Raw genomic sequence first — 72,089 nt, 5'->3', positions numbered from 1 at the left:
GGAGCGCTAAGAGCGTAGTAGTGGAAAAAGGAATATATTCAAATATAAACTACACAGAAGCATTCTGTGAAACTTCTTTCTGATCTGAGCATACAGCTAACAGAGTTAAACCATACTTTTGATTGAGCAGTTTTGAAACACTCTGTCTGTAGAAAATGCAACTGGACATTCGTAGCGCTAAGTGGGTAATAGTGGAAAAAAGAATATGTTCAAATATAAACTACACAGAAGCATTGTATGAAACTTCTTTCTGTTCTGTGCATTCAACTAACAGAGTTGAACCTTACATTTGATTGAGCCGTTCTGAAACACTCTTTCTGAAGAAACTGCAATTGGACATTCTGAGCGCTAAGAGGCCTATGTTGGGAAAAAGAATGTCTACAAATAAAAACTACACAGAAGAATTGTGTGAAACTTCTTTCTGTTCTGTTTGTTCAACTAAAAGAGTTGAACCTTAGTTTTGATTGAGCCGTTCTGAAACACTCTTTCTGTAGAAAATGCAAGTGGAGATTCGGAGCGCTAAGAGGTTAATAGAGGAAAAAGGAATGTCTCCAAATATGAACTACACAGAATCATTCGGTGAAACTTCTTTCTGATCTGTGCATTCAGCTAACAGAGTTAAACCATACTTTTGATTGAGCAGATCTGAACACTCTTTCTGTAGAAAATGCAACTGGACATTTGGAGCGCTAAGAGAGTAGTAGTGGAAAAAGGAATATATTCAAATATAAACTACACAGAAGCATTCTGTGAAACTTCTTTCTGATCTGAGCATTCAGCTAACAGAGTTAAACCATACTTATGATTGAGCAGTTTTGAAACACTCTGTCTGTAGAAAATGCAACTGGACATTCGTAGCGCTAAGTGGGTAATAGTGGAAAAAAGAATATTTTCAAATATAAACTACACAGAAGCATTGTATGAAACTTCTTTCTGTTCTGTGCATTCAGCTAACAGAGTTGAACCTTACTTTTGATTGAGCCTTTCTGAAATACTCTTTCTGTAGAAACTGCAATTGGACATTCTGAGCGCTAAGAGGCCTATATTGGGAAAAATAATATCTTCAAATAAAAACTACACAGAAGCATTGTGTGAAACTTATTTCTGATATGTTCATTAAGCTAACAGAGTTAAACCATACTTTTGATTGCGCAGTTCTGAACACTCTTTCTGTAGAAAATGCAAGTGGACATTCGGAGCGCTAAGAGGGTAATAGTGGAAAAAGGAATATATTCAAATATAAACTACACAGTAGCATTCTGTGAAAATTCTTTCTGTTCTGTGCATTCAACTAACAGAGTTGAACCTTACTTTTGATTGAGCCGTTCTGAAACACTCTTTCTGTAGAAACTGCAATTGGACATGCTAAGCGCTAAGAGGCCTACATTGGGAAAATGAATATCTTCAAATAAAAACTACACAGATGCATTCTGTGAAACTTATTTCTGATCTGTAAATTCAGTGAACAGAGATAAAACATATTTTTGATTGAGCAGTTATGAAACACTCTTTTTGTAGAAAATGCAAGTGGAGATTCGGAGCGCTAAGAGGGTAATAGTGGAAAAAGGAATGTCTTCAAATATAAACTACACAGAATCATTCGGTGAAACCTCTTTCTGATCTGTGCATTCAGCTAACAGAGTTAAACCATACTTTTGATTGAGCAGATCTGAACACTCTTTCTGTTGAAAATGCAACTGGACATTTGGAGCGCTAAGAGCGCAGTAGTGGAAAAAGGAATATATTCAAATATAAACTACACAGAAGCATTCTGTGAAACTTCTTTCTGATCTGAGCATTCAGCTAACAGATTTAAACCATACTATTGATTGAGCAGATTTGAAACACTCTGTCTGTAGAAAATGCAACTGGACATTCGTAGCGCTAAGTGGGTAATAGTGGAAAAAAGAATATGTTCAAATATAAACTACACAGAAGCATTGTATGAAACTTCCTTCTGTTCTGTGCATTCAACTAACAGAGTTGAACCTTACTTTTGATTGAGCCGTTCTGAAACACTCTTTCTGTAGAAACTGCAGTTGGACATTCTGAGCGCTAAGAGGCCTATATTGGGAAAAATAATATCTTCAAATAAAAACTACACAGAAGCATTGTGTGAAACTTATTTCTGATATATTCATTAAGCTAACAGAGTTAAACCATACTTTTGATTGCGCAGTTCTGAACACTCTTTCTGTAGAAAATGCAAGTGGACATTCGGAGCGCTAAGAGGGTAATAGTGGAAAAAGGAATATATTCAAATATAAACTACACAGTAGCATTCTGTGAAAATTCTTTCTGTTCTGTGCATTCAACTAACAGAGTTGAACCTTACTTTTGATTGAGCCATTCTCAAACACTGTTTCTGTAGAAACTGCAATTGGACATGCTAAGCGCTAAGAGGCCTACATTGGGAAAAAGAATATCTTCAAATAAAAACTACACAGATGCATTCTGTGAAACTTATTTCTGATCTGTAAATTCAGTTAACAGAGATAAAACATATTTTTGATTGAGCAGTTATGAAACACTCTTTTTGTAGAAAATGCAAGTGGAGATTCGGAGCGCTAAGAGGGTAATAGTGGAAAAAGGAATGTCTTCAAATATAAACTACACAGAATCATTCGGTGAAACTTCTTTCTGATCTGTGCATTCAGCTAACAGAGTTAAACCATACTTTTGATTGAGCAGATATGAACACTCTTTCTGTTGAAAATGCAACTGGACATTTGGAGCGCTAAGAGCGTAGTAGTGGAAAAAGGAATATATTCAAATATAAACTACACAGAAGCATTCTGTGAAACTTCTTTCTGATCTGAGCATACAGCTAACAGAGTTAAACCATACTTTTGATTGAGCAGTTTTGAAACACTCTGTCTGTAGAAAATGCAACTGGACATTCGTAGCGCTAAGTGGGTAATAGTGGAAAAAAGAATATGTTCAAATATAAACTACACAGAAGCATTGTATGAAACTTCTTTCTGTTCTGTGCATTCAACTAACAGAGTTGAACCTTACTTTTGATTGAGCCGTTCTGAAACACTCTTTCTGAAGAAACTGCAATTGGACATTCTGAGCGCTAAGAGGCCTATGTTGGGAAAAAGAATGTCTACAAATAAAAACTACACAGAAGAATTGTGTGAAACTTCTTTCTGTTCTGTTTGTTCAACTAAAAGAGTTGAACCTTAGTTTTGATTGAGCCGTTCTGAAACACTCTTTCTGTAGAAAATGCAAGTGGAGATTCGGAGCGCTAAGAGGTTAATAGAGGAAAAAGGAATGTCTCCAAATATGAACTACACAGAATCATTCGGTGAAACTTCTTTCTGATCTGTGCATTCAGCTAACAGAGTTAAACCATACTTTTGATTGAGCAGATCTGAACACTCTTTCTGTAGAAAATGCAACTGGACATTTGGAGCGCTAAGAGAGTAGTAGTGGAAAAAGGAATATATTCAAATATAAACTACACAGAAGCATTCTGTGAAACTTCTTTCTGATCTGAGCATTCAGCTAACAGAGTTAAACCATACTTATGATTGAGCAGTTTTGAAACACTCTGTCTGTAGAAAATGCAACTGGACATTCGTAGCGCTAAGTGGGTAATAGTGGAAAAAAGAATATTTTCAAATATAAACTACACAGAAGCATTGTATGAAACTTCTTTCTGTTCTGTGCATTCAGCTAACAGAGTTGAACCTTACTTTTGATTGAGCCTTTCTGAAACACTCTTTCTGTAGAAACTGCAATTGGACATTCTGAGCGCTAAGAGGCCTATATTGGGAAAAATAATATCTTCAAATAAAAACTACACAGAAGCATTGTTTGAAACTTATTTCTGATATGTTCATTAAGCTAACAGAGTTAAACCATACTTTTGATTGCGCAGTTCTGAACACTCTTTCTGTAGAAAATGCAAGTGGACATTCGGAGCGCTAAGAGGGTAATAGTGGAAAAAGGAATATATTCAAATATAAACTACACAGTAGCATTCTGTGAAAATTCTTTCTGTTCTGTGCATTCAACTAATAGAGTTGAACCTTACTTTTGATTGAGCCGTTCTGAAACACTCTTTCTGTAGAAACTGCAATTGGACATGCTAAGCGCTAAGAGGCCTACATTGGGAAAATGAATATCTTCAAATAAAAACTACACAGATGCATTCTGTGAAACTTATTTCTGATCTGTAAATTCAGTGAACAGAGATAAAACATATTTTTGATTGAGCAGTTATGAAACACTCTTTTTGTAGAAAATGCAAGTGGAGATTCGGAGCGCTAAGAGGGTAATAGTGGAAAAAGGAATGTCTTCAAATATAAACTACACAGAATCATTCGGTGAAACCTCTTTCTGATCTGTGCATTCAGCTAACAGAGTTAAACCATACTTTTGATTGAGCAGATCTGAACACTCTTTCTGTTGAAAATGCAACTGGACATTTGGAGCGCTAAGAGCGCAGTAGTGGAAAAAGGAATATATTCAAATATAAACTACACAGAAGCATTCTGTGAAACTTCTTTCTGATCTGAGCATTCAGCTAACAGATTTAAACCATACTATTGATTGAGCAGATTTGAAACACTCTGTCTGTAGAAAATGCAACTGGACATTCGTAGCGCTAAGTGGGTAATAGTGGAAAAAAGAATATGTTCAAATATAAACTACACAGAAGCATTGTATGAAACTTCCTTCTGTTCTGTGCATTCAACTAACAGAGTTGAACCTTACTTTTGATTGAGCCGTTCTGAAACACTCTTTCTGTAGAAAGTGCAGTTGGACATTCTGAGCGCTAAGAGGCCTATATTGGGAAAAATAATATCTTCAAATAAAAACTACACAGAAGCATTGTGTGAAACTTATTTCTGATATATTCATTAAGCTAACAGAGTTAAACCATACTTTTGATTGCGCAGTTCTGAACACTCTTTCTGTAGAAAATGCAAGTGGACATTCGGAGCGCTAAGAGGGTAATAGTGGAAAAAGGAATATATTCAAATATAAACTACACAGTAGCATTCTGTGAAAATTCTTTCTGTTCTGTGCATTCAACTAACAGAGTTGAACCTTACTTTTGATTGAGCCATTCTCAAACACTGTTTCTGTAGAAACTGCAATTGGACATGCTAAGCGCTAAGAGGCCTACATTGGGAAAAAGAATATCTTCAAATAAAAACTACACAGATGCATTCTGTGAAACTTATTTCTGATCTGTAAATTCAGTTAACAGAGATAAAACATATTTTTGATTGAGCAGTTATGAAACACTCTTTTTGTAGAAAATGCAAGTGGAGATTCGGAGCGCTAAGAGGGTAATAGTGGAAAAAGGAATGTCTTCAAATATAAACTACACAGAATCATTCGGTGAAACTTCTTTCTGATCTGTGCATTCAGCTAACAGAGTTAAACCATACTTTTGATTGAGCAGATATGAACACTCTTTCTGTTGAAAATGCAACTGTACATTTGGAGCGCTAAGAGCGTAGTAGTGGAAAAAGGAATATATTCAAATATAAACTACACAGAAGCATTCTGTGAAACTTCTTTCTGATCTGAGCATACAGCTAACAGAGTTAAACCATACTTTTGATTGAGCAGTTTTGAAACACTCTGTCTGTAGAAAATGCAACTGGACATTCCTAGCGCTAAGTGGGTAATAGTGGAAAAAAGAATATGTTCAAATATAAACTACACAGAAGCATTGTATGAAACTTCTTTCTGTTCTGTGCATTCAACTAACAGAGTTGAACCTTACTTTTGATTGAGCCGTTCTGAAACACTCTTTCTGAAGAAACTGCAATTGGACATTCTGAGCGCTAAGAGGCCTATGTTGGGAAAAAGAATGTCTACAAATAAAAACTACACAGAAGAATTGTGTGAAACTTCTTTCTGTTCTGTTTGTTCAACTAAAAGAGTTGAACCTTAGTTTTGATTGAGCCGTTCTGAAACACTCTTTCTGTAGAAAATGCAAGTGGAGATTCGGAGCGCTAAGAGGTTAATAGAGGAAAAAGGAATGTCTCCAAATATGAACTACACAGAATCATTCGGTGAAACTTCTTTCTGATCTGTGCATTCAGCTAACAGAGTTAAACCATACTTTTGATTGAGCAGATCTGAACACTCTTTCTGTAGAAAATGCAACTGGACATTTGGAGCGCTAAGAGAGTAGTAGTGGAAAAAGGAATATATTCAAATATAAACTACACAGAAGCATTCTGTGAAACTTCTTTCTGATCTGAGCATTCAGCTAACAGAGTTAAACCATACTTATGATTGAGCAGTTTTGAAACACTCTGTCTGTAGAAAATGCAACTGGACATTCGTAGCGCTAAGTGGGTAATAGTGGAAAAAAGAATATTTTCAAATATAAACTACACAGAAGCATTGTATGAAACTTCTTTCTGTTCTGTGCATTCAGCTAACAGAGTTGAACCTTACTTTTGATTGAGCCTTTCTGAAACACTCTTTCTGTAGAAACTGCAATTGGACATTCTGAGCGCTAAGAGGCCTATATTGGGAAAAATAATATCTTCAAATAAAAACTACACAGAAGCATTTTTTGAAACTTATTTCTGATATGTTCATTAAGCTAACAGAGTTAAACCATACTTTTGATTGCGCAGTTCTGAACACTCTTTCTGTAGAAAATGCAAGTGGACATTCGGAGCGCTAAGAGGGTAATAGTGGAAAAAGGAATATATTCAAATATAAACTACACAGTAGCATTCTGTGAAAATTCTTTCTGTTCTGTGCATTCAACTAACAGAGTTGAACCTTACTTTTGATTGAGCCGTTCTGAAACACTCTTTCTGTAGAAACTGCAATTGGACATGCTAAGCGCTAAGAGGCCTACATTGGGAAAATGAATATCTTCAAATAAAAACTACACAGATGCATTCTGTGAAACTTATTTCTGATCTGTAAATTCAGTGAACAGAGATAAAACATATTTTTGATTGAGCAGTTATGAAACACTCTTTTTGTAGAAAATGCAAGTGGAGATTCGGAGCGCTAAGAGGGTAATAGTGGAAAAAGGAATGTCTTCAAATATAAACTACACAGAATCATTCGGTGAAACCTCTTTCTGATCTGTGCATTCAGCTAACAGAGTTAAACCATACTTTTGATTGAGCAGATCTGAACACTCTTTCTGTTGAAAATGCAACTGGACATTTGGAGCGCTAAGAGCGCAGTAGTGGAAAAAGTAATATATTCAAATATAAACTACACAGAAGCATTCTGTGAAACTTCTTTCTGATCTGAGCATTCAGCTAACAGATTTAAACCATACTATTGATTGAGCAGATTTGAAACACTCTGTCTGTAGAAAATGCAACTGGACATTCGTAGCGCTAAGTGGGTAATAGTGGAAAAAAGAATATGTTCAAATATAAACTACACAGAAGCATTGTATGAAACTTCCTTCTGTTCTGTGCATTCAACTAACAGAGTTGAACCTTACTTTTGATTGAGCCGTTCTGAAACACTCTTTCTGTAGAAACTGCAGTTGGACATTCTGAGCGCTAAGAGGCCTATATTGGGAAAAATAATATCTTCAAATAAAAACTACACAGAAGCATTGTGTGAAACTTATTTCTGATATATTCATTAAGCTAACAGAGTTAAACCATATTTTGATTGCGCAGTTCTGAACACTCTTTCTGTAGAAAATGCAAGTGGACATTCGGAGCGCTAAGAGGGTAATAGTGGAAAAAGGAATATATTCAAATATAAACTACACAGTAGCATTCTGTGAAAATTCTTTCTGTTCTGTGCATTCAACTAACAGAGTTGAACCTTACTTTTGATTGAGCCATTCTCAAACACTGTTTCTGTAGAAACTGCAATTGGACATGCTAAGCGCTAAGAGGCCTACATTGGGAAAAAGAATATCTTCAAATAAAAACTACACAGATGCATTCTGTGAAACTTATTTCTGATCTGTAAATTCAGTTAACAGAGATAAAACATATTTTTGATTGAGCAGTTATGAAACACTCTTTTTGTAGAAAATGCAAGTGGAGATTCGGAGCGCTAAGAGGGTAATAGTGGAAAAAGGAATGTCTTCAAATATAAACTACACAGAATCATTCGGTGAAACTTCTTTCTGATCTGTGCATTCAGCTAACAGAGTTAAACCATACTTTTGATTGAGCAGATATGAACACTCTTTCTGTTGAAAATGCAACTGGACATTTGGAGCGCTAAGAGCGTAGTAGTGGAAAAAGGAATATATTCAAATATAAACTACACAGAAGCATTCTGTGAAACTTCTTTCTGATCTGAGCATACAGCTAACAGAGTTAAACCATACTTTTGATTGAGCAGTTTTGAAACACTCTGTCTGTAGAAAATGCAACTGGACATTCGTAGCGCTAAGTGGGTAATAGTGGAAAAAAGAATATGTTCAAATATAAACTACACAGAAGCATTGTATGAAACTTCTTTCTGTTCTGTGCATTCAACTAACAGAGTTGAACCTTACATTTGATTGAGCCGTTCTGAAACACTCTTTCTGAAGAAACTGCAATTGGACATTCTGAGCGCTAAGAGGCCTATGTTGGGAAAAAGAATGTCTACAAATAAAAACTACACAGAAGAATTGTGTGAAACTTCTTTCTGTTCTGTTTGTTCAACTAAAAGAGTTGAACCTTAGTTTTGATTGAGCTGTTCTGAAACACTCTTTCTGTAGAAAATGCAAGTGGAGATTCGGAGCGCTAAGAGGTTAATAGAGGAAAAAGGAATGTCTCCAAATATGAACTACACAGAATCATTCGGTGAAACTTCTTTCTGATCTGTGCATTCAGCTAACAGAGTTAAACCATACTTTTGATTGAGCAGATCTGAACACTCTTTCTGTAGAAAATGCAACTGGACATTTGGAGCGCTAAGAGAGTAGTAGTGGAAAAAGGAATATATTCAAATATAAACTACACAGAAGCATTCTGTGAAACTTCTTTCTGATCTGAGCATTCAGCTAACAGAGTTAAACCATACTTATGATTGAGCAGTTTTGAAACACTCTGTCTGTATAAAATGCAACTGGACATTCGTAGCGCTAAGTGGGTAATAGTGGAAAAAAGAATATTTTCAAATATAAACTACACAGAAGCATTGTATGAAACTTCTTTCTGTTCTGTGCATTCAGCTAACAGAGTTGAACCTTACTTTTGATTGAGCCTTTCTGAAACACTCTTTCTGTAGAAACTGCAATTGGACATTCTGAGCGCTAAGAGGCCTATATTGGGAAAAATAATATCTTCAAATAAAAACTACACAGAAGCATTGTTTGAAACTTATTTCTGATATGTTCATTAAGCTAACAGAGTTAAACCATACTTTTGATTGCGCAGTTCTGAACACTCTTTCTGTAGAAAATGCAAGTGGACATTCTGAGCGCTAAGAGGGTAATAGTGAAAAAAGGAATATATTCAAATATAAACTACACAGTAGCATTCTGTGAAAATTCTTTCTGTTCTGTGCATTCAACTAACAGAGTTGAACCTTACTTTTGATTGAGCCGTTCTGAAACACTCTTTCTGTAGAAACTGCAATTGGACATGCTAAGCGCTAAGAGGCCTACATTGGGAAAATGAATATCTTCAAATAAAAACTACACAGATGCATTCTGTGAAACTTATTTCTGATCTGTAAATTCAGTGAACAGAGATAAAACATATTTTTGATTGAGCAGTTATGAAACACTCTTTTTGTAGAAAATGCAAGTGGAGATTCGGAGCGCTAAGAGGGTAATAGTGGAAAAAGGAATGTCTTCAAATATAAACTACACAGAATCATTCGGTGAAACCTCTTTCTGATCTGTGCATTCAGCTAACAGAGTTAAACCATACTTTTGATTGAGCAGATCTGAACACTCTTTCTGTTGAAAATGCAACTGGACATTTGGAGCGCTAAGAGCGCAGTAGTGGAAAAAGGAATATATTCAAATATAAACTACACAGAAGCATTCTGTGAAACTTCTTTCTGATCTGAGCATTCAGCTAACAGATTTAAACCATACTATTGATTGAGCAGATTTGAAACACTCTGTCTGTAGAAAATGCAACTGGACATTCGTAGCGCTAAGTGGGTAATAGTGGAAAAAAGAATATGTTCAAATATAAACTACACAGAAGCATTGTATGAAACTTCCTTCTGTTCTGTGCATTCAACTAACAGAGTTGAACCTTACTTTTGATTGAGCCGTTCTGAAACACTCTTTCTGTAGAAACTGCAGTTGGACATTCTGAGCGCTAAGAGGCCTATATTGGAAAAAATAATATCTTCAAATAAAAACTACACAGAAGCATTGTGTGAAACTTATTTCTGATATATTCATTAAGCTAACAGAGTTAAACCATACTTTTGATTGCGCAGTTCTGAACACTCTTTCTGTAGAAAATGCAAGTGGACATTCGGAGCGCTAAGAGGGTAATAGTGGAAAAAGGAATATATTCAAATATAAACTACACAGTAGCATTCTGTGAAAATTCTTTCTGTTCTGTGCATTCAACTAACAGAGTTGAACCTTACTTTTGATTGAGCCATTCTCAAACACTGTTTCTGTAGAAACTGCAATTGGACATGCTAAGCGCTAAGAGGCCTACATTGGGAAAAAGAATATCTTCAAATAAAAACTACACAGATGCATTCTGTGAAACTTATTTCTGATCTGTTAATTCAGTTAACAGAGATAAAACATATTTTTGATTGAGCAGTTATGAAACACTCTTTTTGTAGAAAATGCAAGTGGAGATTCGGAGCGCTAAGAGGGTAATAGTGGAAAAAGGAATGTCTTCAAATATAAACTACACAGAATCATTCGGTGAAACTTCTTTCTGATCTGTGCATTCAGCTAACAGAGTTAAACCATACTTTTGATTGAGCAGATATGAACACTCTTTCTGTTGAAAATGCAACTGGACATTTGGAGCGCTAAGAGCGTAGTAGTGGAAAAAGGAATATATTCAAATATAAACTACACAGAAGCATTCTGTGAAACTTCTTTCTGATCTGAGCATACAGCTAACAGAGTTAAACCATACTTTTGATTGAGCAGTTTTGAAACACTCTGTCTGTAGAAAATGCAACTGGACATTCGTAGCGCTAAGTGGGTAATAGTGGAAAAAAGAATATGTTCAAATATAAACTACACAGAAGCATTGTATGAAACTTCTTTCTGTTCTGTGCATTCAACTAACAGAGTTGAACCTTACTTTTGATTGAGCCGTTCTGAAACACTCTTTCTGAAGAAACTGCAATTGGACATTCTGAGCGCTAAGAGGCCTATGTTGGGAAAAAGAATGTCTACAAATAAAAACTACACAGAAGAATTGTGTGAAACTTCTTTCTGTTCTGTTTGTTCAACTAAAAGAGTTGAACCTTAGTTTTGATTGAGCCGTTCTGAAACACTCTTTCTGTAGAAAATGCAAGTGGAGATTCGGAGCGCTAAGAGGTTAATAGAGGAAAAAGGAATGTCTCCAAATATGAACTACACAGAATCATTCGGTGAAACTTCTTTCTGATCTGTGCATTCAGCTAACAGAGTTAAACCATACTTTTGATTGAGCAGATCTGAACACTCTTTCTGTAGAAAATGCAACTGGACATTTGGAGCGCTAAGAGAGTAGTAGTGGAAAAAGGAATATATTCAAATATAAACTACACAGAAGCATTCTGTGAAACTTCTTTCTGATCTGAGCATTCAGCTAACAGAGTTAAACCATACTTATGATTGAGCAGTTTTGAAACACTCTGTCTGTAGAAAATGCAACTGGACATTCGTCGCGCTAAGTGGGTAATAGTGGAAAAAAGAATATTTTCAAATATAAACTACACAGAAGCATTGTATGAAACTTCTTTCTGTTCTGTGCATTCAACTAACAGAGTTGAACCTTACTTTTGATTGAGCCTTTCTGAAACACTCTTTCTGTAGAAACTGCAATTGGACATTCTGAGCGCTAAGAGGCCTATATTGGGAAAAATAATATCTTCAAATAAAAACTACACAGAAGCATTGTTTGAAACTTATTTCTGATATGTTCATTAAGCTAACAGAGTTAAACCATACTTTTGATTGCGCAGTTCTGAACACTCTTTCTGTAGAAAATGCAAGTGGACATTCGGAGCGCTAAGAGGGTAATAGTGGAAAAAGGAATATATTCAAATATAAACTACACAGTAGCATTCTGTGAAAATTCTTTCTGTTCTGTGCATTCAACTAACAGAGTTGAACCTTACTTTTGATTGAGCCGTTCTGAAACACTCTTTCTGTAGAAACTGCAATTGGACATGCTAAGCGCTAAGAGGCCTACATTGGGAAAATGAATATCTTCAAATAAAAACTACACAGATGCATTCTGTGAAACTTATTTCTGATCTGTAAATTCAGTGAACAGAGATAAAACATATTTTTGATTGAGCAGTTATGAAACACTCTTTTTGTAGAAAATGCAAGTGGAGATTCGGAGCGCTAAGAGGGTAATAGTGGAAAAAGGAATGTCTTCAAATATAAACTACACAGAATCATTCGGTGAAACCTCTTTCTGATCTGTGCATTCAGCTAACAGAGTTAAACCATACTTTTGATTGAGCAGATCTGAACAGTCTTTCTGTAGAAAATGCAACTGGACATTTGGAGCGCTAAGAGCGTAGTAGTGGAAAAAGGAATATATTCATATATAAACTACACAGAAGCCTTCTGTGAAACTTCTTTCTGATCTGAGCATTCAGCTAACAGAGTTAAACCATACTTTTGATTGAGCAGTTTTGAAACACTCTGTCTGTAGAAAATGCAACTGGACATTCGTAGCGCTAAGTGGGTAATAGTGGAAAAAAGAATATGTTCAAATATAAACTACACAGAAGCATTGTATGAAACTTCTTTCTGTTCTGTGCATTCAACTAACAGAGTTGAACCTTACTTTTGATTGAGCCGTTCTGAAACACTCTTTCTGTAGAAACTGCATTTGGACATTCTGAGCACTAAGAGGCCTATATTGGGAAAAAGAATGTCTACAAATAAAAACTACACAGATGAATTGTGTGAAACTTCTTTCTGTTCTGTTTGTTCAACTAAAAGAGTTGAACCTTAGTTTTGATTGAGCCGTTCTGAAACACTCTTTCTGTACAAAATGCAAGTGGAGATTCGGAGCGCTAAGAGGGTAATAGTGGAAAAAGGAATGTCTCCAAATATAAACTACACAGAATCATCTGTGAAAATTCTTTCTGATCTGTGCATTCAGCTAACAGAGTTAAACCATACTTTTGATTGAGCAGATCTGAACACTCTTTCTGTAGAAAATGCAACTGGACATTTGGAGCGCTAAGAGAGTAGTAGTGGAAAAAGGAATATATTCAAATATAAACTACACAGAAGCATTCTGTGAAACTTCTTTCTGATCTGAGCATTCAGCTAACAGAGTTAAACCATACTTTTGATTGAGCAGTTTTGAAACACTCTGTCTGTAGAAAATGCAACTGGACATTCGTAGCGCTAAGTGGGTAATAGTGGAAAAAAGAATATGTTCAAATATAAACTACACAGAAGCATTGTATGAAACTTCTTTCTGTTCTGTGCATTCAACTAACAGAGTTGAACCTTACTTTTGATTGAGCCTTTCTGAAACACTCTTTCTGGAGAAACTGCAATTGGACATTCTGAGCGCTAAGAGGCCTCTATTGGGAAAAATAATATCTTCAAATAAAAACTACACAGAAGCATTGTGTGAAACTTATTTCTGATATGTTCATTAAGCTAACAGAGTTAAACCATAGTTTTGATTGCGCAGTTCTGAACACTCTTTCTGTAGAAAATGCAAGTGGACATTCGGAGCGCTAAGAGGGTAATAGTGGAAAAAGGAATATATTCAAATATAAACTACACAGTAGCATTCTGTGAAAATTCTTTCTGTTCTGTGCATTCAACTAACAGAGTTGAACCTTACTTTTGATTGAGCCGTTCTGAAACACTCTTTCTGTAGAAACTGCAATTGGACATGCTAAGCGCTAAGAGGCCTACATTGGGAAAAAGAATATCTTCAAATAAAAACTACACAGATGCATTCTGTGAAAATTATTTCTGATCTGTAAATTCAGTTAACAGAGATAAAACATATTTTTGATTGAGCAGTTATGAAACACACTTTCTGTAGAAAATGCAAGTGGAGATTCGGAGCGCTAATAGGGTAATAGTGGAAAAAGGAATGTCTCCAAATATAAACTACACAGAATCATTCTGTGAAACTTCTTTCTGATCTGTGCATTCAGCTAACAGAGTTAAACCATACTTTTGATTGAGCAGATCTGAACACTCTTTCTGTAGAAAATGCAACTGGACATTTGGAGCGCTAAGAGAGTAGTAGTGGAAAAAGGAATATATTCAAATATAAACTACACAGAAGCATTCTGTGAAACTTCTTTCTGATCTGAGCATTCAGCTAACAGTGTTAAACCATACTTTTGATTGAGCAGTTTTGAAACACTCTGTCTGTAGAAAATGCAACTGGACATTCGTAGCGCTAAGTGGGTAATAGTGGAAAAAAGAGTATGTTCAGATATAAACTACACAGAAGCATTGTATGAAACTACTTTCTGTTCTGTGCATTCAACTAACAGAGTTGAACCTTACTTTTGATTGAGCCTTTCTGAAACACTCTTTCTGTAGAAACTGCAATTGGACATTCTGAGCGCTAAGAGGCCTCTATTGGGAAAAATAATATCTTCAAATAAAAACTACACAGAAGCATTGTGTGAAACTTATTTCTGATATGTTCATTAAGCTAACAGAGTTAAACCATAGTTTTGATTGCGCAGTTCTGAACACTCTTTCTGTAGAAAATGCAAGTGGACATTCGGAGCGCTAAGAGGGTAATAGTGGAAAAAGGAATATATTCAAATATAAACTACACAGTAGCATTCTGTGAAAATTCTTTCTGTTCTGTGCATTCAACTAACAGAGTTGAACCTTACTTTTGATTGAGCCGTTCTGAAACACTCTTTCTGTAGAAACTGCAATTGGACATGCTAAGCGCTAAGAGGCCTACATTGGGAAAAAGAATATCTTCAAATAAAAACTACACAGATGCATTCTGTGAAAATTATTTCTGATCTGTAAATTCAGTTAACAGAGATAAAACATATTTTTGATTGAGCAGTTATGAAACACACTTTCTGTAGAAAATGCAAGTGGAGATTCGGAGCGCTAATAGGGTAATAGTGGAAAAAGGAATGTCTCCAAATATAAACTACACAGAATCATTCTGTGAAACTTCTTTCTGATCTGTGCATTCAGCTAACAGAGTTAAACCATACTTTTGATTGAGCAGATCTGAACACTCTTTCTGTAGAAAATGCAACTGGACATTTGGAGCGCTAAGAGAGTAGTAGTGGAAAAAGGAATATATTCAAATATAAACTACACAGAAGCATTCTGTGAAACTTCTTTCTGATCTGAGCATTCAGCTAACAGTGTTAAACCATACTTTTGATTGAGCAGTTTTGAAACACTCTGTCTGTAGAAAATGCAACTGGACATTCGTAGCGCTAAGTGGGTAATAGTGGAAAAAAGAGTATGTTCAGATATAAACTACACAGAAGCATTGTATGAAACTACTTTCTGTTCTGTGCATTCAACTAACAGAGTTGAACCTTACTTTTGATTGAGCCTTTCTGAAACACTCTTTCTGTAGAAACTGCAATTGGACATTCTGAGCGCTAAGAGGCCTCTATTGGGAAAAATAATATCTTCAAATAAAAACTACACAGAAGCATTGTGTGAAACTTATTTCTGATATGTTCATTAAGCTAACAGAGTTAAAGCATACTTTTGATTGCGCAGTTCTGAACACTCTTTCTGTAGAAAATGCAAGTGGACATTCGGAGCGCTAAGAGGGTAATAGTGGAAAAAGGAATATATTCAAATATAAACTACACAGTAGCATTCTGTGAAAATTCTTTCTGTTCTGTGCATTCAACTAACAGAGTTGAACCTTACTTTTGATTGAGCCGTTCTGAAACACTCTTTCTGTAGAAACTGCAATTGGACATGCTAAGCGCTAAGAGGCCTACATTGGGAAAAAGAATATCTTCAAATAAAAACTACACAGATGCATTCTGTGAAACTTATTTCTGATCTGTAAATTCAGTTAACAGAGATAAAACATATTTTTGATTGAGCAGTTATGAAACACTCTTTTTGTAGAAAATGCAAGTGGAGATTCGGAGCGCTAAGTGGGTAATAGTGGAAAAAGGAATGTCTTCAAATATAAACTACACAGAATCATTCGGTGAAACTTCTTTCTGATCTGTGCATTCAGCTAACAGAGTTAAACCATACTTTTGATTGAGCAGATCTGAACACTCTTTCTCTAGAAAATGCAACTGGACATTTGGAGCGCTAAGAGCGTAGTAGTGGAAAAAGGAATATATTCAAATATAAACTACACAGAAGCCTTCTGTGAAACTTCTTTCTGATCTGAGCATTCAGCTAACAGAGTTAAACCATACTTTTGATTGAGCAGTTTTGAAACACTCTGTCTGTAGAAAATGCAACTGGACATTCGTAGCGCTAAGTAGGTAATAGTGCAAAAAAGAATATGTTCAAATATAAACTACACAGAAGCATTGTATGAAACTTCTTTCTGTTCTGTGCATTCAACTAACAGAGTTGAACCTTACTTTTGATTGAGCCGTTCTGAAACACTCTTTCTGTAGAAATTGCAATTGGACATTCTGAGCGCTAAGAGGCCTATATTGGGAAAAAGAATGTCTACAAATAAAAACTACACAGATGAATTGTGTGAAACTTCTTTCTGTTCTGTTTGTTCAAGTAAAACAGTTGAACCTTAGTTTTGATTGAGCCGTTCTGAAACACTCTTTCTGTAGAAAATGCAAGTGGAGATTCGGAGCGCTAATAGGGTAATAGTGGAAAAAGGAATGTCTCCAAATATAAACTACACAGAATCATTCTGTGAAACTTCTTTCTGATCTGTGCATTCAGCTAAAAGAGTTAAACCATACTTTTGATTGAGCAGATCTGAACACTCTTTCTGTAGAAAATGCAACTGGACATTTGGAGCGCTAAGAGAGTAGTAGTGGAAAAAGGAATATATTCAAATATAAACTACACAGAAGCATTCTGTGAAACTTCTTTCTGATCTGAGCATTCAGCTAACAGTGTTAAACCATACTTTTGATTGAGCAGTTTTGAAACACTCTGTCTGTAGAAAATGCAACTGGACATTCGTAGCGCTAAGTGGGTAATAGTGGAAAAAAGAGTATGTTCAGATATAAACTACACAGAAGCATTGTATGAAACTACTTTCTGTTCTGTGCATTCAACTAACAGAGTTGAACCTTACTTTTGATTGAGCCTTTCTGAAACACTCTTTCTGTAGAAACTGCAATTGGACATTCTGAGCGCTAAGAGGCCTCTATTGGGAAAAATAATATCTTCAAATAAAAACTACACAGAAGCATTGTGTGAAACTTATTTCTGATATGTTCATTAAGCTAACAGAGTTAAACCATAGTTTTGATTGCGCAGTTCTGAACACTCTTTCTGTAGAAAATGCAAGTGGACATTCGGAGCGCTAAGAGGGTAATAGTGGAAAAAGGAATATATTCAAATATAAACTACACAGTAGCATTCTGTGAAAATTCTTTCTGTTCTGTGCATTCAACTAACAGAGTTGAACCTTACTTTTGATTGAGCCGTTCTGAAACACTCTTTCTGTAGAAACTGCAATTGGACATGCTAAGCGCTAAGAGGCCTACATTGGGAAAAAGAATATCTTCAAATAAAAACTACACAGATGCATTCTGTGAAAATTATTTCTGATCTGTAAATTCAGTTAACAGAGATAAAACATATTTTTGATTGAGCAGTTATGAAACACACTTTCTGTAGAAAATGCAAGTGGAGATTCGGAGCGCTAATAGGGTAATAGTGGAAAAAGGAATGTCTCCAAATATAAACTACACAGAATCATTCTGTGAAACTTCTTTCTGATCTGTGCATTCAGCTAACAGAGTTAAACCATACTTTTGATTGAGCAGATCTGAACACTCTTTCTGTAGAAAATGCAACTGGACATTTGGAGCGCTAAGAGAGTAGTAGTGGAAAAAGGAATATATTCAAATATAAACTACACAGAAGCATTCTGTGAAACTTCTTTCTGATCTGAGCATTCAGCTAACAGTGTTAAACCATACTTTTGATTGAGCAGTTTTGAAACACTCTGTCTGTAGAAAATGCAACTGGACATTCGTAGCGCTAAGTGGGTAATAGTGGAAAAAAGAGTATGTTCAGATATAAACTACACAGAAGCATTGTATGAAACTACTTTCTGTTCTGTGCATTCAACTAACAGAGTTGAACCTTACTTTTGATTGAGCCTTTCTGAAACACTCTTTCTGTAGAAACTGCAATTGGACATTCTGAGCGCTAAGAGGCCTCTATTGGGAAAAATAATATCTTCAAATAAAAACTACACAGAAGCATTGTGTGAAACTTATTTCTGATATGTTCATTAAGCTAACAGAGTTAAAGCATACTTTTGATTGCGCAGTTCTGAACACTCTTTCTGTAGAAAATGCAAGTGGACATTCGGAGCGCTAAGAGGGTAATAGTGGAAAAAGGAATATATTCAAATATAAACTACACAGTAGCATTCTGTGAAAATTCTTTCTGTTCTGTGCATTCAACTAACAGAGTTGAACCTTACTTTTGATTGAGCCGTTCTGAAACACTCTTTCTGTAGAAACTGCAATTGGACATGCTAAGCGCTAAGAGGCCTACATTGGGAAAAAGAATATCTTCAAATAAAAACTACACAGATGCATTCTGTGAAACTTATTTCTGATCTGTAAATTCAGTTAACAGAGATAAAACATATTTTTGATTGAGCAGTTATGAAACACACTTTTTGTAGAAAATGCAAGTGGAGATTCGGAGCGCTAAGTGGGTAATAGTGGAAAAAGGAATGTCTTCAAATATAAACTACACAGAATCATTCGGTGAAACTTCTTTCTGATCTGTGCATTCAGCTAACAGAGTTAAACCATACTTTTGATTGAGCAGATCTGAACACTCTTTCTCTAGAAAATGCAACTGGACATTTGGAGCGCTAAGAGCGTAGTAGTGGAAAAAGGAATATATTCAAATATAAACTACACAGAAGCCTTCTGTGAAACTTCTTTCTGATCTGAGCATTCAGCTAACAGAGTTAAACCATACTTTTGATTGAGCAGTTTTGAAACACTCTGTCTGTAGAAAATGCAACTGGACATTCGTAGCGCTAAGTAGGTAATAGTGCAAAAAAGAATATGTACAAATATAAACTACACAGAAGCATTGTATGAAACTTCTTTCTGTTCTGTGCATTCAACTAACAGAGTTGAACCTTACTTTTGATTGAGCCGTTCTGAAACACTCTTTCTGTAGAAATTGCAATTGGACATTCTGAGCGCTAAGAGGCCTATATTGGGAAAAAGAATGTCTACAAATAAAAACTACACAGATGAATTGTCTGAAACTTCTTTCTGTTCTGTTTGTTCAAGTAAAACAGTTGAACCTTAGTTTTGATTGAGCCGTTCTGAAACACTCTTTCTGTAGAAAATGCAAGTGGAGATTCGGAGCGCTAATAGGGTAATAGTGGAAAAAGGAATGTCTCCAAATATAAACTACACAGAATCATTCTGTGAAACTTCTTTCTGATCTGTGCATTCAGCTAAAAGAGTTAAACCATACTTTTGATTGAGCAGATCTGAACACTCTTTCTGTAGAAAATGCAACTGGACATTTGGAGCGCTAAGAGAGTAGTAGTGGAAAAAGGAATATATTCAAATATAAACTACACAGAAGCATTCTGTGAAACTTCTTTCTGATCTGAGCATTCAGCTAACAGTGTTAAACCATACTTTTGATTGAGCAGTTTTGAAACACTCTGTCTGTAGAAAATGCAACTGGACATTCGTAGCGCTAAGTGGGTAATAGTGGAAAAAAGAGTATGTTCAGATATAAACTACACAGAAGCATTGTATGAAACTACTTTCTGTTCTGTGCATTCAACTAACAGAGTTGAACCTTACTTTTGATTGAGCCTTTCTGAAACACTCTTTCTGTAGAAACTGCAATTGGACATTCTGAGCGCTAAGAGGCCTCTATTGGGAAAAATAATATCTTCAAATAAAAACTACACAGAAGCATTGTGTGAAACTTATTTATGATATGTTCATTAAGCTAACAGAGTTAAAGCATACTTTTGATTGCGCAGTTCTGAACACTCTTTCTGTAGAAAATGCAAGTGGACATTCGGAGCGCTAAGAGGGTAATAGTGGAAAAAGGAATATATTCAAATATAAACTACACAGTAGCATTCTGTGAAAATTCTTTCTGTTCTGTGCATTCAACTAACAGAGTTGAACCTTACTTTTGATTGAGCCGTTCTGAAACACTCTTTCTGTAGAAACTGCAATTGGACATGCTAAGCGCTAAGAGGCCTACATTGGGAAAAAGAATATCTTCAAATAAAAACTACACAGATGCATTCTGTGAAACTTATTTCTGATCTGTAAATTCAGTTAACAGAGATAAAATATATTTTTGATTGAGCAGTTATGAAACACTCTTTTTGTAGAAAATGCAAGTGGAGATTCGGAGCGCTAAGTGGGTAATAGTGGAAAAAGGAATGTCTTCAAATATAAACTACACAGAATCATTCGGTGAAACTTCTTTCTGATCTGTGCATTCAGCTAACAGAGTTAAACCATACTTTTGATTGAGCAGATCTGAACACTCTTTCTCTAGAAAATGCAACTGGACATTTGGAGCGCTAAGAGCGTAGTAGTGGAAAAAGGAATATATTCAAATATAAACTACACAGAAGCCTTCTGTGAAACTTCTTTCTGATCTGAGCATTCAGCTAACAGAGTTAAACCATACTTTTGATTGAGCAGTTTTGAAACACTCTGTCTGTAGAAAATGCAACTGGACATTCGTAGCGCTAAGTAGGTAATAGTGCAATAAAGAATATGTTCAAATATAAACTACACAGAAGCATTGTATGAAACTTCTTTCTGTTCTGTGCATTCAACTAACAGAGTTGAACCTTACTTTTGATTGAGCCGTTCTGAAACACTCTTTCTGTAGAAATTGCAATTGGACATTCTGAGCGCTAAGAGGCCTATATTGGGAAAAAGAATGTCTACAAATAAAAACTACACAGATGAATTGTGTGAAACTTCTTTCTGTTCTGTTTGTTCAAGTAAAACAGTTGAACCTTAGTTTTGATTGAGCCGTTCTGAAACACTCTTTCTGTAGAAAATGCAAGTGGAGATTCGGAGCGCTAATAGGGTAATAGTGGAAAAAGGAATGTCTCCAAATATAAACTACACAGAATCATTCTGTGAAACTTCTTTCTGATCTGTGCATTCAGCTAAAAGAGTTAAAACATACTTTTGATTGAGCAGATCTGAACACTCTTTCTGTAGAAAATGCAACTGGACATTTGGAGCGCTAAGAGAGTAGTAGTGGAAAAAGGAATATATTCAAATATAAACTACACAGAAGCATTCTGTGAAACTACTTTCTGATCTGAGCATTCAGCTAACAGTGTTAAACCATACTTTTGATTGAGCAGTTTTGAAACACTCTGTCTGTAGAAAATGCAACTGGACATTCGTAGCGCTAAGTGGGTAATAGTGGAAAAAAGAGTATGTTCAGATATAAACTACACAGAAGCATTGTATGAAACTACTTTCTGTTCTGTGCATTCAACTAACAGAGTTGAACCTTACTTTTGATTGAGCCTTTCTGAAACACTCTTTCTGTAGAAACTGCAATTGGACATTCTAAGCGCTAAGAGGCCTCTATTGGGAAAAATAATATCTTCAAATAAAAACTACACAGAAGCATTGTGTGAAACTTATTTCTGATATGTTCATTAAGCTAACAGAGTTAAAGCATACTTTTGATTGCGCAGCTCTGAACACTCTTTCTGTAGAAAATGCAAGTGGACATTCGGAGCGCTAAGAGGGTAATAGTGGAAAAAGGAATATATTCAAATATAAACTACACAGTAGCATTCTGTGAAAATTCTTTCTGTTCTGTGCATTAAACTAACAGAGTTGAACCTTACTTTTGATTGAGCCGTTCTGAAACACTCTTTCTGTAGAAACTGCAATTGGACATGCTAAGCGCTAAGAGGCCTACATTGGGAAAAAGAATATCTTCAAATAAAAACTACACAGATGCATTCTGTGAAACTTATTTCTGAACTGTAAATTCAGTTAACAGAGATAAAACATATTTTTGATTGAGCAGTTATGAAACACTCTTTTTGTAGAAAATGCAAGTGGAGATTCGGAGCGCTAAGAGGGTAATAGTGGAAAAAGGAATGTCTTCAAATATAAACTACACAGAATCATTCGGTGAAACTTCTTTCTGATCTGTGCATTCAGCTAACAGAGTTAAACCATACTTTTGATTGAGCAGATCTGAACACTCTTTCTCTAGAAAATGCAACTGGACATTTGGAGCGCTAAGAGCGTAGTAGTGGAAAAAGGAATATATTCAAATATAAACTACACAGAAGCCTTCTGTGAAACTTCTATCTGATCTGAGCATTCAGCTTTCAGAGTTAAACCATACTTTTGATTGAGCAGTTTTGAAACACTCTGTCTGTAGAAAATGCAACTGGACATTCGTAGCGCTAAGTAGGTAATAGTGCAAAAAAGAATATGTTCAAATATAAACTACACAGAAGCATTGTATGAAACTTCTTTCTGTTCTGTGCATTCAACTAACAGAGTTGAACCTTACTTTTGATTGAGCCGTTCTGAAACACTCTTTCTGTAGAAACTGCAATTGGACATTCTGAGCGCTAAGAGGCCTATATTGGGAAAAAGAATGTCTACAAATAAAAACTACACAGATGAATTGTGTGAAACTTCTTTCTGTTCTGTTTGTTCAAGTAAAAGAGTTGAACTTTAGTTTTGATTGAGCCGTTCTGAAACACTCTTTCTGTAGAAAATGCAAGTGGAGATTCGGAGCGCTAATAGGATAATAGTGGAAAAAGGAATGTCTCCAAATATAAACTACACAGAATCATTCTGTGAAACTTCTTTCTGATCTGTGCATTCAGCTAACAGAGTTAAACCATACTTTTGATTGAGCAGATCTGAACACTCTTTCTGTAGAAAATGCAACTGGACATTTGGAGCGCTAAGAGAGTAGTAGTGGAAAAAGGAATATATTCAAATATAAACTACACAGAAGCATTCTGTGAAACTTCTTTCTGATCTGAGCATTCAGCTAACAGTGTTAAACCATACTTTTGATTGAGCAGTTTTGAAACACTCTGTCTGTAGAAAATGCAACTGGACATTCGTAGCGCTAAGTGGGTAATAGTGGAAAAAAGAGTATGTTCAGATATAAACTACACAGAAGCATTGTATGAAACTACTTTCTGTTCTGTGCATTCAACTAACAGAGTTGAACCTTACTTTTGATTGAGCCTTTCTGAAACACTCTTTCTGTAGAAACTGCAATTGGACATTCTGAGCGCTAAGAGGCCTCTATTGGGAAAAATAATATCTTCAAATAAAAACTACACAGAAGCATTGTGTGAAACTTATTTATGATATGTTCATTAAGCTAACAGAGTTAAAGCATACTTTTGATTGCGCAGTTCTGAACACTCTTTCTGTAGAAAATGCAAGTGGACATTCGGAGCGCTAAGAGGGTAATAGTGGAAAAAGGAATATATTCAAATATAAACTACACAGTAGCATTCTGTGAAAATTCTTTCTGTTCTGTGCATTCAACTAACAGAGTTGAACCTTACTTTTGATTGAGCCGTTCTGAAACACTCTTTCTGTAGAAACTGCAATTGGACATGCTAAGCGCTAAGAGGCCTACATTGGGAAAAAGAATATCTTCAAATAAAAACTACACAGATGCATTCTGTGAAACTTATTTCTGATCTGTAAATTCAGTTAACAGAGATAAAATATATTTTTGATTGAGCAGTTATGAAACACTCTTTTTGTAGAAAATGCAAGTGGAGATTCGGAGCGCTAAGTGGGTAATAGTGGAAAAAGGAATGTCTTCAAATATAAACTACACAGAATCATTCGGTGAAACTTCTTTCTGATCTGTGCATTCAGCTAACAGAGTTAAACCATACTTTTGATTGAGCAGATCTGAACACTCTTTCTCTAGAAAATGCAACTGGACATTTGGAGCGCTAAGAGCGTAGTAGTGGAAAAAGGAATATATTCAAATATAAACTACACAGAAGCCTTCTGTGAAACTTCTTTCTGATCTGAGCATTCAGCTAACAGAGTTAAACCATACTTTTGATTGAGCAGTTTTGAAACACTCTGTCTGTAGAAAATGCAACTGGACATTCGTAGCGCTAAGTAGGTAATAGTGCAAAAAAGAATATGTTCAAATATAAACTACACAGAAGCATTGTATGAAACTTCTTTCTGTTCTGTGCATTCAACTAACAGAGTTGAACCTTACTTTTGATTGAGCCGTTCTGAAACACTCTTTCTGTAGAAATTGCAATTGGACATTCTGAGCGCTAAGAGGCCTATATTGGGAAAAAGAATGTCTACAAATAAAAACTACACAGATGAATTGTGTGAAACTTCTTTCTGTTCTGTTTGTTCAAGCAAAACAGTTGAACCTTAGTTTTGATTGAGCCGTTCTGAAACACTCTTTCTGTAGAAAATGCAAGTGGAGATTCGGAGCGCTAATAGGGTAATAGTGGAAAAAGGAATGTCTCCAAATATAAACTACACAGAATCATTCTGTGAAACTTCTTTCTGATCTGTGCATTCAGCTAAAAGAGTTAAACCATACTTTTGATTGAGCAGATCTGAACACTCTTTCTGTAGAAAATGCAACTGGACATTTGGAGCGCTAAGAGAGTAGTAGTGGAAAAAGGAATATATTCAAATATAAACTACACAGAAGCATTCTGTGAAACTACTTTCTGATCTGAGCATTCAGCTAACAGTGTTAAACCATACTTTTGATTGAGCAGTTTTGAAACACTCTGTCTGTAGAAAATGCAACTGGACATTCGTAGCGCTAAGTGGGTAATAGTGGAAAAAAGAGTATGTTCAGATATAAACTACACAGAAGCATTGTATGAAACTACTTTCTGTTCTGTGCATTCAACTAACAGAGTTGAACCTTACTTTTGATTGAGCCTTTCTGAAACACTCTTTCTGTAGAAACTGCAATTGGACATTCTAAGCGCTAAGAGGCCTCTATTGGGAAAAATAATATCTTCAAATAAAAACTACACAGAAGCATTGTGTGAAACTTATTTCTGATATGTTCATTAAGCTAACAGAGTTAAAGCATACTTTTGATTGCGCAGCTCTGAACACTCTTTCTGTAGAAAATGCAAGTGGACATTCGGAGCGCTAAGAGGGTAATAGTGGAAAAAGGAATATATTCAAATATAAACTACACAGTAGCATTCTGTGAAAATTCTTTCTGTTCTGTGCATTAAACTAACAGAGTTGAACCTTACTTTTGATTGAGCCGTTCTGAAACACTCTTTCTGTAGAAACTGCAATTGGACATGCTAAGCGCTAAGAGGCCTACATTGGGAAAAAGAATATCTTCAAATAAAAACTACACAGATGCATTCTGTGAAACTTATTTCTGAACTGTAAATTCAGTTAACAGAGATAAAACATATTTTTGATTGAGCAGTTATGAAACACTCTTTTTGTAGAAAATGCAAGTGGAGATTCGGAGCGCTAAGAGGGTAATAGTGGAAAAAGGAATGTCTTCAAATATAAACTACACAGAATCATTCGGTGAAACTTCTTTCTGATCTGTGCATTCAGCTAACAGAGTTAAACCATACTTTTGATTGAGCAGATCTGAACACTCTTTCTCTAGAAAATGCAACTGGACATTTGGAGCGCTAAGAGCGTAGTAGTGGAAAAAGGAATATATTCAAATATAAACTACACAGAAGCCTTCTGTGAAACTTCTATCTGATCTGAGCATTCAGCTATCAGAGTTAAACCATACTTTTGATTGAGCAGTTTTGAAACACTCTGTCTGTAGAAAATGCAACTGGACATTCGTAGCGCTAAGTAGGTAATAGTGCAAAAAAGAATATGTTCAAATATAAACTACACAGAAGCATTGTATGAAACTTCTTTCTGTTCTGTGCATTCAACTAACAGAGTTGAACCTTACTTTTGATTGAGCCGTTCTGAAACACTCTTTCTGTAGAAACTGCAATTGGACATTCTGAGCGCTAAGAGGCCTATATTGGGAAAAAGAATGTCTACAAATAAAAACTACACAGATGAATTGTGTGAAACTTCTTTCTGTTCTGTTTGTTCAAGTAAAAGAGTTGAACTTTAGTTTTGATTGAGCCGTTCTGAAACACTCTTTCTGTAGAAAATGCAAGTGGAGATTCGGAGCGCTAATAGGATAATAGTGGAAAAAGGAATGTCTCCAAATATAAACTACACAGAATCATTCTGTGAAACTTCTTTCTGATCTGTGCATTCAGCTAACAGAGTTAAACCATACTTTTGATTGAGCAGATCTGAACACTCTTTCTGTAGAAAATGCAACTGGACATTTGGAGCGCTAAGAGAGTAGTAGTGGAAAAAGGAATATATTCAAATATAAACTACACTGAAGCATTCTGTGAAACTTCTTTCTGATCTGAGCATTCAGCTAACAGTGTTAAACCATACTTTTGATTGAGCAGTTTTGAAACACTCTGTCTGTAGAAAATGCAACTGGACATTCGTAGCGCTAAGTGGGTAATAGTGGAAAAAAGAGTATGTTCAGATATAAACTACACAGAAGCATTGTATGAAACTTCTTTCTGTTCTGTGCATTCAACTAACAGAGTTGAAACTTACTTTTGATTGAGCCTTTCTGAAACTCTCTTTCTGTAGAAACTGCAATTGGACATTCTGAGCGCTAAGAGGCCTCTATTGGGAAAAATAATATCTTCAAATAAAAACTACACAGAAGCATTGTGTGAAACTTATTTCTGATATGTTCATTAAGCTAACAGAGTTAAACCATACTTTGGTTGCGCAGTTCTGAACACTCTTTCTGTAGAAAATGCAAGTGGACATTCGGAGCGCTAAGAGGGTAATAGTGGAAAAAGGAATATATTCAAATATAAACTACACAGTAGCATTCTGTGAAAATACTTTCTGTTCTGTGCATTCAACTAACAGAGTTGAACCTTACTTTTGATTGAGCCGTTCTGAAACACTCTTTCTGTAGAAACTGCAATTGGACATGCTAAGCGCTAAGAGGCCTACATTGGGAAAAAAATATCTTCAAATAAAAACTACACAGATGCATTCTGTGAAACTTATTTCTGATCTGCAAATTCAGTTAACAGAGATAAAACATATTTTTGATTGAGCAGTTATGAAACACTCTTTTTGTAGAAAATGCAAGTGGAGATTCGGAGCGCTAAGCGGGTAATAGTGGAAAAAGGAATGTCTGCAAATATAAACTACACAGGATCATTCGGTGAAACTTCTTTCTGATCTGTGCATTCAGCTAACAGAGTTAAACCATACTTTTGATTGAGCAGATCTGAACACACTTTCTCTAGAAAATTCAACTGGACATTTGGAGCGCTAATAGCGTAGTAGTGGAAAAAGGAATATATTCAAATATAAACTACACAGAAGCATTCTGTGAAACTTTTTTCTGATCTGAGCATTCATCTAACAGAGTTAAACCATACTTTTGATTGAGCAGTTTTGAAACACTCTGTCTGTAGAAAATGCAACTGGACATTCGTAGCGCTAAGTGGGTAATAGTGGAAAAAAGAATATGTTCAAATATAAACAACACAGAAGCATTGTATGAAACTACTTTCTGTTCTGCGCATTCAACTAACAGAGTTGAAACTTACTTTTGATTGAGCCGTTCTGAAACACTCTTTCTGTAGAAACTGCAATTGGACATTCTGAGCGCTAAGAGGCCTATATTGGGAAAAAGAATGTCTACAAATAAAAACTACACAGAAGAATTGTGTGAAACTTCTTTCTGTTCTGTTTGTTCAACTAAAAGAGTTGAACCTTAGTTTTGATTGAGCCGTTCTGAAACACTCTTTCTGTAGAAAATGCAAGTGGAGATTCGGAGCGCTAAGTGGGTAATAGTGGAAAAAGGAATGTCTCCAAATATAAACTACACAGAATTATTCTGTGAAACTTCTTTCTGATCTGTGCATTCAGCTAACAGAGTTAAACCATACTTTTGATTGAGCAGATCTGAACTCTCTTTCTGTAGAAAATGCAACTGGACATTTGGAGCGCTAAGAGAGTAGTAGTGGAAAAAGGAATATATTCAAATATAAACTACACAGAAGCATTCTGTGAAACTTCTTTCTGATCTGAGCTTTCAGCTAACAGAGTTAAACAATACTTTTGATTGAGCAGTTTTGAAACACTCTGTCTGTAGAAAATGCAACTGGACATTCGTAGTGCTAAGTGGGTAATAGTGGAAAAAAGAATATGTTCAAATATAAACTACACAGAAGCATTGTATGAAACTTCTTTCTTTTCTGTGCATTCAACTAACAGAGTTGAACCTTACTTTTGATTGAGCCTTTCTGAAACACTCTTTCTGTAGAAACTGCAATTGGACATTCTGAGCGCTAAGAGGCCTCTATTGGGAAAAATAATATCTTCAAATAAAAACTACACAGAAGCATTGTGTGAAACTTATTTCTGATATGTTCATTAAGCTAACAGAGTTAAACCATAGTTTTGATTGCGCAGTTCTGAACACTCTTTCTGTAGAAAATGCAAGTGGACATTCGGATCGCTAAGAGGGTAATAGTAGAAAAAGGAATATATTCAAATATAAACTACACAGTAGCATTCTGTGAAAATTCTTTCTGTTCTGGGCATTCAACTAACAGAGTTGAACCTTACTTTTGATTGAGCCGTTCTGAAACACTCTTTCTGTAGAAACTGCAATTGGACATGCTAAGCGCTAAGAGGCCTACATTGGGAAAAAGAATATCTTCAAATAAAAACTACACAGATGCATTCTGTGAAAATTATTTCTGATCTGTAAATTCAGTTAACAGAGATAAAACATATTTTTGATTGAGCAGTTATGAAACACTCTTTTTGTAGAAAATGCAAGTGGAGATTCGGAGCGCTAAGGGGGTAATAGTGGAAAAAGGAATGTCTTCAAATATAAACTACACAGAATCATTCGGTGAAACTTCTTTCTGATCTGTGCATTCAGCTAACAGAGTTAAACCATACTTTTGACTGAGCAGATCTGAACACTCTTTCTGTAGAAAATGCAACTGGACATTTGGAGCGCTAAGAGCGTAGTAGTGGAAAAAGGAATATATTCAAATATAAACTACACAGAAGCCTTCTGTGAAACTACTTTCTGATCTGAGCATTCAGCTAACAGAGTTAAACCATACTTTTGATTGAGCAGTTTTGAAACACTCTGTCTGTAGAAAATGCAACTGGACATTCGTAGAGCTAAGTGGGTAATAGTGCAAAAAAGAATATGTTCAAATATAAACTACACAGAAGCATTGTATGAAACTTCTTTCTGTTCTGTGCATTCAACTAACAGAGTTGAACCTTACTTTTGATTGAGCCGTTCTGAAACACTCTTTCTGTAGAAACTGCAATTGGACATTCTGAGCGCTAAGAGGCCTATATTGGGAAAAAGAATGTCTAAAAATAAAAACTACACAGATGAATTGTGTGAAACTTCTTTCTGTTCTGTTTGTTCAAGTAAAAGAGTTGAACCTTAGTTTTGATTCAGCCGTTCTGAAACACTCTTTCTTTAGAAAATGCAAGTGGAGACTCGGAGCGCTAATAGGGTAATAGTGGAAAAAGGAATGTCTCCAAATATAAACTACACAGAATCATTCTGTGAAACTTCTTTCTGATCTGTGCATTCAGCTAACAGAGTTAAATCATACTTTTGATTGAGCAGATCTGAACACTCTTTCTGTAGAAAATGCAACTGGACATTTGGAGCGCTAAGAGAGTAGTAGTGGAAAAAGGAATATATTCAAATATAAACTACACTGAAGCATTCTGTGAAACTTCTTTCTGATCTGAGCATTCAGCTAAAAGTGTTAAACCATACTTTTGATTGAGCAGTTTTGAAACACTCTGTCTGTAGAAAATGCAACTGGACATTCGTAGCGCTAAGTGGGTAATAGTGGAAAAAAGAGTATGTTCAGATATAAACTACACAGAAGCATTGTATGAAACTTCTTTCTGTTCTGTGCATTCAACTAACAGAGTTGTACCTTACTTTTGATTGAGCCTTTCTGAAACACTCTTTCTGTAGAAACTGCAATTGGACATTCTGAGCGCTAAGAGGCCTCTATTGGGAAAAATAATATCTTCAAATAAAAACTACACAGAAGCATTGTGTGAAACTTATTTCTGATATGTTCATTAAGCTAACAGAGTTAAACCATACTTTTGGTTGCGCAGTTCTGAACACTCTTTCTGTAGAAAATGCAAGTGGACATTCGGAGCGCTAAGAGGGTAATAGTGGAAAAAGGAATATATTCAAATATAAACTACACAGTAGCATTCTGTGAAAATTCTTTCTGTTTTGTGCATTCAACTAACAGAGTTGAACCTTACTTTTGATTGAGCCGTTCTGAAACACTCTTTCTGTAGAAACTGCAATTGGACATGCTAAGCGCTAAGAGGCATACATTGGGAAAAAGAATATCTTCAAATAAAAACTACACAGATGCATTCTGTGAAACTTATTTCTGATCTGCAAATTCAGTTAACAGAGATAAAACATATTTTTGATTGAGCAGTTATGAAACACTCTTTTTGTAGAAAATGCAAGTGGAGATTCGGAGCGCTAAGAGGGTAATAGTGGAAAAAGAATGTCTTCAAATATAAACTACACAGAATCATTCGGTGAAACTTCTTTCTGATCTGTGCATTCAGCTAACAGAGTTAAACCATACTTTTGATTGAGCAGATCTGAACACTCTTTCTCTAGAAAATTCAACTGGACATTTGGAGTGCTAATAGCGTAGTAGTGGAAAAAGGAATATATTCAAATATAAACTACACAGAAGCATTCTGTGAAACTTTTTTCTGATCTGAGCATTCATCTAACAGAGTTAAACCATACTTTTGATTGAGCAGTTTTGAAACACTCTGTCTGTAGAAAATGCAACTGGACATTCGTAGCGCTAAGTGGGTAAGAGTGGAAAAAAGAATATGTTCAAATATAAACTACACAGAAGCATTGTATGAAACTTCTTTCTGTTCTGCGCATTCAACTAACAGAGTTGAACGTTACATTTGATTGAGCCGTTCTGAAACACTCTTTCTGTAGAAACTGTAATTGGACATTCTGAGCGCTAAGAGGCCTATATTGGGAAAAAGAATGTCTACAAATAAAAACTACACAGAAGAATTGTGTGAAACTTCTTTCTGTTCTGTTTGTTCAACTAAAAGAGTTGAACCTTAGTTTTGATTGAGCCGTTCTGAAACACTCTTTCTGTAGAAAACGCAAGTGGAGATTCGGAGCGCTAAGGGGGTAATAGTGGAAAAAGGAATGTCTCCAAATATAAACTACACAGAATCATTCTTTGAAACTTCTTTCTGATCTGTGCATTCAGCTAACAGAGATAAACCATACTTTTGATTGAGCAGATCTGAACTCTCTTTCAGTAGAAAATGCAACTGGACATTTGGAGCGCTAAGAGAGTAGTAGTGGAAAAAGGAAAATATTCAAATATAAACTACACAGAAGCATTCTGTGAAACTTCTTTCTGATCTGAGCATTCAGCTAACAGAGTTAAACAATACTTTTGATTGAGCAGTTTTGAAACACTCTGTCTGTAGAAAATGCAACTGGACATTCGTAGCGCTAAGTAGGTAATAGTGGAAAAAAGAATATGTTCAAATATAAACTACACAGAATCATTGTATGAAACATCTTTCTGTTCTGTGCATTCAACTAACAGAGTTGAACCTTACTTTTGATTGAGCCTTTCTGAAACACTCTTTCTGTAGAAACTGCAATTGGACATTCTGAGAGCTAAGAGGCCTCTATTGGGAAAAATAATATCTTCAAATAAAAACTACACAGAAGCATTGTGTGAAACTTATTTCTGATATGTTCATTAAGCTAACAGAGTTAAACCATACTTTTGATTGCGCAGTTCTGAACACTCTTTCTGTAGAAAATGCAAGTGGACATTCGGAGCGCTAAGAGGGTAATAGTGGAAAAAGGAATATATTCAAATATAAACTACACAGTAGCATTCTGTGAAAATTCTTTCTGTTCTGTGCATTCAACTAAGAGAGTTGAACCTTACTTTTGATTGAGCCGTTCTGAAACACTCTTTCGGTAGAAACTGCAATTGGACATGCTAAGCGCTAAGAGGCCTACATTGGGAAAAAGAATATCTTCAAATAAAAACTACACAGATGCATTCTGTGAAAATTATTTCTGATCTGTAAATTCAGTTAACAGAGATAAAACATATTTTTTATTGAGCAGTTATGAAACACTCTTTTTGTAGAAAATGCAAGTGGAGATTCGGAGCGCTAAGAGGGTAATAGTGGAAAAAGGAATGTCTTCAAATATAAACTACACAGAATCATTCGGTGAAACTTCTTTCTGATCTGTGCATTCAGCTAACAGAGTTAAAACATACTTTTGACTGAGCAGATCTGAACACTCTTTCTGTAGAAAATGCAACTGGACATTTGGAGCGCTAAGAGCGTAGTAGTGGAAAAAGGAATATATTCAAATATAAACTACACAGAAGCCTTCTGTGAAACTACTTTCTGATCTGAGCATTCAGCTAACAGAGTTAAACCATACTTTTGATTGAGCAGTTTTGAAACACTCTGTCTGTAGAAAATGCAACTGGACATTCGTAGCGCTAAGTGGGTAATAGTGCAAAAAAGAATATGTTCAAATATAAACTACACAGAAGCATTGTATGAAACTTCTTTCTGTTCTGTGCATTCAACTAACAGAGTTGAACCTTACATTTGATTGAGCCGTTCTGAAACACTCTTTCTGTAGAAACTGCAATTGGACATTCTGAGCGCTAAGAGGCCTATATTGGGAAAAAGAATGTCTACAAATAAAAACTACACAGATGAATTGTGTGAAACTTCTTTCTGTTCTGTTTGTTCAAGTAAAAGAGTTGAACCTTAGTTTTGATTGAGCCGTTCTGAAACACTCTTTCTTTACAAAATGCAAGTGGAGATTCGGAGCGCTAATAGGGTAATAGTGGAAAAAGAATGTCTCCAAATATAAACTACACAGAATCATTCTGTGAAACTTCTTTCTGATCTGTGCATTCAGCTAACAGTGTTAAACCATACTTTTGATTGCGCAGTTCTGAACACTCTTTCTGTAGAAAATGCAAGTGGACATTCGGAGCGCTAAGAGGGTAAGAGTTGAAAAAGGAATATATTCAAATATAAACTACACAGTAGCATTCTGTGAAAATTCTTTCTGTTCTGTGCATTCAACTAACAGAGTTGAACCTTACTTTTGATTGAGCCGTTCTGAAACACTCTTTCGGTAGAAACTGCAATTGGACATGCTAAGCGCTAAGAGGCCTACATTGGGAAAAAAATATCTTCAAAAAAAAACTACACAGATGCATTCTGTGAAACTTATTTCTGATCTGTAAATTCAGTTAACAGAGATAAAACATATTTTTGATTGAGCAGTTATGAAACACTCTTTTTGTAGAAAATGCAAGTGGAGATTCGGAGCGCTAAGAGGGTAATAGTGGAAAAAGGAATGTCTTCAAATATAAACTACACAGAATCATTCGGTGAAACTTCTTTCTGATCTGTGCATTCAGCTAACAGAGTTAAACCATACTTTTGATTGAGCAGATCTGAACACTCTTTCTCTAGAAAATGCAACTGGACATTTGGAGCGCTAATAGCGTAGTAGTGGAAAAAGGAATATATTCAAATATAAACTACACAGAAGCATTCTGTGAAACTTTTTTCTGATCTGAGCATTCATCTAACAGAGTTAAACCATACTTTTGATTGAGCAGTTTTGAAACACTCTGTCTGTAGAAAATGCAACTGGACATTCGTAGCGCTAAGTGGGTAATAGTGGAAAAAAGAATATGTTCAAATATAAACTACACAGAAGCATTGTATGAAACTTCTTTCTGTTCTGCGCATTCAACTAACAGAGTTGAACCTTACTTTTGATTGAGCCGTTCTGAAACACTCTTTCTGTAGAAACTGCAATTGGACATTCTGAGCGCTAAGAGGCCTATATTGGGAAAAAGAATGTCTAAAAATAAAAACTACACAGAAGAATTGTGTGAAACTTCTTTCTGTTCTGTTTGTTCAACTAAAAGAGTTGAACCTTAGTTTTGATTGAGCCGTTCTGAAACACTCTTTCTGTAGAAAATGCAAGTGGAGATTCGGAGCGCTAAGGGGGTAATAGTGGAAACAGGAATGTCTCCAAATATAAACTACACAGAATCATTCTGTGAAACTTCTTTCTGATCTGTGTATTCAGCTAACAGAGTTAAACCATACTTTTGATTGAGCAGATCTGAACTCTCTTTCTGTAGAAAATGCAACTGGACATTTGGAGCGCTAAGAGAGTAGTAGTGGAAAAAGGAATATATTCAAATATAAACTACACAGAAGCATTCTGTGAAACTTCTTTCTGATCTGAGCATTCAGCTAACAGAGTTAATCCATACTTTTGATTGAGCAGTTTTGAAACACTCTGTCTGTAGAAAATGCAACTGGACATTCGTAGCGCTAAGTGGGTAATAGTGGAAAAAACAATATGTTCAAATATAAACTACACAGAAGCATTGTATGAAACTTCTTTCTGTTCTGTGCATTCAACTAACAGAGTTGAACCTTACTTTTGATTGAGCCTTTCTGAAACACTCTTTCTGTAGAAACTGCAATTGGACATTCTGAGCGCTAAGAGGCCTATATTGGGAAAAATAATATCTTCAAATAAAAAGTACACAGAAGCATTGTGTGAAACTTAATTCTGATATGTTCACTAAGCTAACAGAGTTAAACCACACTTTTGATTGCGCAGTTCTGAACACTCTTTCTGTAGAAAATGCAAGTGGACATTCGGAGCGCTAAGAGGGTAATAGTGGAAAAAGGAATATATTCAAACATAAACTACACAGTAGCATTCTGTGAAACTTCTTTCCGATCTGAGCATTCAGCTAACAGAGTTAAACCATACTTTTGATTGAGCAGTTTTGAAACACTCTGTCTGTAGAAAATGCAAATGGACATTCGTAGCGCTAAGTGGGTAATAGTGGAAAAAAGAATATGTTCAAATATAAACTACACAGAAGCATTGTATGAAACTACTTTCTGTTCTGTGCATTCAACTAACAGAGTTGAACCTTACTTTTGATTGAGCCGTTCTGAAACACTCTTTCTGTTGAAACTGCAATTGGACATTCTGAGCGCTAAGAGGCCTACATTGGGAAAAAGAATATCTTCAAATAAAAACTACACAGATGCATTCTGTGAAACTTATTTCTGATCTGCAAATTCAGTTAACAGAGATAAAACATATTTTTGATTGAGCAGTTATGAAACACTCTTTTTGTAGAAAATGCAAGTGGAGATTCGGAGCGCTAAGAGGGTAATAGTGGAAAAAGGAATGTCTTCAAATATAAACTACACAGAATCATTCGGTGAAACTTCTTTCTGATCTGTGCATTCAGCTAACAGAGTTAAACCATACTTTTGATTGAGCAGATCTGAACACTCTTTCTCTAGAAAATTCAACTGGACATTTGGAGCGCTAATAGCGTAGTAGTGGAAAAAGGAATATATTCAAATATAAACTACACAGAAGCATTCTGTGAAACTTTTTTCTGATCTGAGCATTCATCTAACAGAGTTAAACCATACTTTTGATTGAGCAGTTTTGAAACACTCTGTCTGTAGAAAATGCAACTGGACATTCGTAGCGCTAAGTGGGTAAGAGTGGAAAAAAGAATATGTTCAAATATAAACTACACAGAAGCATTGTATGAAACATCTTTCTGTTCTGCGCATTCAACTAACAGAGTTGAACCGTACTTTTGATTGAGCCTTTCTGAAACACTCTTTCTGTAGAAACTGCAATTGGACATTCTGAGCGCTAAGAGGCCTATATTGGGAAAAATAATATCTTCAAATAAAAAGTACACAGAAGCATTGTGTGAAACTTAATTCTGATATGTTCACTAAGCTAACAGAGTTAAACCATACTTTTGATTGCGCAGTTCTGAACACTCTTTCTGTAGAAAATGCAAGTGGACATTCGGAGCGCTAAGAGGGTAATAGTGGAAAAAGGAATATATTCAAACATAAACTACACAGTAGCATTCTGTGAAAATTCTTTCTGTTCTATGCATTCAACTTACAGAGTTGAACCTTACTTTTGATTGAGCCGTTCTGAAACACTCTTTCTGTAGAAACTGCAATTGGACATGCTAAGCGCTAAGAGGCCTACATTGGGAAAAAGAATATCTTCAAATAAAAACTACACAGATGCATTCTGTGAAACTTATTTCTGATCTGTAAATTCAGTTAACAGAGATAAAACATATTTTTTATTGAGCAGTTATGAAACACTCTTTTTGTAGAAAATGCAAGTGGAGATTCGGAGCCCTAAGTGGGTAATAGTGGAAAAAGGAATGTCTTCAAATATAAACTACACAGAATCATTCGGTGAAACTTCTTTCTGATCTGTGCATTCAGCTAACAGAGTTAAACCATACTTTTGACTGAGCAGATCTGAACACTCTTTCTGTAGAAAATGCAACTGGACATTTGGAGCGCTAAGAGCGTAGTAGTGGAAAAAGGAATATATTCAAATATAAACTACACAGAAGCCTTCTGTGAAACTACTTTCTGATCTGAGCATTCAGCTAACAGAGTTAAACCATACTTTTGATTGAGCAGTTTTGAAACACTCTGTCTGTAGAAAATGCAACTGGACATTCGTAGCGCTAAGTGGGTAATAGTGCAAAAAAGAATATGTTCAAATATAAACTACACAGAAGCATTGTATGAAACTTCTTTCTGTTCTGTGCATTCAACTAACAGAGTTGAACCTTACTTTTGATTGAGCCGTTCTGAAACACTCTTTCTGTAGAAACTGCAATTGGACATTCTGAGCGCTAAGAGGCCTATATTGGGAAAAAGAATGTCTACAAATAAAAACTACACAGATGAATTGTGTGAAACTTCTTTCTGTTCTGTTTGTTCAAGTAAAAGAGTTGAACCTTAGTTTTGATTGAGCTGTTCTGAAACACTCTTTCTTTAGAAAATGCAAGTGGAGACTCGGAGCGCTAATAGGGTAATAGTGGAAAAAGGAATGTCTCCAAATATAAACTACACAGAATCATTCTGTGAAACTTCTTTCTGATCTGTGCATTCAGCTAACAGAGTTAAACCATACTTTTGATTGAGCAGATCTGAACTCTCTTTCTGTAGAAAATGCAACTGGACATTTGGAGCGCTAAGAGAGTAGTAGTGGAAAAAGGAATATATTCAAATATAAACTACACAGAAGGATTCTGTGAAACTTCTTTCTGATCTGAGCATTCAGCTAACAGAGTTAAACCATACTTTTGATTGAGCAGTTTTGAAACACTCTGTCTGTAGAAAATGCAACTGGACATTCGTAGCGCTAAGTGGGTAATAGTGGAAAAAAGAATATGTTCAAATATAAACTACACAGAAGCAGTGTATGAAACTTCTTACTGTTCTGTGCATTCAACTAACAGAGTTGAACCTTACTTTTGATTGAGCCTTTCTGAAACACTCTTTCTGTAGAAACTGCAATTGGACATTCTGAGCGCTAAGAGGCCTCTATTGGGAAAAAGAATATCTTCAAATAAAAACTACACAGAAGCATTGTGTGAAACTTCTTTCTGATATGTTCATTAAGCTAACAGAGTTAAACCATACTTTTGATTGAGCAGTTATGAAACACTCTTTTTGTAGAAAATGCAAGTGGAGATTCGGAGCGCTAAGAGGGTAATAGTGGAAAAAGGAATGTCTTCAAATATAAACTACACAGAATCATTCGGTGAAACTTCTTTCTGATCTGTGCATTCAGCTAACAGAGTTAAACCATACTTTTGATTGCGCAGTTCTGAACACTCTTTCTGTAGAAAATGCAACTGGACTTTTGGAGCGCTAAGAGAGTAGTAGTGGAAAAAGGAATATATTCAAATATAAACTAAACAGAAGCATTCTGTGAAACTTCTTTCGGATCTGAGCATTCAGCTAACAGAGTTAAACCATATTTTTGATTGAGCAGTTTTGAAACACTCTGTCTGTAGAAAATGCAACTGGACATTCGTAGCGCTAAGTGGGTAATAGTGGAAAAAAGAATATGTTCAAATATAAACTACACAGAAACATTGTATGAAACTTCTTTCTGTTCTGTGCATTCAACTAACAGAGTTGAACCTTACATTTGATTGAGCCTTTCTGAAACACTCTTTCTGTAGAAACAGCAATTGGACATTCTGAGCGCTAAGAGGCCTCTATTGGGAAAAATAATATCTTCAAATAAAAACTACACAGAAGCATTGTGTGAAACTTATTTCTGATATGTTCATTAAGCTAACAGAGTTAAATCATACTTTTGATTGCGCAGTTCTGAACACTCTTTCTGTAGAAAATGCAAGTGGACATTCGGAGCGCTAAGAGGGTAATGGTGGAAAAAGGAATATATTCAAATATAAACTACACAGTAGCATTCTGTGAAAATTCTTTCTGTTCTGTGCATTCAACTAACAGAGTTGAACCTTACTTTTGATTGAGCCGTTCTGAAACACTCTTTCTGTAGAAACTGCAATTGGACATGCTAAGCGCTAAGAGGCCTACATTGGGAAAAAGAATATCTTCAAATAAAACTACACAGATGCATTCTGTGAAACTTATTTCTGATCTGTAAATTCAGTTAACAGAGATAAAACATATTTTTGATTGAGCAGTTATGAAACTCTCTTTTTGTAGAAAATGCAAGTGGAGATTCGGAGCGCTAAGAGGGTAATAGTGGATAAAGGAATGTCTTCAAATATAAACTACACAGCATCATTCGGTGAAACTTCTTTCTGATCTGTGCATTCAGCTAACAGAGTTAAACCATACTTTTGATTGAGCAGATCTGAACTCTCTTTCTGTAGAAAATGCAACTGGACATTTGGAGCGCTAAGAGAGTAGTAGTGGAAAAAGGAATATATTCAAATATAAACTACACAGAAGGATTCTGTGAAACTTCTTTCTGATCTGAGCATTCAGCTAACAGAGTTAAACCATACTTTTGATTGAGCAGTTTTGAAACACTCTGTCTGTAGAAAATGCAACTGGACATTCGTAGCGCTAAGTGGGTAATAGTGGAAAAAAGAATATGTTCAAATATAAACTACACAGAAGCAGTGTATGAAACTTCTTACTGTTCTGTGCATTCAACTAACAGAGTTGAACCTTACTTTTGATTGAGCCTTTCTGAAACACTCTTTCTGTAGAAACTGCAATTGGACATTCTGAGCGCTAAGAGGCCTCTATTGGGAAAAATAATATCTTCAAATAAAAACTACACAGAAGCATTGTGTGAAACTTCTTTATGATATGTTCATTAAGCTAACAGAGTTAAACCATACTTTTGATTGAGCAGTTATGAAACACTCTTTTTGTAGAAAATGCAAGTGGAGATTCGGAGCGCTAAGAGGGTAATAGTGGAAAAAGGAATGTCTTCAAATATAAACTACACAGAATCATTCGGTGAAACTTCTTTCTGATCTGTGCATTCAGCTAACAGATTTAAACCATACTTTTGATTGCGCAGTTCTGAACACTCTTTCTGTAGAAAATGCAAGTGGACATTCGGAGCGCTAAGAGGGTAATAGTGGAAATAGGAATATATTCAAATATAAACTACACAATAGCATTCTGTGAAAATTCTTTCTGTTCTGTGCATTCAACTAACAGAGTTGAACCTTACTTTTGATTGAGCCGTTCTGAAACACTCTTTCTGTAGAAACTGCAATTGGACATGCTAAGCGCTAAGAGGCCTACATTGGGAAAAAGAATATCTTCAAATAAAAACTACACAGATGCATTCTGTGAAACTTATTTTTGATCTGTAAATTCAGTTAACAGAGATAAAACATATTTTTGATTGAGCAGTTATGAAACACTCTTTTTGTAGAAAATGCAAGTGGAGATTCAGAGCGCTAAGAGGGTAATAGTGGAAAAAGGAATATCTTCAAATATAAACTACACAGAATCATTCGGTGAAACTTCTTTCTGATCTGTGCATTCAGCTAACTGAGTTAAACCATACTTTTGATTGAGCAGATCTGAACAATCTTTCTGTAGAAAATGCAACTGGACATTTGGAGCGCTAAGAGCGTAGTAGTGGAAAAAGGAATATATTCAAATATAAACTACACAGAAGCATTCTGTGAAACTTCTTTCTGATCTGAGCATTCAGCTAACAGAGTTAAACCATACTTTTGATTGAGCAGTTTTGAAACACTCTGTCTGTAGAAAATGCAACTGGACATTCGTAGCGCTAAGTGGGTAATAGTGGAAAAAAGAATATGTTCAAATATAAACTACACAGAAGCATTGTATGAAACTTCTTTCTGTTCTGTGCATTCAACTAACAGAGTTGAACCTTACTTTTGATTGAGCCGTTCTGAAACACTCTTTCTGTAGAAACTGCAATTGGACATTCTGAGCGCTAAGAGGCCTATATTGGGAAAAAGAATGTCTACAAATAAAAACTACACAGAAGAATTGTGTGAAACTTCTTTCTGTTCTGTTTGTTCAACTAAAAGAGTTGAACCTTAGTTTTGATTGAGCCGTTCTGAAACACACTTTCTGTAGAAAATGCAAGTGGAGATTCGGAGCGCTAAGAGGGTAATAGTGGAAAAAGGAATGTCTCCAATATAAACTACACAGAATCATTCTGTGAAACTTCTTTCTGATCTGTGCATTCAGCTAACAGAGTAAAAAAATACTTTTGATTGAGCAGGTCTGAACACTCTTTTGTAGAAAATGCAACTGGACATTTGGAGCGCTAAGAGAGTAGTAGTGGAAAAAGGAATATATTCAAATATAAACTAAACAGAAGCATTCTGTGAAACTTCTTTCGGATCTGAGCATTCAGCTAACAGAGTTAAACCATATTTTTGATTGAGCAGTTTTGAAACACTCTGTCTGTAGAAAATGCAACTGGACATTCGTAGCGCTAAGTGGGTAATAGTGGAAAAAAGAATATGTTCAAATATAAACTACACAGAAACATTGTATGAAACTTCTTTCTGTTCTGTGCATTCAACTAACAGAGTTGAACCTTACATTTGATTGAGCCTTTCTGAAACACTCTTTCTGTAGAAACAGCAATTGGACATTCTGAGCGCTAAGAGGCCTCTATTGGGAAAAATAATATCTTCAAATAAAAACTACACAGAAGCATTGTGTGAAACTTATTTCTGATATGTTCATTAAGCTAACAGAGTTAAATCATACTTTTGATTGCGCAGTTCTGAACACTCTTTCTGTAGAAAATGCAAGTGGACATTCGGAGCGCTAAGAGGGTAATGGTGGAAAAAGGAATATATTCAAATATAAACTACACAGTAGCATTCTGTGAAAATTCTTTCTGTTCTGTGCATTCAACTAACAGAGTTGAACCTTACTTTTGATTGAGCCGTTCTGAAACACTCTTTCTGTAGAAACTGCAATTGGACATGCTAAGCGCTAAGAGGCCTACATTGGGAAAAAGAATATCTTCAAATAAAAACTACACAGATGCATTCTGTGAAACTTATTTCTGATCTGTAAATTCAGTTAACAGAGATAAAACATATTTTTGATTGAGCAGTTAGGAAACTCTCTTTTTGTAGAAAATGCAAGTGGAGATTCGGAGCGCTAAGAGGGTAATAGTGGATAAAGGAATGTCTTCAAATATAAACTACACAGCATCATTCGGTGAAACTTCTTTCTGATCTGTGCATTCAGCTAACAGAGTTAAACCATACTTTTGATTGAGCAGATCTGAACTCTCTTTCTGTAGAAAATGCAACTGGACATTTGGAGCGCTAAGAGAGTAGTAGTGGAAAAAGGAATATATTCAAATATAAACTACACAGAAGGATTCTGTGAAACTTCTTTCTGATCTGAGCATTCAGCTAACAGAGTTAAACCATACTTTTGATTGAGCAGTTTTGAAACACTCTGTCTGTAGAAAATGCAACTGGACATTCGTAGCGCTAAGTGGGTAATAGTGGAAAAAAGAATATGTTCAAATATAAACTACACAGAAGCAGTGTATGAAACTTCTTACTGTTCTGTGCATTCAACTAACAGAGTTGAACCTTACTTTTGATTGAGCCTTTCTGAAACACTCTTTCTGTAGAAACTGCAATTGGACATTCTGAGCGCTAAGAGGCCTCTATTGGGAAAAATAATATCTTCAAATAAAAACTACACAGAAGCATTGTGTGAAACTTCTTTCTGATATGTTCATTAAGCTAACAGAGTTAAACCATACTTTTGATTGAGCAGTTATGAAACACTCTTTTTGTAGAAAATGCAAGTGGAGATTCGGAGCGCTAAGAGGGTAATAGTGGAAAAAGGAATGTCTTCAAATATAAACTACACAGAATCATTCGGTGAAACTTCTTTCTGATCTGTGCATTCAGCTAACAGAGTTAAACCATACTTTTGATTGCGCAGTTCTGAACACTCTTTCTGTAGAAAATGCAAGTGGACATTCGAAGCGCTAAGAGGGTAATAGTGGAAAAAGGAATATATTCAAATATAAACTACACAATAGCATTCTGTGAAAATTCTTTCTGTTCTGTGCATTCAACTAACAGAGTTGAACCTTACTTTTGATTGAGCCGTTCTGAAACACTCTTTCTGTAGAAACTGCAATTGAACATGGTAAGCGCTAAGAGGCCTACATTGGGAAAAAGAATATCTTAAAATAAAAACTACACAGATGCATTCTGTGAAACTTATTTCTGATCTGTAAATTCAGTTAACAGAGATAAAACATATTTTTGATTGAGCAGTTATGAAACACTCTTTTTGTAGAAAATGCAAGTGGAGATTCGGAGCGCTAAGAGGGTAATAGTGGAAAAAGGAATGTCTTCAAATATAAACTACACAGAATCATTCGGTGAAATTTCTTTCTGATCTGTGCATTCAGCTAACAGAGTTAAACCATACTTTTGATTGAGCAGATCTGAACACTCTTTCTGTAGAAAATGCAACTGGACATTTGGAGCGCTAAGAGCGTAGTAGTGGAAAAAGGAATATATTCAAATATAAACTACACAGAAGCATTCTGTGAAACGTTTTTCTGATTTGAGCATTCATCTAACAGAGTTAAACCATACTTTTGATTGAGCAGTTTTGAAACACTCTGTCTGTAGAAAATGCAACTGGACATTCGTAGTGCTAAGTGGGTAATAGTGGAAAAAAGAATATGTTCAAATATAAACTACACAGAAGCATTGTATGAAACTTCTTTCTGTTCTGTGCATTCAACTAACAGAGTTGAACCTTACTTTTGATTGAGCCGTTCTGAAACACTCTTTCTGTAGAAACTGCAATTGGACATTCTGAGCGCTAGGAGGCCTATATTGGGAAAAAGAATGTCTACAAATAAAAACTACACAGAAGAATTGTGTGAAACTTCTTTCTGTTCTGTTTGTTCAACTAAAAGAGTTGAACCTTAGTTTTGATTGAGCCGTTCTGAAACACTCTTTCTGTAGAAAATGCAAGTGGAGATTCGGAGCGCTATGAGGGTAATAGTGGAAAAAGGAATGTCTCCAAATATAAACTACACAGAATCATTCTGTGAAAATTCTTTCTGTTCTGTGCATTCAACTAACAGAGTTGAACCTTACTTTTGATTGAGCCGTTCTGAAACACTCTTTCTGTAGAAACTGCAATTGGACATGCTAAGCGCTAAGAGGCCTACATTGGGAAAAAGAATATCTTCAAATAAAACTACACAGATGCATTCTGTGAAACTTATTTCTGATCTGTAAATTCAGTTAACAGAGATAAAACATATTTTTGATTGAGCAGTTATGAAACTCTCTTTTTGTAGAAAATGCAAGTGGAGATTCGGAGCGCTAAGAGGGTAATAGTGGATAAAGGAATGTCTTCAAATATAAACTACACAGCATCATTCGGTGAAACTTCTTTCTGATCTGTGCATTCAGCTAACAGAGTTAAACCATACTTTTGATTGAGCAGATCTGAACTCTCTTTCTGTAGAAAATGCAACTGGACATTTGGAGCGCTAAGAGAGTAGTAGTGGAAAAAGGAATATATTCAAATATAAACTACACAGAAGGATTCTGTGAAACTTCTTTCTGATCTGAGCATTCAGCTAACAGAGTTAAACCATACTTTTGATTGAGCAGTTTTGAAACACTCTGTCTGTAGAAAATGCAACTGGACATTCGTAGCGCTAAGTGGGTAATAGTGGAAAAAAGAATATGTTCAAATATAAACTACACAGAAGCAGTGTATGAAACTTCTTACTGTTCTGTGCATTCAACTAACAGAGTTGAACCTTACTTTTGATTGAGCCTTTCTGAAACACTCTTTCTGTAGAAACTGCAATTGGACATTCTGAGCGCTAAGAGGCCTCTATTGGGAAAAAGAATATCTTCAAATAAAAACTACACAGAAGCATTGTGTGAAACTTCTTTCTGATATGTTCATTAAGCTAACAGAGTTAAACCATACTTTTGATTGAGCAGTTATGAAACACTCTTTTTGTAGAAAATGCAAGTGGAGATTCGGAGCGCTAAGAGGGTAATAGTGGAAAAAGGAATGTCTTCAAATATAAACTACACAGAATCATTCGGTGAAACTTCTTTCTGATCTGTGCATTCAGCTAACAGAGTTAAACCATACTTTTGATTGCGCAGTTCTGAACACTCTTTCTGTAGAAAATGCAACTGGACTTTTGGAGCGCTAAGAGAGTAGTAGTGGAAAAAGGAATATATTCAAATATAAACTAAACAGAAGCATTCTGTGAAACTTCTTTCGGATCTGAGCATTCAGCTAACAGAGTTAAACCATATTTTTGATTGAGCAGTTTTGAAACACTCTGTCTGTAGAAAATGCAACTGGACATTCGTAGCGCTAAGTGGGTAATAGTGGAAAAAAGAATATGTTCAAATATAAACTACACAGAAACATTGTATGAAACTTCTTTCTGTTCTGTGCATTCAACTAACAGAGTTGAACCTTACATTTGATTGAGCCTTTCTGAAACACTCTTTCTGTAGAAACAGCAATTGGACATTCTGAGCGCTAAGAGGCCTCTATTGGGAAAAATAATATCTTCAAATAAAAACTACACAGAAGCATTGTGTGAAACTTATTTCTGATATGTTCATTAAGCTAACAGAGTTAAATCATACTTTTGATTGCGCAGTTCTGAACACTCTTTCTGTAGAAAATGCAAGTGGACATTCGGAGCGCTAAGAGGGTAATGGTGGAAAAAGGAATATATTCAAATATAAACTACACAGTAGCATTCTGTGAAAATTCTTTCTGTTCTGTGCATTCAACTAACAGAGTTGAACCTTACTTTTGATTGAGCCGTTCTGAAACACTCTTTCTGTAGAAACTGCAATTGGACATGCTAAGCGCTAAGAGGCCTACATTGGGAAAAAGAATATCTTCAAATAAAACTACACAGATGCATTCTGTGAAACTTATTTCTGATCTGTAAATTCAGTTAACAGAGATAAAACATATTTTTGATTGAGCAGTTATGAAACTCTCTTTTTGTAGAAAATGCAAGTGGAGATTCGGAGCGCTAAGAGGGTAATAGTGGATAAAGGAATGTCTTCAAATATAAACTACACAGCATCATTCGGTGAAACTTCTTTCTGATCTGTGCATTCAGCTAACAGAGTTAAACCATACTTTTGATTGAGCAGATCTGAACTCTCTTTCTGTAGAAAATGCAACTGGACATTTGGAGCGCTAAGAGAGTAGTAGTGGAAAAAGGAATATATTCAAATATAAACTACACAGAAGGATTCTGTGAAACTTCTTTCTGATCTGAGCATTCAGCTAACAGAGTTAAACCATACTTTTGATTGAGCAGTTTTGAAACACTCTGTCTGTAGAAAATGCAACTGGACATTCGTAGCGCTAAGTGGGTAATAGTGGAAAAAAGAATATGTTCAAATATAAACTACACAGAAGCAGTGTATGAAACTTCTTACTGTTCTGTGCATTCAACTAACAGAGTTGAACCTTACTTTTGATTGAGCCTTTCTGAAACACTCTTTCTGTAGAAACTGCAATTGGACATTCTGAGCGCTAAGAGGCCTCTATTGGGAAAAATAATATCTTCAAATAAAAACTACACAGAAGCATTGTGTGAAACTTCTTTATGATATGTTCATTAAGCTAACAGAGTTAAACCATACTTTTGATTGAGCAGTTATGAAACACTCTTTTTGTAGAAAATGCAAGTGGAGATTCGGAGCGCTAAGAGGGTAATAGTGGAAAAAGGAATGTCTTCAAATATAAACTACACAGAATCATTCGGTGAAACTTCTTTCTGATCTGTGCATTCAGCTAACAGATTTAAACCATACTTTTGATTGCGCAGTTCTGAACACTCTTTCTGTAGAAAATGCAAGTGGACATTCGGAGCGCTAAGAGGGTAATAGTGGAAATAGGAATATATTCAAATATAAACTACACAATAGCATTCTGTGAAAATTCTTTCTGTTCTGTGCATTCAACTAACAGAGTTGAACCTTACTTTTGATTGAGCCGTTCTGAAACACTCTTTCTGTAGAAACTGCAATTGGACATGCTAAGCGCTAAGAGGCCTACATTGGGAAAAAGAATATCTTCAAATAAAAACTACACAGATGCATTCTGTGAAACTTATTTTTGATCTGTAAATTCAGTTAACAGAGATAAAACATATTTTTGATTGAGCAGTTATGAAACACTCTTTTTGTAGAAAATGCAAGTGGAGATTCAGAGCGCTAAGAGGGTAATAGTGGAAAAAGGAATATCTTCAAATATAAACTACACAGAATCATTCGGTGAAACTTCTTTCTGATCTGTGCATTCAGCTAACTGAGTTAAACCATACTTTTGATTGAGCAGATCTGAACAATCTTTCTGTAGAAAATGCAACTGGACATTTGGAGCGCTAAGAGCGTAGTAGTGGAAAAAGGAATATATTCAAATATAAACTACACAGAAGCATTCTGTGAAACTTCTTTCTGATCTGAGCATTCAGCTAACAGAGTTAAACCATACTTTTGATTGAGCAGTTTTGAAACACTCTGTCTGTAGAAAATGCAACTGGACATTCGTAGCGCTAAGTGGGTAATAGTGGAAAAAAGAATATGTTCAAATATAAACTACACAGAAGCATTGTATGAAACTTCTTTCTGTTCTGTGCATTCAACTAACAGAGTTGAACCTTACTTTTGATTGAGCCGTTCTGAAACACTCTTTCTGTAGAAACTGCAATTGGACATTCTGAGCGCTAAGAGGCCTATATTGGGAAAAAGAATGTCTACAAATAAAAACTACACAGAAGAATTGTGTGAAACTTCTTTCTGTTCTGTTTGTTCAACTAAAAGAGTTGAACCTTAGTTTTGATTGAGCCGTTCTGAAACACACTTTCTGTAGAAAATGCAAGTGGAGATTCGGAGCGCTAAGAGGGTAATAGTGGAAAAAGGAATGTCTCCAATATAAACTACACAGAATCATTCTGTGAAACTTCTTTCTGATCTGTGCATTCAGCTAACAGAGTAAAAAAATACTTTTGATTGAGCAGGTCTGAACACTCTTTTGTAGAAAATGCAACTGGACATTTGGAGCGCTAAGAGAGTAGTAGTGGAAAAAGGAATATATTCAAATATAAACTAAACAGAAGCATTCTGTGAAACTTCTTTCGGATCTGAGCATTCAGCTAACAGAGTTAAACCATATTTTTGATTGAGCAGTTTTGAAACACTCTGTCTGTAGAAAATGCAACTGGACATTCGTAGCGCTAAGTGGGTAATAGTGGAAAAAAGAATATGTTCAAATATAAACTACACAGAAACATTGTATGAAACTTCTTTCTGTTCTGTGCATTCAACTAACAGAGTTGAACCTTACATTTGATTGAGCCTTTCTGAAACACTCTTTCTGTAGAAACAGCAATTGGACATTCTGAGCGCTAAGAGGCCTCTATTGGGAAAAATAATATCTTCAAATAAAAACTACACAGAAGCATTGTGTGAAACTTATTTCTGATATGTTCATTAAGCTAACAGAGTTAAATCATACTTTTGATTGCGCAGTTCTGAACACTCTTTCTGTAGAAAATGCAAGTGGACATTCGGAGCGCTAAGAGGGTAATGGTGGAAAAAGGAATATATTCAAATATAAACTACACAGTAGCATTCTGTGAAAATTCTTTCTGTTCTGTGCATTCAACTAACAGAGTTGAACCTTACTTTTGATTGAGCCGTTCTGAAACACTCTTTCTGTAGAAACTGCAATTGGACATGCTAAGCGCTAAGAGGCCTACATTGGGAAAAAGAATATCTTCAAATAAAAACTACACAGATGCATTCTGTGAAACTTATTTCTGATCTGTAAATTCAGTTAACAGAGATAAAACATATTTTTGATTGAGCAGTTAGGAAACTCTCTTTTTGTAGAAAATGCAAGTGGAGATTCGGAGCGCTAAGAGGGTAATAGTGGATAAAGGAATGTCTTCAAATATAAACTACACAGCATCATTCGGTGAAACTTCTTTCTGATCTGTGCATTCAGCTAACAGAGTTAAACCATACTTTTGATTGAGCAGATCTGAACTCTCTTTCTGTAGAAAATGCAACTGGACATTTGGAGCGCTAAGAGAGTAGTAGTGGAAAAAGGAATATATTCAAATATAAACTACACAGAAGGATTCTGTGAAACTTCTTTCTGATCTGAGCATTCAGCTAACAGAGTTAAACCATACTTTTGATTGAGCAGTTTTGAAACACTCTGTCTGTAGAAAATGCAACTGGACATTCGTAGCGCTAAGTGGGTAATAGTGGAAAAAAGAATATGTTCAAATATAAACTACACAGAAGCAGTGTATGAAACTTCTTACTGTTCTGTGCATTCAACTAACAGAGTTGAACCTTACTTTTGATTGAGCCTTTCTGAAACACTCTTTCTGTAGAAACTGCAATTGGACATTCTGAGCGCTAAGAGGCCTCTATTGGGAAAAATAATATCTTCAAATAAAAACTACACAGAAGCATTGTGTGAAACTTCTTTCTGATATGTTCATTAAGCTAACAGAGTTAAACCATACTTTTGATTGAGCAGTTATGAAACACTCTTTTTGTAGAAAATGCAAGTGGAGATTCGGAGCGCTAAGAGGGTAATAGTGGAAAAAGGAATGTCTTCAAATATAAACTACACAGAATCATTCGGTGAAACTTCTTTCTGATCTGTGCATTCAGCTAACAGAGTTAAACCATACTTTTGATTGCGCAGTTCTGAACACTCTTTCTGTAGAAAATGCAAGTGGACATTCGAAGCGCTAAGAGGGTAATAGTGGAAAAAGGAATATATTCAAATATAAACTACACAATAGCATTCTGTGAAAATTCTTTCTGTTCTGTGCATTCAACTAACAGAGTTGAACCTTACTTTTGATTGAGCCGTTCTGAAACACTCTTTCTGTAGAAACTGCAATTGAACATGGTAAGCGCTAAGAGGCCTACATTGGGAAAAAGAATATCTTAAAATAAAAACTACACAGATGCATTCTGTGAAACTTATTTCTGATCTGTAAATTCAGTTAACAGAGATAAAACATATTTTTGATTGAGCAGTTATGAAACACTCTTTTTGTAGAAAATGCAAGTGGAGATTCGGAGCGCTAAGAGGGTAATAGTGGAAAAAGGAATGTCTTCAAATATAAACTACACAGAATCATTCGGTGAAATTTCTTTCTGATCTGTGCATTCAGCTAACAGAGTTAAACCATACTTTTGATTGAGCAGATCTGAACACTCTTTCTGTAGAAAATGCAACTGGACATTTGGAGCGCTAAGAGCGTAGTAGTGGAAAAAGGAATATATTCAAATATAAACTACACAGAAGCATTCTGTGAAACGTTTTTCTGATTTGAGCATTCATCTAACAGAGTTAAACCATACTTTTGATTGAGCAGTTTTGAAACACTCTGTCTGTAGAAAATGCAACTGGACATTCGTAGTGCTAAGTGGGTAATAGTGGAAAAAAGAATATGTTCAAATATAAACTACACAGAAGCATTGTATGAAACTTCTTTCTGTTCTGTGCATTCAACTAACAGAGTTGAACCTTACTTTTGATTGAGCCGTTCTGAAACACTCTTTCTGTAGAAACTGCAATTGGACATTCTGAGCGCTAAGAGGCCTATATTGGGAAAAAGAATGTCTACAAATAAAAACTACACAGAAGAATTGTGTGAAACTTCTTTCTGTTCTGTTTGTTCTACTAAAAGAGTTGAACCTTAGTTTTGATTGAGCCGTTCTGAAACACTCTTTCTGTAGAAAATGCAAGTGGAGATTCGGAGCGCTAAGAAGGTAATAGTGGAAAAAGGAATGTCTCCAAATATAAACTACACAGAATCATTCTGTGAAACTTCTTTCTGATCTGTGCATTCAGCTAACAGAGTTAACCCATACTTTTGATTGAGCAGATCTGAACTCTCTTTCTGTAGAAAATGCAACTGGACATTTGGAGCGCTAAGAGAGTAGTAGTGGAAAAAGGAATATATTCAAATATAAACTACACAGAAGGATTCTGTGAAACTTCTTTCTGATCTGAGCATTCAGCTAACAGAGTTAAACCATACTTTTGATTGAGCAGTTTTGAAACACTCTGTCTGTAGAAAATGCAACTGTACATTCGTAGCGCTAAGTGGGTAATAGTGGAAAAAAGAATATGTTCAAATATAAACTACACAGAAGCAGTGTATGAAACTTCTTTCTGTTCTGTGCATTCAATTAACAGAGTTGAACCTTACTTTTGATTGAGCCTTTCTCAAACACTCTTTCTGTAGAAACTGCAATTGGAAATTCTGAGCGCTAAGAGGCCTCTATTGGGAAAAATAATATCTTCAAATAAAAACTACACAGAAGCATTGTGTGAAACTTCTTTCTGATATGTTCATTAAGCTAACAGAGTTAAACCATACTTTTGATTGCGCAGTTCTGAACACTCTTTCTGTAGAAAATGCAAGTGGACATTCGGAGCGCTAAGATGGTAATAGTGGAAAAAGGAATATATTCAAATATAAACTACACAGTAGCATTCTGTGAAAATTCTTTCTGTTCTGTGCATTCAACTAACAGAGTTGAACCTTACTTTTGATTGAGCCGTTCTGAAACACTCTTTCTGTAGAAACTGCAATTGGACATGCTAAGCGCTAAGAGGCCTACATTGGGAAAAAGAATATCTTCAAATAAAAACTACACAGATGCATTCTGTGAAACTTATTTCTGATCTGTAAATTCAGTTAACAGAGATAAAACATATTTTTGATTGAGCAGTTATGAAACACTCTTTTTGGAGAAAATGCAAGTGGAGATTCAGAGCGCTAAGAGGGTAATAGTGGAAAAAGGAATATCTTCAAATATAAACTACACAGAATCATTCGGTGAAACTTCTTTCTGATCTGTGCATTCAGCTAACTGAGTTAAACCATACTTTTGATTGAGCAGATCTGAACAATCTTTCTGTAGAAAATGCAACTGGACATTTGGAGCGCTAAGAGCGTAGTAGTGGAAAAAGGAATATATTCAAATATAAACTACACAGAAGCATTCTGTGAAACTTCTTTCTGATCTGAGCATTCAGCTAACAGAGTTAAACCATACTTTTGATTGAGCAGTTTTGAAACACTCTGTCTGTAGAAAATGCAACTGGACATTCGTAGCGCTAAGTGGGTAATAGTGGAAAAAAGAATGTGTTCAAATATAAACTACACAGAAGCATTGTATGAAACTTCTTTCTGTTCTGTGCATTCAACTAACAGAGTTGAACCTTACTTTTGATTGAGCCGTTCTGAAACACTCTTTCTGTAGAAACTGCAATTGGACATTCTGAGCGCTAAGAGGCCTCTATTGGGAAAAATAATATCTTCAAATAAAAACTACACAGAAGCATTGTGTGAAACTTCTTTCTGATATGTTCATTAAGCTAACAGAGTTAAACCATACTTTTGATTGAGCAGTTATGAAACACTCTTTTTGTAGAAAATGCAAGTGGAGATTCGGAGCGCTAAGAGGGTAATAGTGGAAAAAGGAATGTCTTCAAATATAAACTACACAGAATCATTCGGTGAAACTTCTTTCTGATCTGTGCATTCAGCTAACAGAGTTAAACCATACTTTTGATTGAGCAGATCTGAACACTCTTTCTGTAGAAAATGCAACTGGACATTTGGAGCGCTAAGAGCGTAGTAGTGGAAAAAGTAATATATTCAAATATAAACTACACAGAAGCATTCTGTGAAACTTTTTTCTAATCTGAGCATTCAGCTAACAGAGTTAAACCATACTTTTGATTGAGCAGTTTTGAAACACTCTGTCTGTAGAAAATGCAACTGGACATTCGTAGCGCTATGTGGGTAATAGTGGAAAAAAGAATATGTTCAAATATAAACTACACAGAAGCATTGTATGAAACTTCTTTCTGTTCTGTGCATTCAACTAACAGAGTTGAACCTTACTTTTGATTGAGCCGTTCTGAAACACTCTTTCTGTAGAAACTGCAATTGGACATTCTGAGCGCTAAGAGGCCTATATTGTGAAAAAGAATGTCTACAAATAAAAACTACACAGAAGAATTGTGTGAAACTTCTTTCTGTTCTGTTTGTTCAACTAAAAGAGTTGAACCTTAGTTTTGATTGAGCCGTTCTGAAACACTCTTTCTGTAGAAAATGCAAGTGGAGATTCGGAGCGCTAAGAGGGTAATAGTGGAAAAAGGAATGTCTCCAAATATAAACTACACAGAATCATTCGGTGAAACTTCTTTCTGATCTGTGCATTCAGCTAACAGAGTTAAACCATACTTTTGATTGAGCAGATCTGAACTCTCTTTCTGTAGAAAATGCAACTGGACATTTGGAGCGCTAAGAGAGTAGTAGTGGAAAAAGTAATATATTCAAATATAAACTACACAGAAGGATTCTGTGAAACTTCTTTCTGATCTGAGCATTCAGCTAACAGAGTTAAACCTTACTTTTGATTGAGCAGTTTTGAAACACTCTGTCTGTAGAAAATGCAACTGGAGATTCATAGCGCTAAGTGGGTAATAGTGGAAAAAAGAATATGTTCAAATATAAACTACACAGAAACAGTGTATGAAACTTCTTTCTGTTCTGTGCATTCAACTAACAGTGTTGAACCTTACTTTTGATTGAGCCTTTCTGAAACACTCTTTCTGTAGAAACTGCAATTGGTCATTCTGAGCGCTAAGAGGCCTATATTGGGAAAAATAATATCTTCAAATAAAAACTACACAGAAGAATTGTGTGAAACTTATTTCTGATATGTTCATTAAGCTAACAGAGTTAAACCATACTTTTGATTGCGCAGTTCTGAACACTCTTTCTGTAGAAAATGCAAGTGGACATTCGGAGCGCTAAGAGGGTAATAGTGGAAAAAGGAATATATTCAAATATAAACTACACAGTAGCATTCTGTGAAAATTCTTTCTGTTCTGTGCATTCAACTAACAGAGTTGAACCTTACTTTTGATTGAGCCGTTCTGAAACACTCTTTCTGTAGAAACTGCAATTGGACATGCTAAGCGCTAAGAGGCCTACATTGGGAAAAAGAATATCTTCAAATAAAAACTAAACAGATGCATTCTGTGAAACTTATTTCTGATCTGTAAATTCAGTTAACAGAGATAAAACATATTTTTGATTGAGCAGTTATGAAACACTCTTTTTGTAGAAAATGCAAGTGGAGATTCGGAGCGCTAAGAGGGTAATAGTGGAAAAAGGAATGTCTTCAAATATAAACTACACAGAATCATTCGGTGAAACTTCTTTCTGATCTGTGCATTCAGCTAACAGAGTTAAACCATACTTTTGATTGAGCAGATCTGAACACACTTTCTGTAGAAAATGCAACTGGACATTTGGAGCGCTAAGAGCGTAGTAGTGGAAAAAGGAATATATTCAAATATAAACTACACAGAAGCATTCTGTGAAACTTCTTTCTGATCTGAGCATTCAGCTAACAGAGTTAAACCATACTTTTGATTTAGCAGATTTGAAACACTCTGTCTGTAGAAAATGCAACTGGACATTAGTAGCGCTAAGTGGGTAATAGTGGAAAAAAGAATATGTTCAAATATAAACTACACAGAAGCATTGTATGAAACTTCTTTCTGTTCTGTGCATTCAACTAACAGAGTTGAACCTTACTTTTGATTGAGGCGTTCTGAAACACTCTTTCTGTAGAAACTGCAATTGGACATTCTGAGCGCTAAGAGGCCTATATTGGGAAAATGAATGTCTACAAATAAAAACTACACAGAAGAATTGTGTGAAACTTCTTTCTGTTCTGTTTGTTCAACTAAAAGAGTTGAACCTTAGTTTTGATTGAGCCGTTCTGAAACACTCTTTCTGTAGAAAATGCAAGTGGAGATTCGGAGCGCTAAGAGGGTAATAGTGGAAAAAGGAATGTCTCCAAATATAAACTACACAGAATCATTCGGTGAAACTTCTTTCTGATCTGTGCATTCAGCTAACAGAGTTAAACCATACTTTTGATTGAGCAGATCTGAACTCTCTTTCTGTAGAAAATGCAACTGGACATTTGGAGCGCTAAGAGAGTAGTAGTGGAAAAAGTAATATATTCAAATATAAACTACACAGAAGGATTCTGTGAAACTTCTTTCTGATCTGAGCATTCAGCTAACAGAGTTAAACCATACTTTTGATTGAGCAGTTTTGAAACACTCTGTCTGTAGAAAATGCAACTGGAGATTCGTATCGCTAAGTGGGTAATTGTGGAAAAAAGAATATGTTCAAATATAAACTACACAGAAACAGTGTATGAAACTTCTTTCTGTTCTGTGCATTCAACTAACAGTGTTGAAGCTTACTTTTGATTGAGCCTTTCTGAAACACTCTTTCTGTAGAAACTGCAATTGGACATTCTGAGCGCTAAGAGGCCTATATTGGGAAAAATAATATCTTCAAATAAAAACTACACAGAAGCATTGTGTGAAACTTATTTCTGATATGTTCATTAAGCTAACAGAGTTAAACCATACTTTTGATTGCGCAGTTCTGAACACTCTTTCTGTAGAAAATGCAAGTGGACATTCGGAGCGCTAAGAGGGTAATAGTGGAAAAAGTAATATATTCAAATATAAACTACACAGTAGCATTCTGTGAAAATTCTTTCTGTTCTGTGCATTCAACTAACAGAGTTGAACCTTACTTTTGATTGAGCCGTTCTGAAACACTCTTTTTGTAGAAACTGCAATTGGACATGCTAAGCGCTAAGAGGCCTACATTGGGAAAAAGAATATCTTCAAATAAAAACTAAACAGATGCATTCTGTGAAACTTATTTCTGATCTGTAAATTCAGTTTACAGAGATAAAACATATTTTTGATTGAGCAGTTATGAAAAACTCTTTTTGTAGAAAATGCAAGTGGAGATTCGGAGCGCTAAGAGGGTAATAGTGGAAAAAGGAATGTCTTCAAATATAAACTACACAGAATCATTCGGTGAAACTTCTTTCTGATCTGTGCATTCAGCTAACAGAGTTAAACCATACTTATGATTGAGCAGATCTGAACACACTTTCTGTTGAAAATTCAACTGGACATTTGGAGCGCTAAGAGCGTAGTAGTGGAAAAAGGAATATATTCAAATATGAACTACACAGAAGCATTCTGTGAAACTTCTTTCTGATCTGAGCATTCAGCTAACAGAGTTAAACCATACTTTTGATTGAGCAGTTTTGAAACACTCTGTCTGTAGAAAATGCAACTGGACATTCGTTGCGCTAAGTGGGTAATTGTGGAAAAAAGAATATGTTCAAATATAAACTACACAGAAGCATTGTATGAAACTTCTTTCTGTTCTGTGCCTTCAACTAACAGAGTTGAACCTTACTTTTGATTGAGCCGTTCTGAAACACTCTTTCTGTAGAAACTGCAATTGGACATTCTGAGCGCTAAGAGGCCTATATTGGGAAAAAGAATGTCTACAAATAAAAACTACACAGAAGAATTGTGTGAAACTTCTTTCTCTTCTGTTTGTTCAACTAAAAGAGTTGAACCTTAGTTTTGATTGAGCCGTTCTGAAACACTCTTTCTGTAGAAAATGCAATGGAGATTCGGAGCGCTAAGAGGGTAATAGTGGAAAAAGGAATATATTCAAATATAAACTACACAGTAGCATTCTGTGAAAATTATTTCTGTTCTGTGCATTCAACTAACAGAGTTGAACCTTACTTTTGATTGAGCCGTTCTGAAACACTCTTTCTGTAGAAACTGCAATTGGACATGCTAAGCGCTAAGAGGCCTACATTGGGAAAAAGAATATCTTCAAATAAAAACTACACAGATGCATTCTGTGAAACTTATTTCTGATCTGTAAATTCAGTTAACAGAGATAAAACATATTTTTGATTGAGCAGTTATGAAACACTCTTTTTGTAGAAAATGCAATTGGAGATTCGGAGCGCTAAGAGGGTAATAGTGGAAAAAGGAATATCTTCAAATATAAACTACACAGAATCATTCGGTGAAACTTCTTTCTGATCTGTGCATTCAGCTAACAGAGTTAAAACATACTTTTGATTGAGCAGATCTGAACACTCTTTCTGTAGAAAATGCAACTGGACATTTGGAGCGCTAAGAGCGTAGTAGTGGAAAAAGGAATATATTCAAATATAAACTACACAGAAGCATTCTGTGAAACTTCTTTCTGATCTGAGCATTCAGCTAACAGAGTTAAACCATACTTTTGATTGAGCAGTTTTGAAACACTCTGTCTGTAGAAAATGCAACTGGACATTCGTAGCGCTAAGTGGGTAATAGTGGAAAAAAGAATATGTTCAAATATAAACTACACAGAAGCATTGTATGAAACTTCTTTCTGTTCTGTGCATTCAACTAACAGAGTTGAACCTTACTTTTGATTGAGCCGTTCTGAAACACTCTTTCTGTAGAAACTGCAATTGGACATTCTGAGCGCTAAGAGGCCTATATTGGGAAAAAGAATGTCTACAAATAAAAACTACACAGAAGAATTGTGTGAAACTTCTTTCTGTTCTGTTTGTTCAACTAAAAGAGTTGAACCTTAGTTTTGATTGAGCCGTTCTGAAACACACTTTCTGTAGAAAATGCAAGTGGAGATTCGGAGCGCTAAGAGGGTAATAGTGGAAAAAGGAATGTCTCCAATATAAACTACACAGAATCATTCTGTGAAACTTCTTTCTGATCTGTGCATTCAGCTAACAGAGTAAAAAAATACTTTTGATTGAGCAGATCTGAACACTCTTTTGTAGAAAATGCAACTGGACATTTGGAGCGCTAAGAGAGTAGTAGTGGAAAAAGGAATATATTCAAATATAAACTGAACAGAAGCATTCTGTGAAACTTCTTTCGGATCTGAGCATTCAGCTAACAGAGTTAAACCATACTTTTGATTGAGCAGTTTTGAAACACTCTGTCTGTAGAAAATGCAACTGGACATTCGTAGCGCTAAGTGGGTAATAGTGGAAAAAAGAATATGTTCAAATATAAACTACACAGAAACATTGTATGAAACTTCTTTCTGTTCTGTGCATTCAACTAACAGAGTTGAACCTTACATTTGATTGAGCCTTTCTGAAACACTCTTTCTGTAGAAACAGCAATTGGACATTCTGAGCGCTAAGAGGCCTCTATTGGGAAAAATAATATCTTCAAATAAAAACTACACAGAAGCATTGTGTGAAACTTATTTCTGATATGTTCATTAAGCTAACAGAGTTAAATCATACTTTTGATTGCGCAGTTCTGAACACTCTTTCTGTAGAAAATGCAAGTGGACATTCGGAGCGCTAAGAGGGTAATGGTGGAAAAAGGAATATATTCAAATATAAACTACACAGTAGCATTCTGTGAAAATTCTTTCTGTTCTGTGCATTCAACTAACAGAGTTGAACCTTACTTTTGATTGAGCCGTTCTGAAACACTCTTTCTGTAGAAACTGCAATTGGACATGCTAAGCGCTAAGAGGCCTACATTGGGAAAAAGAATATCTTCAAATAAAAACTACACAGATGCATTCTGTGAAACTTATTTCTGATCTGTAAATTCAGTTAACAGAGATAAAACATATTTTTGATTGAGCAGTTATGAAACTCTCCTTTTGTAGAAAATGCAAGTGGAGATTCGGAGCGCTAAGAGGGTAATAGTGGAAAAAGGAATGTCTTCAAATATAAACTACACAGAATCATTCGGTGAAACTTCTTTCTGATCTGTGCATTCAGCTAACAGAGTTAAACCATACTTTTGATTGAGCAGATCTGAACTCTCTTTCTGTAGAAAATGCAACTGGACATTTGGAGCGCTAAGAGAGTAGTAGTGGAAAAAGGAATATATTCAAATATAAACTACACAGAAAGATTCTGTGAAACTTCTTTCTGATCTGAGCATTCATCTAACAGAGTTAAACCATACTTTTGATTGAGCAGTTTTGAAACACTCTGTCTGTAGAAAATGCAACTGGACATTCGTAGCGCTAAGTGGGTAATAGTGGAAAAAAGAATATGTTCAAATATAAACTACACAGAAGCAGTGTATGAAACTTCTTTCTGTTCTGTGCATTCAACTAACAGAGTTGAACCTTACTTTTGATTGAGCCTTTCTGAAACACTCTTTCTGTAGAAACTGCAATTGGACATTCTGAGCGCTAAGAGGCCTCTATTGGGAAAAATAATATCTTCAAATAAAAACTACACAGAAGCATTGTGTGAAACTTCTTTCTGATATGTTCATTAAGCTAACAGAGTTAAACCATACTTTTGATTGAGCATTTATGAAACACTCTTTTTGTAGAAAATGCAAGTGGAGATTCGGAGCGCTAAGAGGGTAATAGTGGAAAAAGAAATGTCTTCAAATATAAACTACACAGAATCATTCGGTGAAACTTCCTTCTGATCTGTGCATTCAGCTAACAGAGTTAAACCATACTTTTGATTGAGCAGATCTGAACACTCTTTCTGTAGAAAATGCAACTGGACATTTGGAGCGCTAAGAGCGTAGTAGTGGAAAAAGGAATATATTCAAATATAAACTACACAGAAGCATTCTGTGAAACTTTTTTCTAATCTGAGCATTCAGCTAACAGAGTTAAACCATACTTTTGATTGAGCAGTTTTGAAACACTCTGTCTGTAGAAAATGCAACTGGACATTCGTAGCGCTAAGTGGGTAATAGTGGAAAAAAGAATATGTTCAAATATAAACTACACAGAAGCATTGTATGAAACTTCTTTCTGTTCTGTGCATTCAACTAACAGAGTTGAACCTTACTTTTGATTGAGGCGTTCTGAAACACTCTTTCTGTAGAAACTGCAATTGGACATTCTGAGCGCTAAGAGGCCTATATTGGGAAAATGAATGTCTACAAATAAAAACTACACAGAAGAATTGTGTGAAACTTCTTTCTGTTCTGTTTGTTCAACTAAAAGAGTTGAACCTTAGTTTTGATTGAGCCGTTCTGAAACACTCTTTCTGTAGAAAATGCAAGTGGAGATTCGGAGCGCTAAGAGGGTAATAGTGGAAAAAGGAATGTCTCCAAATATAAACTACACAGAATCATTCGGTGAAACTTCTTTCTGATCTGTGCATTCAGCTAACAGAGTTAAACCATACTTTTGATTGAGCAGATCTGAACTCTCTTTCTGTAGAAAATGCAACTGGACATTTGGAGCGCTAAGAGAGTAGTAGTGGAAAAAGTAATATATTCAAATATAAACTACACAGAAGGATTCTGTGAAACTTCTTTCTGATCTGAGCATTCAGCTAACAGAGTTAAACCATACTTTTGATTGAGCAGTTTTGAAACACTCTGTCTGTAGAAAATGCAACTGGAGGTTCGTAGCGCTAAGTGGGTAATTGTGGAAAAAAGAATATGTTCAAATATAAACTACACAGAAACAGTGTATGAAACTTCTTTCTATTCTGTGCATTCAACTAACAGTGTTGAACCTTACTTTTGATTGAGCCTTTCTGAAACACTCTTTCTGTAGAAACTGCAATTGGACATTCTGAGCGCTAAGAGGCCTATATTGGGAAAAATAATATCTTCAAATAAAAACTACACAGAAGCATTGTGTGAAACTTAATTCTGATATGTTCATTAAGCTAACAGAGTTAAACCATACTTTTGATTGCGCAGTTCTGAACACTCTTTCTGTAGAAAATGCAAGTGGACATTCGGAGCGCTAAGAGGGTAATAGTGGAAAAAGGAATATATTCAAATATAAACTACACAGAAGAATTGTGTGAAACTTCTTTCTGTTCTGTTTGTTCAACTAAAAGAGTTGAACCTTAGTTTTCATTGAGCCGTTCTGAAACACTCTTTCTGTAGAAAATGCAATGGAGATTCGGAGCGCTAAGAGGGTAATAGTGGAAAAAGGAATATATTCAAATATAAACTACACAGTAGCATTCTGTGAAAATTCTTTCTGTTCTGTGCATTCAAGTAACAGAGTTGAACCTTACTTTTGATTGAGCCCTTCTGAAACACTCTTTCTGTAGAAACTGCAATTGGACATGCTAAGCGCTAAGAGGCCTACATTGGGAAAAAGAATAACTTCAAATAAAAACTACACAGATGCATTCTGTGAAACTTATTTCTGATCTGTAAATTCAGTTAACAGAGATAAAATATATTTTTCATTGAGCAGTTATGAAACACTCTTTTTGTAGAAAATGCAATTGGAGATTCGGAGCGCTAAGAGGGTAATATTGGAAAAAGGAATGTCTTCAAATATAAACTACACAGAATCATTCGGTGAAACTTCTTTCTGATCTGTGCATTCAGCTAACAGAGTTAAACCATACTTTTGATTGAGCAGATCTGAACACTCTTTCTGTAGAAAATGCAACTGGACATTTGGAGCGCTAAGAGCGTAGTAGTGGAAAAAGGAATATATTCAAATATAAACTACACAGAAGCATTCTGTGAAACTTCTTTCTGATCTGAGCATTCAGCTAACAGAGTTAAACCATACTTTTGATTGAGCAGTTTTGAAACACTCTGTCTGTAGAAAATGCAACTGGACATTCGTAGCGCTAAGTGGGTAATAGTGGAAAAAAGAATATGTTCAAATATAAACTACACAGAAGCATTGTATGAAAATTCTTTCTGTTCTGTGCATTCAACTAACAGAGTTGAACCTTACTTTTGATTGAGCCGTTCTGAAACACTCTTTCTGTAGAAACTGCAATTGGACATTCTGAGTGCTAAGAGGCCTATATTGGGAAAAAGAATGTCTAAAAATAAAAACTACACAGAAGAATTGTGTGAAACTTCTTTCTGTTCTGTTTGTTCAACTAAAAGAGTTGAACCTTAGTTTTGATTGAGCCGTTCTGAAACACACTTTCTGTAGAAAATGCAATGGATATTCGGAGCGCTAAGAGGGTAATAGTGGAAAAAGGAATATATTCAAATATAAACTACACAGTAGCATTCTGTGAAAATTCTTTCTGTTCTGTGCATTCAACTAACAGAGTTGAACCTTACTTTTGATTGAGCCGTTCTGAAACACTCTTTCTGTAGAAACTGCAATTGGACATGCTAAGCGCTAAGAGGCCTACATTGGGAAAAAGAATATCTTCAAATAAAAACTACACAGATGCATTCTGTGAAAATTACTTCTGATCTGTAAATTCAGTTAACAGAGATAAAACATATTTTTGATTGAGCAGTTATGAAACACTCTTTTTGTAGAAAATGCAAGTGGAGATTCGGAGCGCTAAGAGGGTAATAGTGGAAAAAGGAATGTCTTCAAATATAAACTACACAGAATCATTCGGTGAAACTTCTTTCTGATCTGTGCATTCAGCTAACAGAGTTAAACCATACTTTTGATTGAGCAGATCTGAACACTCTTTCTCTAGAAAATGCAACTGGACATTTGGAGCGCTAATAGCGTAGTAGTGGAAAAAGGAATATATTCAAATATAAACTACACAGAAGCATTCTGTGAAACTTTTTTCTGATCTGAGCATTCATCTAACAGAGTTAAACCATACTTTTGATTGAGCAGTTTTGAAACACTCTGTCTGTAGAAAATGCAACTGGACATTCGTAGCCCTAAGTGGGTAATAGTGGAAAAAAGAGTATGTTCAAATATAAACTACACAGAAGCATTGTATGAAACTTCTTTCTGTTCTGCGCATTCAACTAACAGAGTTGAACCTTACTTTTGTTTGAGCCGTTTTGAAACACTCTTTCTGTAGAAACTGCAATTGGACATTCTGAGGGCTAAGAGGCCTATATTGGGAAAAAGAATGTCTACAAATAAAAACTACACAGAAGAATTGTGTGAAACTTCTTTCTGTTCTGTTTGTTCAACTAAAAGAGTTGAACCTTAGTTTTGATTGAGCCGTTCTGAAACACTCTTTCTGTAGAAAATGCAAGTGGAGATTCGGAGCGCTAAGAGGGTAATAGTGGAAAAAGGAATGTCTCCAAATATAAACTACACAGAATCATTCGGTGAAACTTCTTTCTGATCTGTGCATTCAGCTAACAGAGTTAAATCATACTTTTGATTGAGCAGATCTGAACTCTCTTTCTGTAGAAAATGCAACTGGACATTTGGAGCGCTAAGAGAGTAGTAGTGGAAAAAGTAATATATTCAAATATAAACTACACAGAAGGATTCTGTGAAACTTCTTTCTGATCTGAGCATTCAGCTAACAGAGTTAAACCATACTTTTGATTGAGCAGTTTTGAAACACTCTGTCTGTAGAAAATGCAACTGGAGATTCGTATCGCTAAGTGGGTAATTGTGGAAAAAAGAATATGTTCAAATATAAACTACACAGAAACAGTGTATGAAACTTCTTTCTGTTCTGTGCATTCAACTAACAGTGTTGAAGCTTACTTTTGATTGAGCCTTTCTGAAACACTCTTTCTGTAGAAACTGCAATTGGACATTCTGAGCGCTAAGAGGCCTATATTGGGAAAAATAATATCTTCAAATAAAAACTACACAGAAGCATTGTGTGAAACTTATTTCTGATATGTTCATTAAGCTAACAGAGTTAAACCATACTTTTGATTGCGCAGTTCTGAACACTCTTTCTGTAGAAAATGCAAGTGGACATTCGGAGCGCTAAGAGGGTAATAGTGGAAAAAGTAATATATTCAAATATAAACTACACAGTAGCATTCTGTGAAAATTCTTTCTGTTCTGTGCATTCAACTAACAGAGTTGAACCTTACTTTTGATTGAGCCGTTCTGAAACACTCTTTTTGTAGAAACTGCAATTGGACATGCTAAGCGCTAAGAGGCCTACATTGCGAAAAAGAATATCTTCAAATAAAAACTAAACAGATGCATTCTGTGAAACTTATTTCTGATCTGTAAATTCAGTTTACAGAGATAAAACATATTTTTGATTGAGCAGTTATGAAAAACTCTTTTTGTAGAAAATGCAAGTGGAGATTCGGAGCGCTAAGAGGGTAATAGTGGAAAAAGGAATGTCTTCAAATATAAACTACACAGAATCATTCGGTGAAACTTCTTTCTGATCTGTGCATTCAGCTAACAGAGTTAAACCATACTTATGATTGAGCAGATCTGAACACACTTTCTGTTGAAAATTCAACTGGACATTTGGAGCGCTAAGAGCGTAGTAGTGGAAAAAGGAATATATTCAAATATGAACTACACAGAAGCATTCTGTGAAACTTCTTTCTGATCTGAGCATTCAGCTAACAGAGTTAAACCATACTTTTGATTGAGCAGTTTTGAAACACTCTGTCTGTAGAAAATGCAACTGGACATTCGTTGCGCTAAGTGGGTAATTGTGGAAAAAAGAATATGTTCAAATATAAACTACACAGAAGCATTGTATGAAACTTCTTTCTGTTCTGTGCCTTCAACTAACAGAGTTGAACCTTACTTTTGATTGAGCCGTTCTGAAACACTCTTTCTGTAGAAACTGCAATTGGACATTCTGAGCGCTAAGAGGCCTATATTGGGAAAAAGAATGTCTACAAATAAAAACTACACAGAAGAATTGTGTGAAACTTCTTTCTCTTCTGTTTGTTCAACTAAAAGAGTTGAACCTTAGTTTTGATTGAGCCGTTCTGAAACACTCTTTCTGTAGAAAATGCAATGGAGATTCGGAGCGCTAAGAGGGTAATAGTGGAAAAAGGAATATATTCAAATATAAACTACACAGTAGCATTCTGTGAAAATTATTTCTGTTCTGTGCATTCAACTAACAGAGTTGAACCTTACTTTTGATTGAGCCGTTCTGAAACACTCTTTCTGTAGAAACTGCAATTGGACATGCTAAGCGCTAAGAGGCCTACATTGGGAAAAAGAATATCTTCAAATAAAAACTACACAGATGCATTCTGTGAAACTTATTTCTGATCTGTAAATTCAGTTAACAGAGATAAAACATATTTTTGATTGAGCAGTTATGAAACACTCTTTTTGTAGAAAATGCAATTGGAGATTCGGAGCGCTAAGAGGGTAATAGTGGAAAAAGGAATATCTTCAAATATAAACTACACAGAATCATTCGGTGAAACTTCTTTCTGATCTGTGCATTCAGCTAACAGAGTTAAAACATACTTTTGATTGAGCAGATCTGAACACTCTTTCTGTAGAAAATGCAACTGGACATTTGGAGCGCTAAGAGCGTAGTAGTGGAAAAAGGAATATATTCAAATATAAACTACACAGAAGCATTCTGTGAAACTTCTTTCTGATCTGAGCATTCAGCTAACAGAGTTAAACCATACTTTTGATTGAGCAGTTTTGAAACACTCTGTCTGTAGAAAATGCAACTGGACATTCGTAGCGCTAAGTGGGTAATAGTGGAAAAAAGAATATGTTCAAATATAAACTACACAGAAGCATTGTATGAAACTTCTTTCTGTTCTGTGCATTCAACTAACAGAGTTGAACCTTACTTTTGATTGAGCCGTTCTGAAACACTCTTTCTGTAGAAACTGCAATTGGACATTCTGAGCGCTAAGAGGCCTATATTGGGAAAAAGAATGTCTACAAATAAAAACTACACAGAAGAATTGTGTGAAACTTCTTTCTGTTCTGTTTGTTCAACTAAAAGAGTTGAACCTTAGTTTTGATTGAGCCGTTCTGAAACACACTTTCTGTAGAAAATGCAAGTGGAGATTCGGAGCGCTAAGAGGGTAATAGTGGAAAAAGGAATGTCTCCAATATAAACTACACAGAATCATTCTGTGAAACTTCTTTCTGATCTGTGCATTCAGCTAACAGAGTAAAAAAATACTTTTGATTGAGCAGATCTGAACACTCTTTTGTAGAAAATGCAACTGGACATTTGGAGCGCTAAGAGAGTAGTAGTGGAAAAAGGAATATATTCAAATATAAACTGAACAGAAGCATTCTGTGAAACTTCTTTCGGATCTGAGCATTCAGCTAACAGAGTTAAACCATACTTTTGATTGAGCAGTTTTGAAACACTCTGTCTGTAGAAAATGCAACTGGACATTCGTAGCGCTAAGTGGGTAATAGTGGAAAAAAGAATATGTTCAAATATAAACTACACAGAAACATTGTATGAAACTTCTTTCTGTTCTGTGCATTCAACTAACAGAGTTGAACCTTACATTTGATTGAGCCTTTCTGAAACACTCTTTCTGTAGAAACAGCAATTGGACATTCTGAGCGCTAAGAGGCCTCTATTGGGAAAAATAATATCTTCAAATAAAAACTACACAGAAGCATTGTGTGAAACTTATTTCTGATATGTTCATTAAGCTAACAGAGTTAAATCATACTTTTGATTGCGCAGTTCTGAACACTCTTTCTGTAGAAAATGCAAGTGGACATTCGGAGCGCTAAGAGGGTAATGGTGGAAAAAGGAATATATTCAAATATAAACTACACAGTAGCATTCTGTGAAAATTCTTTCTGTTCTGTGCATTCAACTAACAGAGTTGAACCTTACTTTTGATTGAGCCGTTGTGAAACACTCTTTCTGTAGAAACTGCAATTGGACATGCTAAGCGCTAAGAGGCCTACATTGGGAAAAAGAATATCTTCAAATAAAAACTACACAGATGCATTCTGTGAAACTTATTTCTGATCTGTAAATTCAGTTAACAGAGATAAAACATATTTTTGATTGAGCAGTTATGAAACTCTCCTTTTGTAGAAAATGCAAGTGGAGATTCGGAGCGCTAAGAGGGTAATAGTGGAAAAAGGAATGTCTTCAAATATAAACTACACAGAATCATTCGGTGAAACTTCTTTCTGATCTGTGCATTCAGCTAACAGAGTTAAACCATACTTTTGATTGAGCAGATCTGAACTCTCTTTCTGTAGAAAATGCAACTGGACATTTGGAGCGCTAAGAGAGTAGTAGTGGAAAAAGGAATATATTCAAATATAAACTACACAGAAAGATTCTGTGAAACTTCTTTCTGATCTGAGCATTCATCTAACAGAGTTAAACCATACTTTTGATTGAGCAGTTTTGAAACACTCTGTCTGTAGAAAATGCAACTTGACATTCGTAGCGCTAAGTGGGTAATAGTGGAAAAAAGAATATGTTCAAATATAAACTACACAGAAGCAGTGTATGAAACTTCTTTCTGTTCTGTGCATTCAACTAACAGAGTTGAACCTTACTTTTGATTGAGCCTTTCTGAAACACTCTTTCTGTAGAAACTGCAATTGGACATTCTGAGCGCTAAGAGGCCTCTATTGGGAAAAATAATATCTTCAAATAAAAACTACACAGAAGCATTGTGTGAAACTTCTTTCTGATATGTTCATTAAGCTAACAGAGTTAAACCATACTTTTGATTGAGCATTTATGAAACACTCTTTTTGTAGAAAATGCAAGTGGAGATTCGGAGCGCTAAGAGGGTAATAGTGGAAAAAGAAATGTCTTCAAATATAAACTACACAGAATCATTCGGTGAAACTTCCTTCTGATCTGTGCATTCAGCTAACAGAGTTAAACCATACTTTTGATTGAGCAGATCTGAACACTCTTTCTGTAGAAAATGCAACTGGACATTTGGAGCGCTAAGAGCGTAGTAGTGGAAAAAGGAATATATTCAAATATAAACTACACAGAAGCATTCTGTGAAACTTTTTTCTAATCTGAGCATTCAGCTAACAGAGTTAAACCATACTTTTGATTGAGCAGTTTTGAAACACTCTGTCTGTAGAAAATGCAACTGGACATTCGTAGCGCTAAGTGGGTAATAGTGGAAAAAAGAATATGTTCAAATATAAACTACACAGAAGCATTGTATGAAACTTCTTTCTGTTCTGTGCATTCAACTAACAGAGTTGAACCTTACTTTTGATTGAGGCGTTCTGAAACACTCTTTCTGTAGAAACTGCAATTGGACATTCTGAGCGCTAAGAGGCCTATATTGGGAAAATGAATGTCTACAAATAAAAACTACACAGAAGAATTGTGTGAAACTTCTTTCTGTTCTGTTTGTTCAACTAAAAGAGTTGAACCTTAGTTTTGATTGAGCCGTTCTGAAACACTCTTTCTGTAGAAAATGCAAGTGGAGATTCGGAGCGCTAAGAGGGTAATAGTGGAAAAAGGAATGTCTCCAAATATAAACTACACAGAATCATTCGGTGAAACTTCTTTCTGATCTGTGCATTCAGCTAACAGAGTTAAACCATACTTTTGATTGAGCAGATCTGAACTCTCTTTCTGTAGAAAATGCAACTGGACATTTGGAGCGCTAAGAGAGTAGTAGTGGAAAAAGTAATATATTCAAATATAAACTACACAGAAGGATTCTGTGAAACTTCTTTCTGATCTGAGCATTCAGCTAACAGAGTTAAACCATACTTTTGATTGAGCAGTTTTGAAACACTCTGTCTGTAGAAAATGCAACTGGAGGTTCGTAGCGCTAAGTGGGTAATTGTGGAAAAAAGAATATGTTCAAATATAAACTACACAGAAACAGTGTATGAAACTTCTTTCTATTCTGTGCATTCAACTAACAGTGTTGAACCTTACTTTTGATTGAGCCTTTCTGAAACACTCTTTCTGTAGAAACTGCAATTGGACATTCTGAGCGCTAAGAGGCCTATATTGGGAAAAATAATATCTTCAAATAAAAACTACACAGAAGCATTGTGTGAAACTTAATTCTGATATGTTCATTAAGCTAACAGAGTTAAACCATACTTTTGATTGCGCAGTTCTGAACACTCTTTCTGTAGAAAATGCAAGTGGACATTCGGAGCGCTAAGAGGGTAATAGTGGAAAAAGGAATATATTCAAATATAAACTACACAGAAGAATTGTGTGAAACTTCTTTCTGTTCTGTTTGTTCAACTAAAAGAGTTGAACCTTAGTTTTCATTGAGCCGTTCTGAAACACTCTTTCTGTAGAAAATGCAATGGAGATTCGGAGCGCTAAGAGGGTAATAGTGGAAAAAGGAATATATTCAAATATAAACTACACAGTAGCATTCTGTGAAAATTCTTTCTGTTCTGTGCATTCAAGTAACAGAGTTGAACCTTACTTTTGATTGAGCCCTTCTGAAACACTCTTTCTGTAGAAACTGCAATTGGACATGCTAAGCGCTAAGAGGCCTACATTGGGAAAAAGAATAACTTCAAATAAAAACTACACAGATGCATTCTGTGAAACTTATTTCTGATCTGTAAATTCAGTTAACAGAGATAAAATATATTTTTCATTGAGCAGTTATGAAACACTCTTTTTGTAGAAAATGCAATTGGAGATTCGGAGCGCTAAGAGGGTAATATTGGAAAAAGGAATGTCTTCAAATATAAACTACACAGAATCATTCGGTGAAACTTCTTTCTGATCTGTGCATTCAGCTAACAGAGTTAAACCATACTTTTGATTGAGCAGATCTGAACACTCTTTCTGTAGAAAATGCAACTGGACATTTGGAGCGCTAAGAGCGTAGTAGTGGAAAAAGGAATATATTCAAATATAAACTACACAGAAGCATTCTGTGAAACTTCTTTCTGATCTGAGCATTCAGCTAACAGAGTTAAACCATACTTTTGATTGAGCAGTTTTGAAACACTCTGTCTGTAGAAAATGCAACTGGACATTCGTAGCGCTAAGTGGGTAATAGTGGAAAAAAGAATATGTTCAAATATAAACTACACAGAAGCATTGTATGAAAATTCTTTCTGTTCTGTGCATTCAACTAACAGAGTTGAACCTTACTTTTGATTGAGCCGTTCTGAAACACTCTTTCTGTAGAAACTGCAATTGGACATTCTGAGCGCTAAGAGGCCTCTATTGGGAAAAATAATATCTTCAAATAAAAACTACACAGAAGCATTGTGTGAAACTTATTTCTGATATGTTCATTAAGCTAACAGAGTTAAACCATACTTTTGATTGCGCAGTTCTGAACACTCTTTCTGTAGAAAATGCAAGAGGACATTCGGAGCGCTAAGAGGGTAATAGTGGAAAAAGGAATATATTCAAATATAAACTACACAGTAGCATTCTGTGAAAATTCTTTCTGTTCTGTGCATTCAACTAACAGAGTTGAACCTTACTTTTGATTGAGCCGTTCTGAAACACTCTTTCTGTAGAAACTGCAATTGGACATGCTAAGCGCTAAGAGGCCTACATTGGGAAAAAGAATATCTTCAAATAAAAACTATACAGATGCATTCTGTGAAACTTATTTCTGATCTGTAAATTCAGTTAACAGAGATAAAACATATTTTTGATTGAGCAGTTATGAAACACTCTTTTTGTAGAAAATGCAAGTGGAGATTCGGAGCGCTAAGAGGGTAATAGTGGAAAAAGGAATATCTTCAAATATAAACTACACAGAATCATTCGGTGAAACTTCTTTCTGATCTGTGCATTCAGCTAACAGAGTTAAACCATACTTTTGATTGAGCAGATCTGAACACTCTTTCTGTAGAAAATGCAACTGGACATTTGGAGCGCTAAGAGCGTAGTAGTGGAAAAAGGAATATATTCAAATATAAACTACACAGAAGCATTCTGTGAAACTTCTTTCTGATCTGAGCATTCAGCTAACAGAGTTAAACCATACTTTTGATTGAGCAGTTTTGAAACACTCTGTCTGTAGAAAATGCAACTGGACATTCGTAGCGCTAAGTGGGTAATAGTGGAAAAAAGAATATGTACAAATATAAACTACACAGAAGCATTGTATGAAACTTCTTTCTGTTCTGTGCATTCAACTAACAGAGTTGAACCTTACTTTTGATTGAGCCGTTCTGAAACACTCTTTCTGTAGAAACTGCAATTGGACATTCTGAGCGCTAAGAGACCTATATTGGGAAAAAGAATGTCTACAAATAAAAACTACACAGAAGAATTGTGTGAAACTTCTTTCTGTTCTGTTTGTTCAACTGAAAGAGTTGAACATTAGTTTTGATTGAGCCGTTCCGAAACACACTTTCTGTAGAAAATGCAAGTGGAGATTCGGAGCGCTAAGAGGGTAATAGTGGAAAAAGGAATGTCTCCAAATATAAACTACACAGAATCATTCTGTGAAACTTCTTTCTGATCTGTGCATTCAGCTAACAGAGTTAAACCATACTTTTGATTGAGCAGATCTGAACACTCTTTCTGTAGAAAATGCAACTGGACATTTGGAGCGCTAACAGAGTAGTAGTGGAAAAAGGAATATATTCAAATATAAACTACACAGAAGCATTCTGTGAAACTTCTTTCTGATCTGAGCATTCAGCTAACAGAGTTAAACCATACTTTTGATTGAACAGTTTTGAAACACTCTGTCTGTAGAAAATGCAACTGGACATTCGTAGCGCTAAGTGGGTAATAGTGGAAAAAAGAATATGTTCAAATATAAACTACACAGAAGCATTGTATGAAACTTCTTTCTGTTCTGTGCATTCAACTAACAGAGTTGAACCTTACTTTTGATTGAGACTTTCTGAAACACTCTTTCTGTAGAAACAGCAATTGGACATTCTGAGCGCTAAGAGGCCTATATTGGGAAAAATAATATCTTCAAATAAAAACTACACAGAAGCATTGTGTGAAACTTATTTCTGATATGTTCATTAAGCTAACAGAGTTAAACCATACTTTTGATTGCGCAGTTCTGAACACTCTTTGTGTAGAAAATGCAAGTGGACATTCGGAGCGCTAAGAGGGTAATAGTGGAAAAAGGAATATATTCAAATATAAACTACACAGTAGCATTCTGTGAAAATTCTTTCTGTTCTGTGCATTCAACTAACAGAATTGAACCTTACTTTTGATTGAGCCGTTCTGAAACACTCTTTCTGTAGAAACTGCAATTGGACATGCTAAGCGCTAAGAGGCCTATATTGGGAAAAAGAATATCTTCAAATAAAAACTACACAGATGCATTCTGTGAAACTTATTTCTGATCTGTAAATTCAGTTAACAGAGATAAAACATATTTTTGATTGAGCAGTTATGAAACACTCTTTTTGTAGAAAATGCAAGTGGAGATTCGGAGCGCTAAGAGGGTAATACTGGAAAAAGGAATGTCTTCAAATATAAACTACACAGAATCATTCGGTGAAACTTCTTTCTGATCTGTGCATTCAGCTAACAGAGTTAAACCATACTTTTGATTGAGCAGATCTGAACACTCTTTCTGTAGAAAATGCAACTGGACATTTGGAGCGCTAAGAGCGTAGTAGTGGAAAAAGGAATATATTCAAATATAAACTACACAGAAGCATTCTGTGAAAC

Source organism: Symphalangus syndactylus, chromosome 22, assembly GCF_028878055.3.
Source record: "Symphalangus syndactylus isolate Jambi chromosome 22, NHGRI_mSymSyn1-v2.1_pri, whole genome shotgun sequence".
Taxonomy (NCBI): domain Eukaryota; kingdom Metazoa; phylum Chordata; class Mammalia; order Primates; family Hylobatidae; genus Symphalangus; species Symphalangus syndactylus.
This window is presented reverse-complemented; position numbering follows the sequence as displayed.